Here is a 62762-nt window from a genome sequence, read left to right on the forward strand (position 1 = left end):
GAAAGATTTTATTCCTGACTCAGAGGAGACAGACATATAAGACCGAGGAGAGGTAACCAACCACATGGCACACACAAAATAGAATAAATAGGTTACATAAGTTATGAGTTAGTCCGGAAACAAGCCCAAGCATATGGCCTAGGCATTTATTCATAAACAATTAAATATCCAAGTCATTATTTGTTAACTGCAGCATGAGTGGAAAAGCCTATGGTTACAAATGACGTCCATTGCATTAGGCATGTCATTCAAATTTAGTTAAAAATTCAAGCTTAGTGAGGCCAGGTGTATCCTCTTCCCCTGAGGCCAGACAGTGTAATCCAGCTAGAAGGACATAGCCTACATACAAATAACAACTTTTGGGATAGTCCTGGAGATACTCAGAGCAAGGCCTACGCTCAGAGAAAAAAGGGGAGGAGGGATGGGAAGAAGAATTGTGGGAGATGGTAACTGGGATGGGGCAGTGATCCAGATGTAAAATGAACAAGTAAATTACCACCACCACCATCATCATCATCATTATTGTCATCGTCGTCGTCATCATCATCATCACCACGACCATCATCATCATCATTAAATTTTAAAAATCTAATCTTCAAACAAGATTCAGGTATTAGAAAAGCCCCACGTAAGAAGGGCAAATAAATACCTCCCAGAACAATTTCCCAGCTGGGAGGAGGCTAAATCCCTTTAAGAGAGCAGGAGGAGGCCTGTGAGTTGGTAGTAGATTGAGAACAGGAGCTTCAAAGTATGCCCAGCAGATGAAAAACTTTCCAGAGCTGAGGTGGATGGGCTGAGTCAGCAATGTTGTAGGTATGAGGCTCAGCTCTCACGGAGGGGCAAACAATGTTCCAGCCCCAAAACTGGCAAGGGCAGTCTGATAGACTGAGCTAACAGGGTGGAGCTAGCCACCACGAACAAGATCTGGCCTGCGAAAACTGCAAACACTCAAAAGCACAGAAAACATATCTTCTCAGAGTTGCAGTGGGAATGAAAAGCCCCAAATTTCTGAACTCTTAATGTATAAGTTTGAAAACAACAGAAGAAAAACACGTATTTAGTTTGAAAATAATAAAATAAAATTCTTAACAAGAGAATTAAACAACATTTCTAAAAGAAATCTCCAGAGGGAAGATTTTGGAGAAAATTAAGTACAAAAACATATTAATTATAGAGAACAATAAAAGAAGAATAAATAAATATGCATGGAAAATAAAGTCTGCAAAGAAAAGAGAGAAAAATAAAAATAAAGTCTCCAAAGGAAAGAGAAAGAAAGAAGAGGAAAACAAAAACAATAACAACAACAAAACTGAAATGCAGTTAGAAAGATTAAAGAAGAAAATATTTTCCATGTTAAAAATTTGAGAAACACTGTAGAAGAGGGCATTAGGAGCCCATAAAGTTTTGTTTTGCCTGTCACCATAAAAATAAATATATGTCCAGTAATAATTACAATTTTATATAGCTTTAAGAAAAAAACACAACAAAGCAAACATAGAGAAAAAGAAGACTAAAAAATTAAATGCTAGATTGGAGATTATAGAACAGATATTACAGGATTCTTTAAATCAGAATAAAGAATCGTCAAAAGAATCCAATCTAGAATCTACAATATCAGCAAAAAAGGTAGTTCCAGTTAAGAAAAATCCACCGAGGCTTAAGAAATTAGAGTGGCAACCCATAGAGATTCAATATACTGAGGTAAACCTATGGATTCAGTTTAATAAAGTCACCATAGAGCAATGTCATACAATAGATTATATGTTTCATTTGTGGAGTTTGAAAATTTAAACTATATACACATGCTAATACATCATACTATTGATACATATTCAGAATTCCATTGAGCTTTTGCCTTGAATTCTGAAAACGGTGAGTCTAAGATGTGTATATTTATTAAAGATGATAACTCTTGCAGTAGGTGATTAATGCTACTCTAATCACCCCAGTGGTGGTGGTGGCATGTTCCTTACTACCTGACCCAATGTTCTGGGTTCCTGAATGAAAGACACACACATCCCCGTGCGGCACATTCCCACACACACACACACACACACACACACACACACACAGAGAGAGAGAGAGAGAGAGAGAGAGAGAGAGAGAGAGAGAGAGAGAGAGAGAGAGGGCGCCTTATATTTTAATATGCCTTAAACAGCTCAATGGCTGGGTACTTCCAAACCTCCACATGGCTAAAACTTCCTCTATGATATTCCTGAGTTATCACTTACTAAAATTTATATTCCATCTTTGTTGCCCTAGTCCCAATCGAGGGTCCCTAGGACTGCTCTTCCCCTGCTCTTACATGATTGGTATGTTCTCTTCTGCACCCTTCAGACCTGGTCATTAGTCCTTTCCAGTCATGATTCTGTCCTGTCTTGCCTTGGAAATCTAAAGTCCTGTCTTTATCTCTCTGCCCAGCCATTGACTGCCAGCAACGTTAACAACCAATGTGGTGGGAGAGGGGGTTTGCAGGCGCCGTCAGAATCTTACATGCAGACTTGAGTATTCCTATATAATTTTGGGGACCCAATTAACATAACATAAGCGTTAGACCAAATCCATAAAAGACAGCTATTTTGGAAATGTCTTTGAGGGTTGAAGCTGATGACACTTTAGCAGATGTATCAATAACATGCAACATTTTTAAAAACATTATAGCATCAAAAAATCTTACGGATATCTCTTCTGTTACAATCCTACAGGCAAAGCAAGAGATCTAACAGGACCTTAAAGAAAATGCTCATAGAATAGAATGGGGACAAAGAATATCCCAGAGAGAAATTGAATAATGCTTTATGGATTTAAAATTTTTAAATGTCAATGAGTCAAATAACATGACTGCTAGAGTACACTGCATTTTAGGAAGGACTGATGATTTAGATGAGCCTATGTATATGATAATCTCAGAAAGTATATTATATTGAGAAGGAGAATATGCTCTTCTTTCAACAGAAGAAAAACTATGGATTCTTTCAAAATTAATAAAAATCTGATTTGACCAGGAAAAATACCCTCGTGTTCTTGACTGCAAATATGAAAGAAATCATAAAGACTAACAGGACAGGTGACATGAATTGCTGATCCTTCTTTAAGGGAACAGCACTGAGATCAGCTGAGAATAGAAAATGTCTCCAGCCAGGACTTTAGCTAAGCAGAGTCAATAAATCTTCTTGGCTCTAGAATCCTTGGGGCTTATCATGCCGTCCTTCCAAATTGCATAGATAAAAATTCATATTACAGTCTGGTTATTCAATTTAAACTAACTTATGAAAGAAAGAGCCCAACCTCCTCGAACAGAGAGCAGAGAATCATTTTAGCTGACTGTGCACGCCATACATTCCATAGGTATGCTGATAAGAAATGTTTATTACCTGTGGAAGTTCATATGTTAATAAACACCAGTGAAGTTAAAAAGGCCTTGACAAGATTCAGCCTTGAGGATGCTACAAGAATGCTGAGAAACTAAGACATATTTTTCTGGCATTTTCCTTCATCTAGTCTCAGAGGACCTCATGAGCTGTTTCACCAAAACTTGCTTCCAGGAAAGTTCCGAAGGTGCAGAGCTCCTCTGGTACAGCGTCTCAGACTGTTAAAACTCAGAGTTTCATTTAACCCTGAGCTTTTTCAGCACACAGACACTGGATAATAAATGTTAGAACTGGCTTTCTTAAGACTGGTCAATATCCCAATTTTATTTAGCTTCCCCAAAGGAAATGATGCCTGTCCACTAAAATTCAGGAAGTAATTTCAAGAGAGTGATGCCTCATTCCAAGAAAGTGAGGTGGGTGTTTTTTGAGTTAAATGAAATATTAATGGTCTTGGTCAGAGAGGAAACAAAGTAAGGGAGGCTAGATTTGGAGGTTTTTTTCTCTCCTTTTCTTTCCTTTATTCTTCTTTCTCTCCTATCTAATCCAACATAATACCTGCTTACATTCTAAATGTTTACCTTTATAACTCACAATAAAGTCTTAGCAACATGGCTGCCTATTCATGAGCAGCCAAAGACAATACTGGTATGGACAGAAAATCATGTACAATGTCATTTTAAGCTTACACAGATTTGTCCTTAATTTTTATATTTTATTCTTAGGAAAAACTCCTATTTTGTCATACAGACTAGAGGATCTCACATTTACATCTATAACCACCTCCTGCACATTGTAAATATCATTATCTTAAGCAAGAATTAATTCCAGGACATAACAGCAGGACACATTTAGCAAATTAAGAATGCCTGAAGATGAGTAGAGCCAGAAACTGGGAGCAAGTGAAACACAATGGCATTACCTCTTTAAATAACCAGAGCTGGGGCCCCTTGGAGAAATGGCTACTTCAGCAGATTTAAAAGTAAGTCTTCCTCAACACTGAATGGGATTCCATCTTCAGACACAGCCAACGATACTACGAACCCTTTCCATGCTTGAAGTACTCTTAAGCAACTCAAAACAATGTATGATGAAGGACAGTTGACAGACATTGTAGTGGAAGTGTATCATGGGCAAATGTTTTCCTGTCATAGAAACGTTCTTGCTGCAGTCATACCCTGCTTCAGATCCATGTTCACTAGAGACCTTACAGAAAGTACTCAGAAAGAAGTGCGGATCATCGGTGTTGAAGCTGAATCGATGGATTTAGTATTGAATTATGCCTGTACCTCTAGTTATTCTGATAGAGGCCAAAGTACAAGCCCTGTTCACTACAGCTACCATCTTCCATATTCCTTCCATACAAGACCAGAGTGCTAAGTATATTATTAGCCATTTGGATCCACAGAATTCTATTGGAGTCTTTATGTTTGCTGATCATTATGGCCACCAGGAACTTGGAGATCGATCAAAAGAAAACATCCGTAAAAATTTCCTGTGTGTCACCAAAGAACAAGAGTTTCTCCAGCTGACAAAAGACCAACTCAGAAGCATACTAGGTAATGATGATTTAACTGTAGACTGGGAAGAACATGTTTATGAAAGCATTATAAGGTGTTTTGAACATGAGCAGAATGAAATAGAAATTGTCGCCAAATGTCTATGTTTTCTTCTAATGGAAGATGCATCTATTGAGAAAATTTCTCCTCAGTCTGCACAGGCCATAGTCAAAAGTTGTGGAGAAAAGGGACCATCCAACACCAATGGCTGTACACAGAGGTTTGGAATGATGGCTTCCGAGATGATCATATGTTTTGATGCTGCACACAAGCACTCAGGGAAGAAGCAGCCAGTGCCTTGTCTAGATATAGTCACAGGAAGGGTGTTTAAACTATGCAAACCGCCAAATGACTTAAGAGAATTGGGATTCTTGTATCACCAGATAATGACATATACATTGCAAGAGGGTACAGGTCAAGCAGCAGTGAGGTGTCCATTGATCACAAAGCAGAAAATGATTTTTGGATGTATGACCATTCCATCAATAGATAGCTTTCCAAGCCATCCTTGCTTAGGGGCAGAATAGGCTGCAAACTAGTATATTGCTGTGGTAAAATGTATGCTATTGGAGGACATGTTTACGAAAGTGATGGAAGAAACTCACTGAAGTCTGTGGAGTGCTATGATAGCAGGGAGAATTGCTGGATGATGGTTTGTGCCATTCCGGCTGCAATGGAGTTTCATAATGCTGTGGAGCACAAAGAAAAAAATCTACATTTCACCGGGAGAATTTTTCCTCTTCAATGAGGCCTAAAGAGACTCCTGGGGATTTTTAATACCCTTGACTGTGCCTAGAATCCAGGGCTTAGTAGGTGTGTACAAATACTCAATCTACTACATAGCTGGAACCTGTGGAGATCATGAGTGTGTTTTTCACTATTGAAGCCTACGATATTGAGTTAAATAAATGGACTTGAAAAAGGACTTTCCTTGCGATCAGTCTATAAATCCATACCTTAAGCTGATACTTTTCCAGAATAAACTTCATTTAGTTGTACAAGCTACTCAAGTGACTGTTGAAGAACATATTTTCAGAACCAGCAGGAAATAAAATTCTCTTTCCCAGTATGATGACATTGCTGACCCGTGAATAAAAGTGTATGAGAACTCAGATAGGTTGGCCACCATTTTGAGTGTTCAGTGGCTAAACTCTATCCTCAGTGTCTTCAGAAAGTTCTTTAATATGTAGCAGGCCAAAGCATGTCATTGGACTCTCAGACTAAGGAAGCTTGTTTAGGAAATGCTGTCCACATTGAAGAAAGCTAACACTTTTGTATTCAGAAATGGGTGCTCATAGAGATTGTGGTATTGGGAGAGATTTGCTTTTACCTTCATGATATTTTCATTTTATTCAGGAAAGGTAACAAAGTGCAATTTTCAGCATTTTTCTATCCATGGCCTAAAAGTGTCACCCTAGAATTTTGCGATAAATAGTTGCTGAGAAACCAGGTGAATTCAAGACAACTATGTACTCTTGAAAAACAGAGTATTCCTGGGTAAAGAAATCCAAACTGGTTAACGTGACTTTTCATTTTAAATACCAGGAACAATATGAGGCAATATCATTTATTTAGCTGTGATCTCTCTAACACAGAAAAGCAGTAACTTAGATCCTCAGTCTTATTATTTATATCATTTACATATATATTTTTTGTGTACTGTTTTCAAGTGTACAGGATTTAAATGTGCTCTGTCAGACTGAAGGAAACCTCAGTTTTCAAAATGAATTTTTAGTCACATTGTTTCATATTTCTCATGTGTCTTTTAAGTTAAGCTACAAGGTTAAAGTGGCAGTTTTCTGTCCATAACTTTTTCAAGTGCTAACACAGTCCCATTAAAATTCCAAAGGGCTCAGATTTGCAGGTGACTGCTGCTCGTTTAAGTTAATTCACGTGTCATTAGATAGATTTAAATGGTTTATGAGTCTATGTTTCTCTTTCAGATTAGCATGCTAGTTCCATGGTCGTGGCACTTTACCTGGTGACTCCACGAGGTCTGCTATTTGTGTGATAGGATATGGCTGTTGGCCATTGTTCTAACTGGATTTAGTTTTACAATTCCAAATTTGCACTAACATGGGGTGTTTTGTTGCCCAAACTCTTTTCCCATCCTCTCCCTTTCCAGTCATTGTTAGTATCGTGAAAGTTAACTAATACCATGAAGTTTTAACACCTACTTATAAAATTCTGTTTTCCAGAAACAAGAGTCTTGGAGTGGTCTAATAATTCAGTGGCTTCTAAGTTTCCTATTACAGTTACAACCTCTCTATTTTTGGCCCTCAACAGTAATGAATATTTTTATGTTGAAATACTTGTAGCTGAAGGCGACATAGAAGGAAGGATGAGTGAGTGAACAGAGTCATAGGTTTCTGTACTCTAGGTACTATGGCACTGTTCATATTGAACTGATGAGTATCTCAAAATTAGTTAGGAATATTAACATAAACTCCTTTTTTACCTAAGGCAGGCATTTAGGTTGATAACATACTCATTACTATTCCTACTCTAACTGATCTTTGAATAATTATACTTAATCTCATAGTAGCCAAAAATATACAACTTATAAATTCGTAACTTTATAACTAGCATATTTTATTGGATATTTTTATTTACATTTCAAATGTTATTCCCTTTTCCAGTTTCCCTCCCATAAACCCCATATCACATCCCTCCACCCCCTGCCTCTGTGAGGCTGAAGTTTTCTTAGAGAGAGTCAGTTTGATTCTCTAGAAGAATATTGGCATGGTTTATATTGGGGGAAAAACGTATTATACAAAGTGTAAGGTGATCAATAGTGTGAAACAAATGGAAAACATTGTCTGTTGCATCACGTACCTCCTTTTCCTTAAACTTTGTAGACTGCTGTACTATGGCCTTACACAGGGAGAGTTCTTTGAAGCAGTTCAAGTGGACAACATTCACAGAATGAGTGTGTATGTGTGCTACACAGCTGGATGTGTGTGGCTTTTCCTAATCTCTTTGTAAATTTTGCCAACCAATATTTTTTTAACTTCTACGGTTTGTCTTGTGTTTTCATTTTTTCATGCTTTTTAGGGTTATTTCTCTGAATTTTTCGAATTACATTATAGTTTTGTATTGCTAATGAGAGTGAAGATAATTTTTTACAAGAAATAACCGTGTAATTTATTTTTGAAAACTTTTCTGAGTATCTAAGGTTTCCTTCCACTTCGACAATCTCAGTATTTAGGAAAATTCATTACTTGAAGACATGACATAGAATACTGAATTAGCAATATGTATGTACCGTATGATATGTAAGAGAACAAACACTGTGGCCAATACTACTAGATATATTTGCTACTAGATTCATTGTGTTGATCTGTACAACAGTCGATCCTTTTGTCATAACTGTAGGTTGAGGGAATCATCTAAGAATAGTGTATGAAAGCCAATGTTTAGAATTTGCTATGGGAATAGAATATATACTATTGAATTTTGTATGAACTATTTGTTTACATTACATAGCCGGAATATCTTGCCTTTTAAAGTGATTTCAGAAAAGGTTCTAGGAAACTAAGGATCAGTGATATGTGTGGGTTTAGGTATAGAAATGTAATGTACATTTTCATAGTATGAAATTTTAAGTAAAAGACACAATGGCTACAGCAGAATTAAAGATCTAACAAATGCCAATCCTACTTTAAAAAAAATAAAAAGAATGCCTGAAGATATACACTTAGCTACTGAATATTTTCATTCTGCAAACACCAAGCATTTTCTCTGCTTGGACACTTACACCTCCCCTGCTCCTGTTTACTCTCCCACATTGTGGTTTCACAAAAGTGAGAGTTAAAACAAAGTTTGCAGTTTAGCAAGAATCTGGGCACATTACCAAAATGGACTTGACATGAGGCAATACTGTAAACATTCAAAGGCAGAAAACCAATCAAGTTCAGAGACTAAATCTTCACATCAACTCTGTAATTGCAGTTTTCAATGATAAAGACACTAATTAAAATCTTTTAATGCTCATTAAACTCGTAAAATATATCATTTTCACTTTTGTTTTTAAGACAAGGCACTTTGTTTGGATATCCTCTCTCCTGATATTTATAATATTTCCTCTCTTTAACTCTCTAGATACTGTCACCTGTCTTGCTCTGTTAGGTTTCTATTTGAGGAACTTTGAGTTCCTGTTTTTCCAATGCCTATTAATCTGATGTATGCTTGCCAATGTTATTTTAGTCCTTTGCAATTGATTACTTATAATGACCTGTTGTGACTCTCTCAATAATTCTTTTAATGTTCAGTCTTCTCATCCTTATGGATTTTGGTTTTTTAGTCTTACGGAGATTTTTATCATTACCATATTCTGTAAGAAGTTGATATGCCCTACCTCTGTCTACTGTTTCTTCTTTCTCTTTTCTTCAAGCTTGTCTCCCCAGTACTAGAGTGTGTTCATTAGATGAAGGAAATGTATTCTTATTGTTGTCAGATATTTTATATTTCCCCTTATTCACAGAGAAATCCTGGCTTTTTATAACTATCATGCCTATGGTGACTGGTATTATATATATATATATATATATATATATATATATATATATTCCAACCTACAGTCCTATTTTATGCTATATGAAGTTCTATTTTTATATGTCTTATGAAATTTGACTATCTTATACCATATGAAGTCCTGACTATTGTATGCCATATAAAGGTGTTCTCTAGATCACCCCCTGTGGTTACACATGGAGGTTTCTTGCACTCTACTCAAATCCCCTTGCTCATTCTTAAGCCAGTTCACTCAGTGGAGACTTGAGTCACAGACTGTGCATCCCCACTCTCTTGAAATTTGACTACAAGTCTCAACCACATTCACACAACCTCTGTGATGTCAAAACCATCAAATGAGTACTAAGACTTCAATTTTACCATTTTCAACAAAAGATTGGATCTGGAATGGTTTCAGAGTTTCAGAGATTCATCACCTCATGCAGGGGAAGACGTGGCAGAGGAGATAGCTCTGCTCATGGTGGCCAGAAGCAGGTGGGTCTTACTACTATATCTCATACTAGTATTTGTGAGGTAAGTGGATGAATGTGTCCAGAAGGCACTGACAGTGATGAATGAGGCATGATAGTGTCAGGTGCCAAAATTAAGTTCCTTTTAAAATGTCCAAGGTTCGAGTTATTTTGAACATTTCTATAATTATATAGTAGAATATAAATGGCATGCACTGTGCTGTTTTTCAAGCAAATTTAGTGAGTTTCTATATGCATCACCTCACAGTCTAGAAATGTGCCATCATAACAGCGAATTTGATTAGAGTTCCCTTAATGCTACTAGGCCTGAGGGACTGGAAGAATTTTGTTTATGTTGTCTTGCCATAACAACAATGGTTAATAACCTTCACATCTAGCAACACATTTTGAATAGAACTACATGTTCTTGCCTCGTTGGCATGTGTTTATACTCGTGATTTCTTCTCAAACTTTCTATTTAAAATTGTTAATCCATTCTCATGCTTCCTCTCCACTCACCTTCATCAGACCTGTAGACCCTGAACCATACAGGCTATTTTCCATTCCCGCACCCATCTTCCCTGCTCACTGAGTCTCTGTGGCATGTCAAGCTACCCTTAGCAGATTGCTATCCCTCTGGACCTCCATTCTCTTCTGAACCTTCTGCCCATCTTCATCAGACATGCAGAGCCTGAACCATACTGACCTTCCGATCTTGAACCAAACAACCCAAAGATACCCACCAGAGGCCTGCCACACCAGAAATATTCAGGTTAATCCTCATTCCAATACTTAACTACAGCAGGAACATTGAGGGCCAAAGCCATCAACATGGCTAAAGGCCCTCAAAACAAACAAACTGAAAAAACAGGAACAAAAGCCAGAACACTATAACACCTTCAGAACACAGCTACCCTATGACAATAAGCCTTGGGTAGCCTAACACAAAATAAGCATAAGAAAATGAACTTAAATCCAATCTTAAAAAGATGATAAAGGCCTTTAAAAGGGAAATGAATAAATCCCTTAAAGAAAAGCCAGAAAATACAATCAAAGAGATAGAGATCTTAAAAAAGAAACTAATAAATCCTTTAAAGATATGCAGGAAAATACAATGAAACCGATGATGGAAATAAAACTATCCAAGAACGGAAAGCAGAAATAGAAGCAATAAAGAAAAGACAAACTGGGAGAATATTGGAGATGGAAAACCTAGAGAACAGCAACTACAGAGTTAAGCATCACCAATAGAATATAGGAGACAGAAGAAAGCACCTCAGCCATAGAAGACATAGTAGAAGAAATTGATACATCAGTCAAATAAAATGTCATATCTAAAACTTTTCTGACACAAAACATCTAGGAAATCTGGGATATAATGAGAAGACCTAATCTATGGGTATTAGGAAAAGAAGATGAAGAGTCTAACTCCAAGGCAATATCTTGTAACCACAGATGCCAACCTAGATTAGTATACCCAGCAAAATTCTCCATCACCATAGATAGAGATTTTCAAGGCAAATTCAAATTCAAACAACACCTATCCAAAAAATCAGGTGCCACAGAAAATATTAGAAGAAAAATACCACCCCAAAAAACACAGGAAATAAGCAATTCCAAACCAGCACAAACAAAGGAAGCATCACACACACACACACACACACACACACACACACACACACACACACACCAACATCAAAATAGCAGGAATTATTAAAATAACAGGGATTAACCATCACTGGTCGTTAAATTTCTCAATATGAATGGACTCAGTTAAAACGACAAGACTAACAAAATGGATGTTGCTTTAAAGAAACACATTTAAATGATAAAAACAGATATTTCCTCAGGTAAAGGGCTAGAAAATAGTTTTAAAAACAAACAGGCCCAAGAAGCAAGCTGTAGTAGTTATTCTAATATCTACTAAAATAGACATACAACCAAAATTAATCCAAAGAGACAGAGAAGGACACTTCATATTCATCAAAGGAAAAAAAAATCTACCAAGATGGTATCTCAATTCTGAACATCTATTTCCCAAACACAAGAACACCCACATTTATAAAACACACGTTGCTAAAGCTTAAATCACACATTGAGCCATACACATTAATAGTCGGGACACCCCATTCTCAGTAATAAGCAGGACATGCATATAAAAACCAAATCAAAAAAGAAATAAAACTAGCAGACATTATGAAGCAAATGGACCTAATAGACCTTTATAGAATATTTCACCCAAACTCGAAAGAATATGTGTTCATCTCATCACCTCATCCATCCTGCTCCAAAACTGACCATCTAGTCAGTCACAAAGCAAGCCTCAACAGATACAAGAAAATTGAAACAATAGCTTGTATTTTATCAGGTCACCATAGATTAAAGCTGGGCTTCAACAACAACAGAAACAACAAAAACCTACATGCTCTTGGAAATTGAACAACTCCCTGTTCAATGGTCTTTGAGTCGGGGAAGAAATAAAGAAACAAACCAAGGATTTTGTAGAATTCTATAAAATTGAAGGCACAAAACACATAAATTTGTGGGACATGATGAGAGTAGTGCTAAGAGGAAAGTTCATAATATTAATTGCTTCCGCAAAGAAAGTAGGAAGTTCTCATGCCTCCAATTTAAAAGTACACCAGAAAGCTCTAGAGAAGAAGACAGAAGAATAAGAAAGAAGATAGAAGAAAAACGAGGAGGCAGGGGAGGGGAGGAAGAAATGGAAAAGAGGGAGAGGGAGAGGGAAGAGAAGAAGAAAGAGGAGGAGAGGGAAAGGGTGGAGGAGAAGGAGGAGGGGAATGAGAAAAGAAACCACACCGAAGAGGAGTAGAAGGCAGGAAATAATTCAGAGATGAAATAAATCAGTTAGAAACAAAGAAAACTATAAAAAGAATCAACAAAACCAAGAGTTGGTTCTTTAGTATTTAAGAACATAGACAAACACTTAACCAAACTAAACAAAAGACAGAGACACTTAAGACATTCAGAGAATGTCTTAATTCAAAAGACTAAACTCTGCAAAACAAATTCAAAGAAAAAAAAAACCTCATGATTGCTTATCTCATTAGATGCTGAAAATGCCTTTGACAAAATCCAATACCCACTTCATGTTAAAAGTATCAGAGAGATAAGGGATACAAAGCACATTGCCTAACCTAACACACAGCACAATAGCCATCATCAAATTAAATGGAGGAAAACTTAAATCAATTCAACTAAATTCAACCAAAATCAGATAAAGCTATCATATATCTCCCTACTAGCATGGTTGTTCTCTGAGAGGCTCTACCCAGCATCTGACTCAGATACCCACAGTCAAACACTAGATGGAGCAAGGGGAGGATTGCAAACTGGAAAGGGATAGGATCTCCACAGAAAGACCAACAGAGTCAAATCGCCTGAAATATTGGGGGCCCTCAGAGACTGAACCACAAACGAAAGAGCATACAGAGGCTGAATTTTAGGTCTCCCTGCACACTTGTAGCAGAACTGGAGCTTGGTCTTCATGTGGGTTCCTAACAATTGGAGCTGGGGTTATGCCAAAAGCTGTTGCCTGTCCATTAGCTATGTTCTAGCTGGCTGCCTTGTCTGGCCTCAGTGGGAGAGAATGCACATCTACAGAGACTTGATGTACCAGGGTGGGCAGAATACCCAATGGGATTCCTAACTGCATAGAAGGGAAGGGGAGGATGAAAGAATTGTGAAAAGGCTTGGACCAGAGGTAGGCAGTAAACGGGAAGTAAAGTGAATGAATAAATAATAATTAATTAAAAAATACAAAACTGTTAATCCCCTTTGAAATGTTTCTTACTGAATTCTAATTAGATGTAACTGCAGAACTAATTTTGTTTCCGTTTGCATATTTATTGGGGTTTTTTTTGTTTGTTTGTTTGTTTTGTTTCCAGGTCATATGTTGTTACTCTTGAAGTGAATTTGTATCAAGAGTCAGAGTGGTTGGATGATACCAGAAAAATAAGTCCCACTGAATCAATAAGCAAGGGGAAGAGGAGCTCACAGAGACTGGAGAAGCAACCACAGGTACTATATAGATCCACAACAGGTCCTCTTGCATATATAGCATAGATTATTCACTTAGTTTTATGGGAGTCCTGACTGGGAGAGCAAGTTAGAATATATCTCCTGTGCCAGCTCTTGGGATGCTTTTCCTCTTGTTGGGTTGCTGTGTCCACGTCAATATGATAGTTTTGCTTCAACTTACACTTTCCTTTGTCATGATTGGTTGTTACATCTTAGAAGCTTGCCGTTTTTTCTAATGAGAGACAGAGAGGGAGCAGATCAAGAAGGGAGAGGATGAGAGAGAAATGGGAGAAGTAAAGAGAGGGGAAACTATTGTTAGGATAAATTGTATGAAAATAATCTATTTTTTATATTTTTGGTTGTGAGCCTAGCCTTTAACGGCTGAGCCATCTCTCCAGCCCTATTTTTTAATTTAACAATTGAACACTTCCAGAATACTTGCTACTCAAAATTCATATTGTTGACTGAATAATTATTACTGTGTGTACATTTGATTCTTTTTACTAAGATACATCTCTGGAGATATGCCATTCATTATGTGACCTTCATTTCTAATTTTGTCAAATTGCTCAATAGTATTTTCTAGTAAAGCAAAATTGCCTAACATTTCATAATTTTGAAATCTTTATAAGTAAATACATCAATTTTACTCTTAGTAGTTTGTTGGCAGACAGTTTCTTGCCCTTCAGACACAAATGTTGTCTTGTTATTTCATAGATTTTACATCACTGTGTCATGATTTGTCCATAGAACAGGTCAACTCTATTGATTTTATTTGTAAAAGGGTAGTAATTTTAATTAATCACTTAAATTGATTAAGAAATACCTATGGAATTATAGAGATAATATTTGGGCTCTCTCTATGCTGGAATATCTAAATATAATTTGTCATTTTGCCAGAAGATGAGAAATAACAGGTAAGTCTCTTAACATGAAGAAATTTTAAAAAGTATTCAATGGATGATGTAATGGTAGCAGGGGAGGTCATATTCATTAAATTATCTTACAAGTGATTCTACAGAATGAAACACATAGAGTAGTTTCCCATGTGCTGCACACTGTTGTGAATGTACATCTGGTTAGATAATTGGATTTTAGCATAGAATGATCTAAGATTCAGGAGCCATGGGTAAGTTGGTCAAAAACAATTTACAAGACATCTCCTGATCTATGCGGGAAGATCAGGTGATAGAGGAAAAAATATGTATTGGGTAATTTTACTCTGTTCAAATGCAGTAGTGTGCTAGCTGTGAATCTCACTAAACCAACCACACAGACTCTGAAAGACAACATCTTCTCCCATCCAGGACACAACAAAAAGCTGCTAAAAGTCCCTACATACTCTGATATGCCAGGTTAAGATTCATTTTATTCTTATCTATTATCAGAGTCAAGATAGTAGCTGCCTTGTGATCTGTTTCCTTTTAAAAGACAATTATTTTAGTTTGAGATTACAGCTATGAATAGTATATGTTCTGATCAAATTACCAGCTCTGCCATACCCACCATATTTCCCACTGTACTCCACCACTTTTCATTCCCAATTTCATATGTATTTTTTCAAACAAATTGAGTCAAATTTGTCTTATCAGCATGTGGCTAGGTATAATATTAAGTTTTGGAATGTTCCTTTGTATTGTAATGTTAAATATTGCACACTAAAGTCTGATTGCCACCAAGCACGCAGAGTTCCTCACATATACCATGTGATGCCTACATAATTTTGCCCCCATGTTATCACGCATTCATCAATAACGATGCCTACAGCTGGGCAGAAGAGAGGTGGGCATATAATTGTTTCACAGGCTTAGGTCTGAGGCAGAGACCAAGAGGAGGAGGAGGAGGAGGAGGAGGAGGAGGAGGAGGAGGAGGAGGAGGGGGAGGAGATGCTTTGGGGTTGTTAAACCATAAGGACATGAGCATGATTGCTGCCTAGTTGGAATAAAAGCTGCCCAAATGGAAACTGCCAAGTTGTAACTCAGGGTTATTGAAAGAGATATAGATGAAATAGCATAGAACATTGATATCTGCCAGCTATAGTGCTGTTAAGTTTAACTTTAATTATAAAGGTTTCATATCTTTTATTTTGGAACTGAATGGTAAAGAATAGATAGAAATTCCCCATTAACTATTTACCAAAACAGGATAAAGCCATCTCCTGAAGCATGGTTAGCCATCACATTCTGAAGATCCTGACTTCATCCATAGTTGCCCTCACCTGACAGTAACTCCTCAGGCAGGGATGGGAGTTAATGTGTCCCTTATCTATTCTGGGATTATGGTCTGTAATCTTGGGCAGGTTTTGTGCACAGTAATGGGATTTGTATGTGTAACAGTTTTTCAGTCTTCAGAAAATTCTAGCCGTCACATCGATATTGTGGAATCTCAACATATTCATTCATAACTTGGCTCTTTATGGAAGAGACCAATGGAATATTGTTTTATTTTTCCAGGTTTTGTGACTTGATGAAGGGAGGACTAAGTGAGTCACTATGTCTCATGAAATTCTTGCAAATTTATCATCAGACTGTTTATGATTGACTGCAATTATGCCATAAAACATTGGTCATACACTTACACTGTTGAATTGGATGATATGAATACATTGATCAACATAGATAGAAAAATTTTTAATTCATTTTTGGAAGAAATAATGATGTAAACTAACATGTAACTATGTAAACTAACATGCTTTCAATTCTTTATAGAGGAGAATTCAGAGACCAGTGACATTATGATGTCACTAGTTTTGTGAGATATTCTAAAATCTATGTGCCACATATAATTGAACATGAAGTAATTACATCTTGTCTTATTGAGATCACTCCATCATAAAAGAGATATTAAATGCTCTTATGAAAACAGAATAATTAAAATCATTATTCAGGCAGTCCGGACCTTGCCCTGATCTGAAGGGACCAGGCCAAACAGCTCCCTGCACCCAAATCCTGTGGGAGGATAGAGAGACCTTCAGAGGGGAAGATGCATCTGGGAAGCAAGAGGAGACTACTCCCTGCCCACTTTTCTGACTCTAGAGGAAAATGCCTAGCACCTTCTGGGCCCCCTGTGCACAGGGACCTCGGAGAAGGCGGCACAGGACTTTCTGGTTGCTGCCGGCATGGAGAGCTGAAACGCAGCCCCCAGAGGAGCCACTTCAGCCTGAGACCAGAGGTAAGACCAACTATTCTGCTCCAAGTGACCTGCCTGGTGGACTCAGGACACATGCCCACAAGAACAACTGGAGACCACTAGACAAGAACAACTACACGTTCGAAAGCAGAACACTCTGTCCCCATAACTGGCTGAAAGAAAACAGGAAAACAGGTCTACAGCACTCCTGACATACAGGCCTATAGGATGGTCTAGCCACTGTCAAAAATAGCAGAACAAGGTAACACCAGAGACAACCTGATGGCGAGAGGCAAGCACAGGAATCCAAGCAACAGAAACCAAGACCGCATGGCATCATCGTAGTCCAATTCTCCCACCAAAGCAAAAACCGAATATCTAAACATGCCAGAAAAGCAAGATCTAGATTTAAAATCACATTAGATCATGAAGATGGAGGACTTCAACAAGGACATAGAGAACTCCCTTAGAGAAATGCAGGAAAACACAAATAAACAAGCAGAAGCATATAGAGATGAAATGCAAAAATACTTGAAAGAATTACAGGAAAACACAAACAGGTGAAGGAATACCTTTTTCTCACCAACTCATGGTATTTTCTCCGAAATTGCCCATATAATCGGTCATAAAACAGGCCTCAACAGATACAGAGGGATAGAAATAATCCCATGCATCCTATCAAAACAACACGGGCTAAAGCTGTTTTTCAATAATAATAAGAAAATAACGCCCACATATACATGGAAGTTGAACAATGCTCTACTCAATGATAACCTGGTCAAAGAGGAAATAATGAAAGAAATTAAAGGCTTCTTAAAATTTAATAAAAATGAAGGTACAACATACCAAAACTTATGGGACACAATGAAAGCTGTGCTAAGATGAAAACTCACAGCTCTGAGTGCCTGAAGAAAGAAACAGGAGAGAGAGAATATATCAGCAACTTGACAGCACACCTAAAAGCTCTAGAACAAAAAGAAATAAATACACTCAGGAGGAGTAGAACGCAGGAAATAAACTCAGAGCTGAAATCAATGAAATAGAAAAAAAAAGACTATAAAAAAAATCAACGGAACCCAAAGCTGATTCTTTCAGAAAATCAACAAGATAGATAAACCCTTAGCCTGACAAACCATAAGACACAGAGAAGGTATCCCAATTATCAAAATCAGATTTAAAAAGGGAGATATAACAGCAAAATCAGAGAATATTCAAAAAATCATCAGATCCTACTACAAAAATCTATATTCAACAAAACTTAAAAATCTGGAGGAAATGGAAAATTTCCTAGACAGACAGCAGGTACTGAAGTTAAATCAGGAACAGATAAATCATTTAAACAACCCCATAACTCCTAAAGAAATAGAAGCAATCTTTAAAGGTCTCCCAACCAAAAAGAGCCCGGGTCCAGATGGGTTCAGTGTAGAATTCTATCAGACCTTCATAGAATACCTCATACCTGTACTACATAAACTATTCCACAAAATTGAAAAGACGGAGCTCTACCAAATTCCTTCTATGAAGCCACAATTACTCTTATACCTAAACCCCACAAAGACCCAACAAAGAAAGGGAACTTCAGAACAATTTCCCTTATGAATATCGATGCAAAAATACTCAATAAAATTCTGGCAAACCAAATCCAAGAGCACCTCAAAACAATCATTCATAATGATCAAGTAGGGTTCATCCCAGGCATGCAGGGATGGTTTAATATATGGAAAACCATCAATGTAATCCACTAAATAAACAAACAAAGATAAAAACCACATAATCATTTCATTAGATGCTGAGAAAACATTTGACAAAATACAACACCCCTTCATGGAAAGAACAAGAATTCAGGGCCTATACATAAAAATAGTATAAATCCATGTACAGCAAACCAATAGATAATATTAAACTAAATGGAGAGAAACTTGAAGCAATCCCACTAAATCAGGGACTAGACCTAGCCAGAGCAATCAGACAACTAAAGGAGATCAAAGGGATATACATTGGAAAGGAACAAGTCAAAATATCACTATTTGCAGATGATATGATTGTACATTTAAGTGACCCCAAAAGTTCCACCAGAGAACTACTAAACCTGATAAACACCTTCAGCAAAGTGGCTGGGTATAAAATTAACTCAAATAAATCAGTAGCCTTCCTCTACACAAAAGAGAAACAAGCCAAGAAAGAAATTAGGGAAACGACACCCTTCATAATAGTCCCAAATAATATAAAGTACCTCGGTTTTACTTTAACCTAGCATGTAAAAGATCTGTAAAATAAGAACTTCAAGCCTCTGAAGAAAGAAATCGAAGAACATCTCAGATTAGGGAAAGATCTCCCATGCTCATGGATTATCAGGATTAATATGGTAAAAATGGCCATTTTACCAAAAGCAATCTATAGATTCAATGCAACACCATTAAAATTTCCAATTCAATTCTTCATAGAGTTAGACAGAACAATTTGCAAATTCATCTGGAATAACAAAAAAGCTAGGACAGCTAGAACTATCCTCAACAATAAAAGGACTTCTGGGGGAATAAGTATCCCTGAACTCAAGCAGTATTACAGAGCAATAGTGATAAAAACGGTATGGCATTGGTACAGAGACAGGCAGATAGACCAGTGGAATAGAATTGAAGACGCAGAAATGAACCCACACACCTATGGTCACTTGATTTTTGACAAAGGAGCTAAAACAATCCAATGTGACAAAGACCATTTTTAACAAATGGTACTGGTTCAACTGGATGTCAGCATGTATAAGAATGCAGATCGATCCATTCTTATCATCTTGTACAAAGCTTAAGTCCAAGTGGATCAAGGACCTCCACATCAAACCAGATACACTCAAACTAATGGAAGAAAAGTAGGGAAGAATCTTGAACACATGGGCACTGGAGAAAATTTCCTGAACAAAATAACAGCTTATGCTGTACGATCAAGAATCGACAAATGGGATCTCATAAAACTACAAAGCTTCTGTAAGGCAAAGGACACTGTTGTTAGGCAACCAACAGATTGGGAAAAGATCTTTACCAATGCTACAACTGATAGAGGGCTCATATCCAAAACATAAAAAGAACTCATTAAGTTAGACTGCAGGGAGAAAAATGACCCAATTAAAAATGGGGGACAAATCTAAACAAAAAATTCACAGCTGAGGGATGCCAAATGGCTGAGAAGCACCTAAAGAAATGTTCAACATCTTTAGTCATAAGGGAAATGCAAATCAAAAGCAACCCGGGAATTCCACCTCGCACCAGTGAGAATGGCTAAGATCAAAAACTCCGGCAACAGTAGACGCTGGAGAGAATGTGGAGATAGAGGAACACTCCTCAGTTGTTGGTGGGATTGCAGACTGGTACAACCATTCTGAAAATCAGCCTGGATCATCCTCAGAAAATTGGACATTGAACTACCTGAGGACCCAGCTATACCTCTCTTGGGCATATACCCAAAAGATGCCCCAACATGTAACAAAGACACATGCTCCACTATGTTCATAGCAGCCTTATTTATAATAGCCAGAAGCTGGAAAGAACCCAGATGCCCTTCAAAAGATGAATGGATACAGTAAATATGGTATATCTACACAATGGAATATTACGCATCTATCAAATATAATGACTTTATGAAATTCATAGGCAAATGGATGGAACTGGAAAATATCATCCTGAGTGAAGTAACCCAATTACAGAAAAACTCACATGGTATGCACTCATTGATAAGCGGATATTAGCCCAAATTCGCAAAGTACCTTGCATGTACAGAACACATGAAACTCAAGAAAAATGACAAAATGCAGATGCTTCACTCCTTTAAAAGAGGAACAGGAATACTCTTGGGAGGGGATAGGGAGTCAATGTTTAGAACAGAGACTGAAGTAATGCCCATTCAGAGCCTGCCCCACATGTGGCCCATACATATACAGCCACCAAACTAGATAAGATGGATGAAGAAAGTGCAGGCTGACAGGATCCGGATGTAAATCTCTCCTGAGAGACAGAGCCAAATATGGCAAATACTTAGGCAAATGCCAGCAGCAAACCATGAAAATGAGAATGGGACCCCCGTTGAAGGAATCAGAGAAAGGACTGAAAGAGCTTGAAGGGGCTCGAGACCCCATATGAACAACAATGCCAAGCAACCAGAGCTTCCAGGGACTAAGCCACTACCCAAAGACTATACATGGGCTGACCCTGGGCTCCAACCTCATAGGTAGCAATGAATAGCCTAGTAAGAGCACCAGTGGAAGGGGAAGCCCTTGGTCCTGCCAAGACTGAAATCCAGTGAACGAGATTGTTGCGGGGAGAGCAGTAATGGTGGGAGGATGGGGAGGGGAACACACATATAGAAGAGGAGAGGGAGGAGTTAGGGGGATGTTGGCCTGGAAACCGGGAAAGGGAATAACAATTGTATATAAGAAATACCCAAATTAATAAAGATGGAGAAAAAAGTCATTATTTCTTTTTCCTATCACCATGGTATCTGTTACTTACCAGCTTTGAGCAATGCAAGTTATATTTTAACCTCTTGTATAAAGCTTTTCGGATAAAAGATCAAGCAGTGATAGAAGGGAACACACTGTGACCAGAAGGACTTTGATGTTCAAAATGCCCAGAAAGTGGATTTCTGCTCTGTTCCTGCTACAGATAAGTTACTGTTTCAAATCTGGGCACTGTGGGAAGGTGTTGGTGTGGCCGATGGACTTTAGTCACTGGATGAATATAAAAATAATCCTTGATGAACTTGTACAGAGGGGCCATGAGGTCACTGTTCTGAAACCTTCGGCTTACTTTTTTCTTGATCCGAAAAAATCGTCTGACCTTAAGTTTGAAATTTTTCCTACATCTATCAGTAAAGATGAGCTGCAAAATCATTTCATAAAACTTTTGGATGTGTGGACTTATGAGTTGCCAAGAGATACATGTTTGTCATATTCTCCTATCCTTCAAAATCTAGTTTATGAATTTTCTTATTTTTATCTAAGTATTTGTAAAGACGCTGTTTCAAACAAGCAGCTCATGACAAAACTACAGGAATCCAAGTTTGATGTTCTTTTCGCAGATCCTGTGGCTTCCTGTGGGGATCTGATAGCTGAACTGCTCCACATTCCTTTTCTGTACAGTCTTAGCTTCTCTCCAGGCCACAAACTTGAAAAGTCCATTGGAAAATTTATACTCCCTCCATCTTATGTGCCTGTAATTTTGTCGGGACTGGCTGGCAAAATGACATTCATAGACAGGGTAAAAAATATGATATGTATGCTTTATTTCGACTTTTGGTTCGAGAGACTTAGACACAAGGAATGGGACACGTTTTACAGTGAGATTTTGGGTAAGTTACATTTTTGCTCAGTAGACTGAAAACCTAAGTTTCACATGTGTGTAAGACTTATGTCCATGAAATACAAAGTGAAGTAATCTTTTATAGGTGATCAAATGTATAATGATAGCAGCCATCCATGTCACAACCTCTTGTAAAAGCTCATGTAATTCATCAAATGGAAGAAGGTAACTCTTCTCATACAAGACATTTTGGTTAGCTGTACCGTTGCATAGAGATGAAACTAGATGGTCTCTGGGTGATTCTTTACTCATCCTGTATTTTAGTAAGTTTCTAAGCAGTTAGCAAATCTTGTTTCATGAAGATTCAAGAATGATATATTTCACAGTATCAATATGTATATAAACATTGAAGAAATTATTTTCTTTTGCCTAGGCCAGTGTCTTCATTTAAAATGAAAATGTAGGGTCCGAAAACATGGACAAAGGGTTGAGATTGTTTCTATACAGTTTAGTACCTGAGCTCTCTTCCCAGTATCACTCATTTCCAATGGCAGAAACCTGCCTATAACTTCAGTTTCAAGAGAAATGCTGCCCTTTGATCATCCACAGGCACTGGTTTAAACTTAACCTATGCTCTTGCAGATATGCATACAAATAAATGAAAAGATAGATCATAAAATATTTTCTTTATTTATTTTTTTAAAATTTCCCTAATCTTGGAAGCTATTTTGGTATTTCCCAAGTTTAGAAGTGCCACTGATGTTTCTACCAGTCCCACATTTCTTTTTTGAGTCCCTTCCAAAATTCGATTGCAAATGGCTAAATTCAACAGAAGCATGGACACACGTGCTGAAGTTTTTGAAGTCATGTCCTTATTTCTCTTGAAAATATCTGACAGCTAAACTAGCCCAAAATTCCTATTATTTTTTTTTATTATTAAATTGAGTATTTCTTATATTCATTTTGAGTGTTATTCCCTTTCCCGGTATCCGGGCAAACAACCCCCTCCCCCCTCTTCTTCCTTATGGGTGTTCCCCTCCCGACCCTCCCCCCATTGCCGCCCTCCCCCCACCAGTCTAGTTCATTGGGGGTACAGTCTTAGCAGGACCCAGGGCTTCTCCTTCCACTGGTGCTCTTACTAGGATATTCATTGCTACCTATGAGGTCAGAGTCCAGGGTCAGTCCATGTATAGTCTTTAGGTAGTGGCTTAGTCCCTGGAAGCTCTGGTTGCTTAGCATTGTTGTACATATGAGGTCTCGAGCCCCTTCAAGAGCTTCCAGTACTTTCTCTGATTCCTTCAACGGGGGTCCTATTCTCAGTTCAGTGGTTTGCTGCTGGCATTCGCCTCTGTATTTGCTGTATTCTGGCTGTGTCTCTCAGGAGCGATCTACATCCGGCTCCTGTCGGTCTGCACTTCTTTGCTTCATCCATCTTGTCTAATTGGGTGGCTGTATATGTATGGGCCACATGTGGGGCAGGCTCTGAATGGGTGTTCCTTCAGTCTCTGTTTTAATCTTTGCCTCTCTCTTCCCTGCCAAGGGTATTCTTGTTCCCCTTTTAAAGAAGGAGTGAAGCATTCACATTTTGATCATCCACCTTGAGTTTCATTTGTTCTAGGCATCTAGGGTAATTCAAGCATTTGGGCTAATAGCCACTTATCAATGAGTGCATACCATGTATGTCTTTCTGTGATTGGGTTAGCTCACTCAGGATGATGTTTTCCAGTTCCAACCATTTGCCTACGAATTTCATAAAGTCGTTGTTTTTGATAGCTGAGTAATATTCCATTGTGTAGATGTACCACATTTTCTGTATCCATTCCACTGTTGAAGGGCATCTGGGTTCTTTCCAGCTCTGGCTATTATAAATAAGGCTGCAATGAACATAGTTGAGCACGTGTCTTTTTTATATGTTGGGGCATCTTTTGGGTATATGCCCAAGAGAGGTATAGCTGGATCCTCAGGCAGTTCAATGTCCAATTTTCTGAGGATCCTCCAGACTGATTTCCAGAATGGTTGTACCAGTTTGCAATCCCACCAACAATGGAGGAGTGTTCCTCTTTCTCCACATCCTCGCCAGCATCTGTTGTCCCCTGAGTTTTTGATCATAGCCATTCTCACTGGTGTGAGGTAAAATCTCAGGGTTGTTTTGATTTGCATTTCCCTTATGACTAAAGATGTTGAACATTTCTTTAGGTGTTTCTCAGCCATTTGCCATTCCTCAGCTGTGAATTCTTTGTTTAGCTCTGAACCCCATTTTTTAATAAGGTTATTTGTTTCCCTGCGGTCTAACATCTTGAGTTCTTTGTATATTTTGGATATAAGGCCTCTATCTGTTGTAGGATTGGTAAAGATCTTTTCCCAATCTGTTGGTTGCTGTTTTGTCCTAACCACAGTGTCCTTTGCCTTACAGAAGCTTTGCAGTTCTATGAGATCCCATTTGTCGATTCTTGATCTTAGAGCGTAAGCCATTGGTGTTTTGTTTAGGAAATTTTTTCCAGTGCCCATGTGTTCCAGATGCTTCCCTAGTTTTTCTTCTATTAGTTTGAGTGTGTCTGGTTTGATGTGGAGGTCCTTGATCCACTTGGACTTAAGCTTTGTACAGGGTGATAAGCATGGATCGATCTGCATTCTTCTACATGTTGCCCTCCAGTTGAACCAGCACCATTTGCTGAAAATGCTATCTTTTTTCCATTGGATGGTTTTGGCTCCTTTGTCAAAAATCAAGTGACCATAGGTGTGTGGGTTCATTTCTGGGTCTTCAATTCTATTCCATTGGTCTATCTGTCTGTCTCTGTACCAATACCATGCAGTTTTTATCACTATTGCTCTGTAATACTGCTTGAGTTCAGGGATAGTGATTCCCCCTGAAGTCCTTTTATTGTTGAGGATAGCTTTAGCTATCCTGGGTTTTTGTTATTCCAGATGAACAAAATTCCTATTCTTATAATTCTGAACATATTGATTCTTTTATAATATAAATGCTTTTAAACATATTAAAATTAAACAAGACTAGATGCATTAGTCATAGATTTAGCTATTTATAATCATTATAATTCCATATAAGGAATAAAGACTACTTACAAACTATCAGGACACTGAATACACTGGCTAGGGTGCACATCAAGATGAAAGTTTTGACGTGGAGTGTCTGCTTATATTTACATAGGTTTTTTTTTTGAAGTGTTGGAGAGAAAACACTGATTGCATATTCACATATTGGCCTAGAGGTTTATTTCCTGTATATATTTATGGTTTTATATTATTGAGGAAGCATAAAATAAGACTTACAGATTAATTTAAAAATAAATACAAGTTACCATGTATTTATATGATCTATAAATCAGTTTTTGATATAAGTTATATTATACATTAAAATATTACATTTTACATGCACATGTTCTACATAAAACATAAATTCTTCCAACATTTTAAGGAAATAGATTTCATACTCAGCAGACAGTTCTGTCAAATTTTCTCTGTCTCATTTGCTCATTTTCCCTATCTAGGAAGGCCCACCACCGTAGATGAGACAATGAGCAAAGTAGAAATATGGCTTATTAGATCCTATTGGGATTTGAAATTTCCCCACCCAACATTACCAAATGTTGACTATATTGGAGGACTCCATTGCAAACCTGCTAAACCCTTGCCTAAGGTAAATACATTCTTTTTGTGTTTTTCATTTCATATCATTTCGGATGAAATGTTCTACATCTTTCATTACATTCTTCTCCCACTAATAGAGATATGTGGGAAGTGGAATTAAAAGTCCTGCTAAATGGGAGCTAAATAAACCCAGAAAAGAGGATGACAGACATAAAAAAATATATCAGTGAGTTAAGTCATGTAGGCTATTGGAGTGATTAGCAATTGGGTAAAGTTCTTTACCAAGCAACCATAAGAAAATGAGTTTGAATTCCAGTGCCCATATACAGAGTTGAGTATTCTGGCACAGCATGTATGACTTTAGTAATGAGTTGCAGAATCAGGTTAAAACTGAGGATACTAACTTGTTAAAATAGTGAGATTCATGTTCAATGAGAGACAATCTCAGAAATAATATGTTAAAGTTAATAGAGTAGAACATCTGATTTTATCATGGCCTTCATTAGCTAAAACAAATGTAGGGAATTTGGAGAAATTAAGAAAATATGCTCATTAATAACAATATCAAAAATTATTACATACTATGTGATTGTTTATTACAGTTATGATTATTTTATAAAGAGTCAAAACATTTTATTTATCATAGAAGGAAATGTGCATTAACTGTCACATGTGTACATACCACAGCATAGATATCATTTAATTAAACTCTAGCTAAGAGTATTAAATCAGCCATTATAGGAGAAAACTGAACAGTAATGCGACATTTGTGAATTCTGTTGGATGAAAAATGTAATTCAGTTACAAATTTACCAATAGTTCACACAATATATTTGCATTCGTTAGCTTTCAATTCACCAGAGGAAAACATTGAGAACATTTGTTGAACAAGTATGAGTATACTACATACTGCTGCCTGTGTTTTTCCATGCCAGTTCTGTCTTTTGTATGTTTTGTATGATTCTATACATTCCTAAGAATACTTCAATTTTTATTTTCCTAGAGTTCTTTTGTAAAGCTTTCATAAGTGATTGTTCTACAATTGCTATTGTGTGACCGAGAAAGTGATTTATTCACAGGATATGGAAGAATTTGTCCAGAGCTCTGGAGAGCACGGTGTGGTGGTGTTTTCTCTGGGGTCAATGGTCAGCAACATGACAGAAGAAAAGGCCAACGCAATTGCATGGGCCCTTGCCCAGATTCCACAAAAGGTGAGATAAAGTGCCCATGGGAGGTGACTGTAAACTGAGACTGTAAAAGTACTCAGAAAGTCTGATTCTAACAGTGATTGTGTGAAACCTAAAGGTTTAGCTAATGTCTAATTTACCAAGCCAAATTACAAACAGAAACACACAAGAGATGTCACAATACAGAGGATATTTTTGACTACAAGTGCCTTGAATATCAATCTTGTGATTTCTGTAGGTACATTCTGAAATGGTGGCATTCTGATGACAAGGGTCATGACTGTGAAGGGCATAGGTTGATATAGAAAATTCTTCTTGATTTCTCATAAAATGATAATAGTTGCAGCCATTGTTAGTTCTTGTGAACCAAAACCAACATGTACAGAACTTGTGCAACTGAAAACACAACAAATCTAAGACAACCCTTCACTAGTGGATGACCACACATGGGAAAATATTTGGAAAGGACAAATGGCTCCTTAAAATTTATTGTTTGATTTTAATTTTGATGATAAAAGCATACATAGTTAATACTGCACAGGTCAAATTAATACATTGGGCTTTCACAATGCACTGGCAATTTATTGGAGTATTTAACACAAACCCTTGTGGAGCTGCTTCCCAGAGACTGTGACTTGACACAATTTCATACTGTAACTCAGGTTAGTGGCTTCAATAGCCAGAAATCTCCATTCCTCAGACTCCTGAGGTAGGAAGATAGATGATTTTTAAGAACTTAAATAGTAGGGTGGGTAAGGAAGAGGGTGATTTAGTGAAGATTGGGGTAAGGAGGGATGAATAAGAAAAAAACATTATATGAAACTCTTAGGGAAATGAAAAAAGAGATATCAATGTAAATGTGTGGTCCTAGTAATTATTTGGAGTTCAGGTATGCAGATGATGCCAACATGCTCTGAACCTTTGGTCCACAGCAACTGCTCTTCAAAGGGTTGCATGTCTATGTTGTTGTAAAAATATAAAAATAAAATGGTAATTGTCTTTTACCCTGCTTGGTCCGCACCACGGTGCCCCAAGATATCTTCTAGATATCTTGGTGGAAACACATCCCAGCCACACTTTCCTAAACTCAAACCCCCACATAAAAGAACATACAACACAATAATCTTAGATCCAATTGGTAAGATATAATTGCCCACTTAAACATACAAAGCCCAGTACCATCCATCCCTTGAGAACATTAATAACAACCTGTAAATACACAGAGCAGAATCATAACATCACCTGCCATGGCTTCTCCCCTCTCTCCATCTCCTCTTCTCCTCCTCTCTCCCTTAGTCTCCTCCTCTTCCTTCAAACATCTCTCCCGCCCATCCATCCTTCTCCTCCAATGACAGGCCTCCTTCTATCCTGTACCTGCCTCACCTGTGTCATCATCCTATATTTCACCCTTTTGTCTAATTAAAAAAAACTTTTCTCTCAAATATAAGCTGAGCACAACTACTATCATTTTGTAATTAAGAGCATAAAATATATCTAACACCCAGTCCAACACTATATCAGTTAAACAGAACATTTAGTTATCCATTCCAGCTTGAGAAAAGCTTAAAATCTGTATTATATCTTGGCTAGCTTGTATACTACCTGATAACTATCCAATAAAATATGTATATTTAGCGTTAAACAGCCTGATAGGCTATGAGACTATGTCTTCAACCCTGTCAGAAATCTGGGAATGACCAAATATCTATACACATAGGAAGCCTAACACGGCTTCCAGAACTGAGAGGTTGTAGAGACAAATCTCCACTAGCACAGTCCCCTGTTAGCAACATGTGAGCACAAGCCTTCTGGCCCAAAATCAACTGACAGACTCTAGAAATGCAGATTTTAAAGGGCTGATCACCCTGTCTTGGCAGAGTTTATCAGTCAACTATTTGCATAATTTGTCCATTTCTGGACAGTATTAGTCTGCAGATGAAACAGGCAGTTTTGTGTAGTGGCTGCCTAGCCACAAAGTATTGCATCACCTGGAGGTAGAGATGTTCACATTCTTCATTAAATCCACCAAAGGGGAACTGTTAGGAGCAGACATGTCTCAGCAAAAGATAAATAACTTTAAATCTCAATTTTGTGGATTTCTGACGTTTTTTAAAACCATCTACTTATATAAGACAATATGTACTCTTGTCTTTATATCTTAATAATATCTTGAAAGTTCTCTCACAAAGTCAGTAATATGTTTGCTATTTGGCCCTTAACTCACATGTGTAATCAACTCAGATGTTTGTAATGACATCAATAGAAGGACTGGCTCTAAACCTTGTACTTTTAAACTCTTTTGACAAATAAATTCTATACCAAAGCAAAGATATGATTTCGGCTTAGTTACCAAATGAGATTATGACTGTAGAATTCAATCTAGCTAATTCCTCCCTGTTAAATTACAACCAATTTTAAGTACCTCATAAAAACAATTTTAGAAAAAACACTTTCAGCCTCCCAAAGTCCAGGGAATTGTGGCGACGACTCCTCTATAACGTCTTCAAGCTGTACATGGGTGTTGAGATATCCTTAGGGGTAGGGGGTAGGAAGAATGAAGCAAATGCTGTAGCTGATGTGTCCTGACTGGACTCAGCTGAAATCCTTGTGACCAGGATTCCAAGTAGGCACACTCTGTAATATACAGCTCTGAAGACAAAGGCTTAGAATCGAGATATCTTTTTGTTTGATTCTCCTGAATAAAATTTTCAGGCGGTCTACCTCTATCAAATCTGATCAGTATGACTCTGTGAGGTTTCCAGAGCCTAATCACAGGTTTTAAAAATATAAAGACAAAATCTTTCTCCCAAAATACTGTGTTCCTTAGACTGAAACCAGAAAAGCTTGTATCTTGCACTCTCTCCCAGAGTAATAATATAATTATAAAACTCAAAGTCACACCCATTATGAAAATTAAACAATTTTTTAAAAAGGAAGTAAGCTGAACAATGAGTCTGATAGGCTTTTGTACTCTATGAGATCAGGAATTTAACCCAAAATATATCCATCTGTTAAGCTCTCTACCCGGAGCCACAGATTTTTCTTTAACCTTAATAACTTCTAAAATATATGCTTGCATTCACTCTCCTTGGTTTTACAGACATTTCATCACAACTCTCTACTTGGAGTTAGTGACTAATTTTTCCCTATCTAAATTCTGAACCATGGATGAAAATCCCCACCTGATTCAGGTAATCTCTTTACTCTTTTCTTTCTAAAAACAGACTCAATCCCCTTTTAATAATACCTGCAATTAAGAAATAGCTTGTCTAACTAGGATTTCAACCCAAAATTCCCGTGGAGTCCACGTTAAAAAGAATATGAGTATCCTGAAAGAATTTCTAAACAACTTTCTTTAAAAAGCAGCTTTTAATCTCTGACTCTCTGATCTGCCATTACTTATCACACAGGAGGGGACCAACAGCCTGCCAGCCCAGGTGGCTTTGCCTTTCTTTGTTTGAATTCCTGCTCTTAAGATATTAACATGGCACCAGCCTCCTCTTACTTAGAAAATAAAAACTTTCTCTCAACTCTCAGGATTACTAGTGCATTCTTGCCCATCACATTAGTGTGCCATCTGTTGTTATAAAAATATAAAAATAATAAAGAGTATAGTTGTCTTTTACCCCGCTAGGCCCACGCCACAGTGTCCCAAGATATTTGCTAGATATTTTGGCGGAAACACATCCCAGCCACACTTTCCTACACTCAAACCCCCACATAAAAGAACACACAACACAATAATCTTAGATCCAGTTGGTAAGATATAATTGCCCACTTAAACATACAAAGCCCAGTACCATCCATCCCTTGAGAACATTAATAACAACCTGTAAATACACAGAGCAGAATCTTAACATCACCTGCCATGGCTTCTCCCCTCTCTCCATCTCCTCTTCTCCTCCTCTCTCCCTTAGTCTCCTCCTCTTCCTTCAAACTTCTCTCCCACCCATCCTTCCTTCTCCTCCAATGACAGGCCTCCTTCTATCCTGTACCTGCCTCACCTGTGACATCATCCTATATGTCTACTCGGCTGAAGTTGGTACAGAAGGTTTAATACCTGTGTTTGAATCCTACCCTGTCACCATTTCATAGAAAGGTGGAAGCCAGAGGCATTAGCCAACTTTATTCAGAGAATAACACTCCGAGGGTCACAAAAGGTCATATGAGTCCATAGCACATGATTTCCAGCTTCGTTCAATCATAAAATGATATGTGTATGATAAAACCAAAGTTTTGTCAAAAGAAACATGAAGGACAGCTTAAACACTGCCTGGCATACAGTAGGAAGTTGAAGTGGTTAACCTGAAACAGACCCACTCTTCTCTGCTAGAGCTGAGAAGAGGGCCAAATCACAATCCAAGAGTAACTTCTGGGTTTGAAGAAACTATGGTCAATGACCCTTGTCTAGTTTTCTTAGAATGTTTTCACAAGCACTGAAAAATTTCCTCTATGTTCAGAGTCTTTTCTCACATCTCTTCATTTCTGACTTTTTTAAGCACAGAATATCCAGAGTTATTTTAATATGCATTCAAATTTAGTTATATTTGGATGCATGAATATCCCCAGATTCATGGGAATAAACAGATGGACTCACCAGAAATCCTCAGGTGAGGACAGACAATGGCAACAGTTAACTTCTTGTTTGGTACATACAGTTCTTAATAGGCCAATGTAGATAGACTTTACTTCTGGTGGCAGAGTCAATGAATCTTTTTACCTTTTAGCTGGAGGATTTCTATCTTCATCATGACTGCCACTATCTTCTCACCTGCATTTTTGTCCTTCATGACTCAGGCCTAGAGGAGCCTGAGAGAAATCCAAATTGTTTCATTGGAACATCTGCAATGGCAGATACATATCCTTTGCCAAACCTTGAGACAGTTGGCCTCCCAAGGTGAAAGTAGTTGTAATCACCTAGGCCTGTCTAAAGGAAATCCAGAATACTATGTAGAGAAATAATTTGTGTTCCTGAATATTTATCACCTTCAGGTAAATTTAAAAATGAGCATATATTAGGAAAGTTCAAGGAGATCTCTTGCTGTCCTCCATGATGATTTATTTTTAATAATTGTTATTTTATGGAAGTAGAAGCAATTAAGAAAGCACAAAGGGAGACAACCCTGGATATAGAAAACCAAAGGAAGAGACAAGGAGCCGTAGATACAATCATCACCAACAGAATACAAGAGAAAGAAGAGAGAATCTCAGGAGCAGAAGATTCCATAGAATCATCGACACAACGGTCAAAGATAATGTAAAATGTAAAAAGCTGCTGGTCCAAAATATACAGGAAATCCAGTACTCAATGAAAAGATTCAAACCAAAGGACAATAGGTATAGAAGAGAGGGAAGACTGCCAGCCAAAAAGACCAGTAAATATCTTCAGCAAAATCATAGAAGAAAACTTCCCAAACTTAAAGAAAGAGATGTCTATAATCATACAAGAAGCCTACAGAACTCCAAATAGATTGGACCAGAAAAGAAACTCCTCCCATCACATAATAGTCAAAACACCAAATGCACAAAACAAAGAAAGAATATTAAAAGCAGTAAGGGAAAAAGGTCAAGTAACATATAAAGGCAGACCTATCAGAATCACACCAGACTTCTAACCAGAGACTATGAAAGCCAGAAGATCCTGGACAGATGTCATACAGACCCTAAGAGAACACAAATGCCAGCCCAGGTTACTTTGTATCCTGCAAAACTCTCAATTAACATAGATGGAGATACCAAGATAGTCCATGACAAAACCAAATTTACACAATATCTTTCTACAGGAACCAGATGTAGATCTCTACTGAGAGACACAGCCAGAATACAGCAAATACATAGGCGAATACCATCATTAAACTACAGACCTGAGAAAGGGACCCCCGTTGTAGGAATCTTAAAAGGGACTGAAAGAGCTTGAAGGTGCTCGAGACCCCATATGAACAACAATGCCAACCAACCAGATCTTCTAGGACCTAAGGCCAGATCTTCTAGCCACTACCCAAAGACTATATATGGACTGACCCTGGGCTCCAACCTCATAGGTAGCCATGAATAGCCTAGTAACAGCACTAGTGGAAGGGGAAGCCCTTGGTCCTGCCAAGACTGAAATCCAGTGAACGAGATTGTTGCCGGGGGGGGGGGGGAAGCAGCAATGGTGGGAGGATGGGGAGGGGAACACCCTTAAAGAAAGGGAGGGGGAGAGTTTAAGGGGATGTTGGCCTGGAAACCAGGAAAGGGAATAACAATCTAAATGCAAATAAGAAATACCCATGTGGGTTGGGGATTTAGCTCAGTGGTAGAGCGCTTGCCTAGCAAGCACAAGGCCCTGGGTTCAGTCCCCAGCTCCGAAAAAAAGAAAAGAAAAAAAAAGTAAAAAAAATAGCCAGGTTACTAAAAAGAAAAAGAAAAAAAAGAAAAAAAATGTTATTTTAACATTCCATGTGTTCTCTCAATTATACCCTGGCCATGATGGTCATAAAGAATTCTTAAAATATGATGTATATTCCATCATTTACAGAAGTTTTAATTTTTTCTGCTACAGCCTAGTCCACTGTCAGTTTCTATTAATGTAGGCACTCCTTATCTTCAAAAGTTTAGATAAGAAAATGTACATTGCAAAAGAATTTTCTGAGTACAGTGGTAGAACCAAAAGAAATTTAGAATGTATATCAATGCACATATGCAGGTACACATCCAAGAGAGAAGAGCATAGTGAATTGCATCTATTTTTTCTAATTTCTTATTTTTATCTTTTTTGTCAACTCTTGCTTTATGAATATGATATCAAAATGGATAATAAATAGTATATTCTTGTAAAATTTGTATAACTTTTCTATGTGTGATATGGTATTGACAATAGTTCCTCCCATGATATACCAATTGACCAAGAAGAGAAAGGCAAGTAAAGTATTATGGCCATTATAAAGTAGATGGATCCATTCCAAAGGCTTATTCATTTTGTTGTTTAATACATATAGGAGAAAATTTAGTGGAAAAAAATAAGTGTAAAGGCAGTGAGGATTCCACAATATAAATAATGCCTTTTTACTTTGATTCAAATAGATGTAATAATTTTGACTCTGAAAATGAAATCATCGATTTTCTAATGCCATCAGCCAGAGTTAAATAGAATGGTTAGTCTACAATTAGGTATTCTCAAATATAGTATGTAGGTGATAAATATTCTCTAATAATTTTGAAAGTTGTTCAATGTTTTTAAATTGTTCTTTTCATGGTTACCAACAATCATTCTTGTTACTAGTTGACCTAGATATTACAATGTCTGACCTTTGTACCATGACAGGAGTAATAATTATTCCATATTTATGTAGCACATTCTGAACCTTGCCATATACATATTGTAGGTCTTTTGGTTTGGAGGTGATTATCAGAAAATCATCGATATAATGAATAATATAACCATAAGAGAAGGCATGCCTCATAGGTCTATAACCATTACAGCGTGAAATTGAGGCATCAGAGTGCATTTTGCCATCCTCTGAGGTAATAAAGGACATTGATATTACAGCTGTGGTTCTTAAGGGTTGAGTGAAGAAACAGAAAAGGCTAAACATACCTTATTATTAAGATGAATAGGTATAGTGTAAAAGCAGTTTTTCAAATTCATAACAATTGAAGACCAATCTTTACTAATAGGTGTCAGTGTAGGTAATGGCTGTAAAGCTCAAATAGACCACATGGCAGCATTAAGATTTCACAAGTCAACTAAGCATTCTGTTTATCATATTTGGAAGTTACAAACCATGATAAACTACTGTGACTCCAAAAGTAATACAACTATTCCAGGCAGATTCGTTCCCCAATAACCTGTCTGTCAATTAATAGGGCATTGGAGATGGGAAATGGCAATACTTTAGTACAAGGACTATCCAGTGCAGCACTTGCTTGAGTAGTAGCTTGTAATAAAATAATAGATTGGGTATACTCTGAAGCTGGCAGAAATTTTATATTCTTTAGATTTAAATCCTCACATTGTCTAGTCTTAGGATTCCCTCATAAGGCTGGCATTGTTTTTCTTTTTTTTTGCCAAGCAATGTATTGCCATACTCACCATATTTCTTTCATCATTCCTTATCCTAATGTTTGTCCTTTTTGCATACAGAGTATAAGCCAGGTCTTCTTGATTCTGAGCACTGAACTGTTATAAGGGCAACTTACTTTGATTCTTAAAGTGGTCACTTTAACAATGTCAATTTTTGTAGAACAAACTTTCCTCAAACAGGTGATTTCCCTCTAGGTTTGTAAGTCCGTACAGAGCTTCATAACTTCAGAAAGTCGATAACATTCTCTCTTTGAAACTTAATTAAACTTTGCCAATCATCATTGTAATTATCTGAAGTAACTCTTTAAGAACTCTAGAATTTATTTTACCTTTACTTATTTTTCAATAGCATCTCTGAATCTCCCTCTGAAATTGGCATAAGGTGCAGAGGTATCTTACATATTTCTATATTTCAAGATACTAAGTCTGATTCCATATTAGTTTTCATGCAGGTAGCCATAGTAGCATATCTAATGTGAGGGGACTGAAGGAGGTATATCTTACAACTTGTAATTTGTTGATAAAAATCCTTGTCAGCCTTTATCTATGATATTTCTGGGATTATCCCTCAGTCCTAACTGCTGAATGTTTTAATGGGCTTTACCTTCAAGCCATACCTACCAGTGAGGAAATTGAAATGTGCTAAGAAGTATTTTAGCAATTAAATGAAAACCATAAGGCAGAGTTTTTGCCACATTGCCCCAACCAAAGTTAGTCACAGTGGTATCGAGCAATAGGTCCATAGGAAGCACAGGCCCATTTAAAATCTTTCACAATATCCATATCTAATTCCTGATAAACATTTTGATTTTATTGAAACTTTACTAGGAACCACTAACAAGGTTCGAGAGGAATGGATGGATGAATTTCTTTCCCTTGAATTGTCTGAGCTTGCCTAGGATGCAGTAATAGCTTTGTCCATAGGCTCTCCTAAATCCTCTTTAAACAGGGAAATATTTCAGGATTTGATCACCTGTGCAGTTCCCAGTAGTGCTATTTTCCTTTGTATTTTGTCTGCACTGGGAAATCTGCTCCTGATCTTTTTTTAATATTTTTTATTTAAGTTTATTTAAATTTCAAATGTTATCTCCTTTCCAGTTTCCAGTCAATAAACCACCTATCACATCCCCCCCTTCTATGAGGGTGTTCCCTGACCCAACACACACCTTCCCGCCTCCCTGTCCTGACATTGCACTACACTAGTGAGTCTAGCCTTGCTAGGATCAAGGGCTTCTCCTCCCATTGGTGCCCAACTAGACCATCCTCTGCCACATGAACTTTAAAAAAAATTTTTTTAAAACATTGTTGTCATGTTTATATTCATGGAAGAACTTGGGCATCACTTCTTGGTGATTACTAACCTAATCTTTGTAAAGAAAGTATTTTGATAACAGTCTAAATCAATGTCCCTAAGACCAATATCAAGTATAGATCTCTATGTATTCTGCCCTGATATGCTGATTCAACTCTTACTGTGAGTGTGCCCAATTTCCTGATATGAACCCAACTTTAAATCCCCATTCAGTACCACTTGTCATAGCTCAAGAGTAGAGTGAGACTAGGTACAATGGAGCTGATATGTGAATCAGAGTAACTTCTCATGAAATAGCCAACTTTATTCACAACCTCAAACAATGCATACTCTGAGGCTTAAGAAATGTCATATGAGTAAAGATCATAGGTCTTCAAGCTGTATACAATCACAAGGACCAGTCAGGATACTAATATATAGACTCAACTCCTATCTGGTGCACATAGGAAGATGGCACAGACACATAACAAGAGAAATCTTATTTCAAAGAAACATGGTAGCAAGACTCTTGTCCTGTTTTCTCAGAGTATTCTCAGTGCTCTAAGAATTCTACTCACACAACTCCATTCCTGGACCATTCCAACACTACAATATGGAAGGGTTCTTCCAGATGAGTTAGATGACTCCATAGTCCTATGATCCAACACGTTGGCTATTAATTCCAAGTACTCATGGGCAAAGAGATTTCTGAATGGGAAACAAAAATCAATGACACACAATCAATGACAAAAAAATTGAAATTCAATAAGATTACATAAAATAAGTGAACAAATATAAAACTCCACAGTGTTTAAAATGTAGTTTTATTACAATATTAAGACTGGAATATTAGAGATGTCAAAATCATTTAGATGAAATAAATTATTAAAAATTTGCCAATACTCTTTGCAGATGAATTATGTCACCATGGCAACGTACTAATATTTTCCTGTATCATTAACTGTCTCATTTGTCTAAACATTTCTTCCTCAAAAGTGGAGATTATGGTTACCTGTGCGAGTGTAACACAAAAAATGCTGACACTATTGTGTGAGTCTTCTGAGTTCTCAGTACTTACTGCTTCTGACCCTCTCATCTATCCCATGGGAGGTATTCAGAGCAGTTTTCTCTATCCTTAAAAAAATGCTACATTTTAAAATTGTTTCTCTTTTAGAAATTATAATTATATCATTTCTGCCTTTCCATTCCTCCTTTCAAACACTCCCATAAACGTGCCCCCTTGGTCTTTTTCAAATACACCGAGCTCTGTTTTCCATTACTTGTTACATACACATATTTATGTCTCTACACTTATATTCCTAAATATATCCTGCTCTGTCTTTATAATGTTAAATATGACTGCATCAACAAAATTGTCTAACATTTAACAGGTTCTTTGGAAATTTGATGGCAAAACCCCAGCAACATTAGGACCCAATACCAGAGTCTACAAGTGGCTCCCGCAGAATGACATCCTGGGTAAGTCTCTGGAAATCAAATGCAACATCATGACTGAGTAACTGATTACTGTAGCTATTTCTTTTAACTTCAAACTCTTCGTATCACACATACTTCATGGATTATTTATTTAAGATAACAAGTTCTGACATGGATTTGGTCTTTTTATCCCTCATTTCTTTCTTCCTTTTCTTATTCCTATCTTTCTCTTTTTTTAAGTCAAGGGGATTTTATTCTAATTAATTATTGTTAACTAGAAACAAATATCAAAACTCTGATTTCTGCACAACAACTTTATAATGAAATATGTTGGCATACACATAAGTTTCTAAGAGGTTATAGTCCCATACCTTATTTACTGTTAAAAGACTCAATCCTAACACCACTTCCTTTTTCTTTCTCCTTCTGACTTTACATTTTAATCATTTTGCATAAACATGTGTTTACCAGTGCCTAACTCTCAACATGCAGATTGTTAAGGTTAAATAACTCCCTCGGTTTACAACAGAATGATTCTTAATCCACTCAGAGCAACCAAGGTCAACTTTAAAACATTGTTAAATTGGTTATTTTATTTATTTACATTTAAAGTGTTATTCCCCTTCCCATGTTCCCTTCCACAAAGCCACTATTACCTGATTTTTTTTTCATACCTCTATGTGGGTGCTCCCACATCTCCTCAAATACTACTGGCTCAGCGGCCTAGTTTTCCCCTATCTTGAGTCATCAAGCCTCCACAGACTCAATGGGATTCCCTCCAACTGATGCCAGATAAGGGCATCCTTTCTCAAATATTCAGCTGGAGCCATGGAACACTCTGTTTGTATCTTTGGTTGGTGGTTTAGTCCCTGAGAATTTACGAAGGTCTGGTTGGTAGATATTGTTGTTCTTCCTATGGGGATGTAAACCCCTTCAGCTCCCTCACTCTTTGCCCTAACTTTTCCATAGGGGTCATCAAGCTCACTCTGATAGTTGACTGCAAGTATCCATATCCGTATTGGTCAGGCTCTGGAAAAGCCTTCTAGGGGACAGCTATATCAGGTTCTTGTCATATCAATGGTACCTGGGTTTGTTGTCTGCTGAGGGGATGGATCCCTTGGTGGAGCAGACTCTGGATGCCCTTTCTTTCAGTTTCTGCTCTACTCATTGTCCCTGCTTTTCCTTTTGACAGGAGGAATTCTGGTTTAAGATTTTTGAGGTGGGTGGTTGGGCCCATCCCTCAAACAGAGGCCTTGGCTATCCATTGAATATGGTCTCTGCAGACTTTCTCTCCCCTTTGTTGGTTATTTCAGCTAATGTCCTCCCTGTTTGTTCCTAGAAACCTCTTGAGTCCCTGGAACCTGGTGCTTTCTAATGTCTTTCACTAGTTGCATCTACACACCTCAATTCAAATTCCTGGCCCTCTGTACATCTCCCTTATATCCTCCTATATCTGAAATGCCATAGAATCTTTCCCTTCCTCTCCTTTCCTGCTCCAAGATCCCTCCTACCCTCTACTTATTTTGATTATTTTCTACTCCATTTGAGTATGACTGAAACATCCACATTTGTCTTCTTGAACTTCACATGGTCTGTGAGATGTGTCATTAGAATTTTGAGCTTTCTATGTCTTATAACCACTAATCAGTGAGTACATACAATGTGTGTTCTTTTGTGCCTGGGTTACCTCACTCAGGATGAGATTTTCTAGTTCCTTCCACTTCCCTTCAAATTTCAAGAAGTCATTTTTTTAACAGCTGAGTAATATTCCATTGTGTAAATGTGCCACATTTTCTGTATGCACTCGTCTGTTCAGGGACATCTGGGTTGTTATCATCTTCTGGCTATTTTAAATAAAGCTGCTATGAACATAGTGGAGCACAGTTTTTTGTTATATGTTGAGACATATTTTGGGTATATGCCCAGGAGTGGTATAGCTGTATGCTCAGGTAGCACTATGTCATATTTTCTGAGGAACCACGAAATTGACTTCCAGAATGGTTGTACCAGTTGGCAGTCCCACCAGCATTGGAGGACTGTTCCTCTTTCTCCATATCCTTACCAGAAACTGCTGTCACCCGAGTTTTTGATCTTAATCACTGGGACTGGTGTGAGGTGGAATCTCAGGGTCATTTTGATTTGCATTTTCCTGACGACTGAGGATGTTGAACATTTCTTTAAGGGCTTCTCACCCACTCAATCTTCCTTAGATAATAATTCTGCTTAGTTTTATACCCCATTTTTAAATGGGGTTATTTTGTTCTCTGGAGCCAAGCTTTTTAGTTCTTTGTATATTTTGCATGTTACCCCTCTATTGGATAGGTTTGGTAAAGATCTTTTGACAATCTGTGGGATTCCATTTTTTCACTCACTATTTTTATCTACTAGGGACTTCATATGTTCAACCAAAAAAGGGTTTTTCATACCTCAAGTCTCAAGCCACATTCAAATTTGCAAAAATACTTCTCCAGAAATTTAGTTTCTTCTTGCTCTGAGAAAGAAAAATATTTTAGAGATCTTATGATTTTATGAATCTTTATGTAAAAACATCTCCTTTCAGTTCCTCTTAGTATACATATCTCTTTCCAAGTCCAAAACTGCTAATCAATGTTAATCTGAATTTATCTTCTTGTAGGTCACCCAAAAACCAAAGCCTTTGTAACTCATGGTGGAGCCAATGGCCTCTATGAGGCAATCTATCATGGAATCCCTATGATTGGCATTCCTCTGTTTGGAGATCAACCTGATAATATTGCCCACATGGTGGCCAAAGGAGCAGCTGTTTCATTGAATATCAGGACAATGTCAAAGTTAGATTTTCTCAGTGCACTGGAGGAAGTCATAGACAATCCGTTGTGAGTATAACTTTCTATAATCATTCATTTATTCATTCAATCAATCAGTCAATCACTTGCTTATTCATATATATATACGTTCATTGTTTTCTTACCAAAGACAAACAAACGAGAATTATACTGATATGAACCGACATATATTAGGGCACGATTCAGTACAAACATTATACTCTCCTTTACTCATTGTTTTTAAATTCCTTGTAAGGCCTTATGTTATTTTGCTATTTAAATCATGGTAGTCTTAAGTGTGCAACCCTTCTGCTTTACCTTCCACACTACTTGGCCAAGAAGTATTTTTGACACCCCTGGACAATACCCCAAAAGAAATCTTTCATTTCTTGTGTGGGTTTTTTTTTATTAAGAATTCCATGGTTATTGGAAGGAGAACCATCCGGTTAGATGAGCAAAGTTCATTAAAATTATATATGTACATAGACCTGGAATAGAATGTAAGGTATAAGTAGCTAATAGTTTAATTCTTTTTTTGTCATACATTCCTGTTGTTATTGTCTCTATTTCTCTCCTCTTCTCCTCTTCCCAATTCCCTAATTAGATCCCTCAAAATCTGCTATCTCCCTTAACCCTATTCACACAGTCTTCTCTATTTACACCCCTTCCCAGTCTCTGAGGACTTTCTACTCTTCATATTCTTCTAAGAGATAAGTTGAATCTTAAATTGTAAATGACTGTAATATGAATACTAATGAATGAGGATGTTTTAATGAGAAGAAAGACACAGTTTTGCTCTTGTGCTTTGAAATTAAAACCATTGTAATTCTTACCTGTTTTTCTACATCAAACTGATATTTAGGAGTGGTAACTCAGGCCTCTATGTCACCCTCTACTTGTGTACCCATCAATAATTATTTCAACAGTAGAGTCAAATGCACTTGCATCATGCTTCTTTGTGAAATTCCATCAACTTTTCTAGAGTCAGAATGTTAACAAAAAATGAAGGTCAGCAATAATATCAAAAATTAGGCTCAATGGGTAAGAGCAGGGTTTTTTGTAGTATTCATTCCATCCACTGATGACAATTTTATCACTTATAGCTATAAAAAAAATGTTATGTTGTTGTCAACCATTCACCATGACCAGCCTATGAAGCCCCTGGACAGAGCTGTCTTCTGGATTGAGTTTATCATGCGCCACAAAGGGGCCAAGCACCTGAGACCACTTGGACATAACCTTCCCTGGTACCAGTACCACTCTCTGGATGTGATTGGATTCCTGCTCACCTGTTTTGCAGTCATTGCAGCTCTTACTGTAAAATGTCTCTTGTTAATGTACCGATTCTTTGTAAAGAAGGAAAAGAAAATGAAGAATGAGTAGAGCTCATTGACAATGCACTACAGAAATGAAATTTCAGCGTCATTCTAATTTATGAACCACCTTCTAAAAATTACTAATTTTTTATCAAGGTAGATAACCTTTGTAGGAAGACATATAACTCCGTGAATACTGATATGTACTCAAAAATCCATCATTTTTAAATTTTAAAACCACTTAATGTAAAAGTTACATTGTAGAAAAATGTGCAGAATAAAATTATTCTTGATAGAGTCCAAATAATCAAAGTATTAACCTTAAAATATTTGAATAGTGTCCATTAGCTTCTTTGTCTAATACTGAATCTGTAGCTTTCATACAATAAAATGTAGATAACTTGTACACGATAAATACTGGCATATAATTTTTTTTCTGTAATAGACCTAATTACTTGTTGTCTGGGATAAAGTGTGGTTAGTTTGGATATCAGTTTTAAAGGAATCTGTTGGCTCTTTTGTTCCTCTAACATAATATGCTAACATAGAGCATCTCAAGGGAAAAGCAGAACAGTTTATTTGGAGTTGTGACCACAGTTCCTTAAAATGTAGAGTAGCGGAGAAGGCAGGGCAGCAGTCATCCAGAGGAGGAAGCTCACTTGTCACATCTCAACCATATATGGAAAGCAGAGAGTGAGCAAGAAGTAGGGCTAAGCTATGAACTTTCAAAGCTTAGTCCAGTGACGTACTTCATCCAAAAAGCTTTAACCACTTTAATTAAGATTCCATAACCTCAATCTGCACTACAAATTTTGGAAAATGTGCTCAAGTTCATAAACCTATCTGAAACATTTTACATTCAAACCAATAACAGGAAATCATTCTGTTTCTTAACTTTTTTAGCACACCTTATGCTGTTAACATTCTAGTCCTCCAAGTTCTAACACACCACCATAGAACACCTGTACTTCTTCAGTATACTTTAACTATGATCATGAGGAATAATGTTCATTGGAAATGAAACTTATGAACAGGGAACAAATTGAAGCCCTAAATAAAGTAAACTTAGTATTGAGATTGGATATTTGTGACACTGGTTGTCATTCATATATAACATATACAAAGAACACAAGAATTTAGACTCTGGAGAACCAAATAGCCATATTAAAAAATGGGAAACAAAACAAAACAATGAATTCTTACACAGAATGGCTGGGAACCATCTAAAGAAATGTTCAGCATCCATCTTAGTCATTAGGGAAATGCAATTCAAAATGATCCTGAGATTTCACACCAGTCAGAATGACTAAGATCAACAACTCATGTGACAATAGATGTTGCTGAGGATGTTGAGAAAGAGGAACACTCCTCAACTATTGGTGGGATTGCAGGCTGGTACGAACTCTGTGGAAATCAGTCTGGGTATTCCTCAGATGGGTCTCATTAGACATAGTAGTACCTGAGGACCCAGTCGCACCTCTTTTGGGCATACACCCAAAAAGTGCCCCAACATATAACCAGAGCACAAACTCCACTATGTTTGTAGTCCCATTATTTATAATAGCGTGAAGCTGGAAAGAACTCAGAAGCCCTTCAAGAGAAGAATGGATAGATAAAATGTGGTACATCTGCGCAATGGAGTACTACTTAGCTATTAAAAACAATGACTCCATGAAATTCATAGACAAATTGATTGACCTAGAAAATATCATCCTGAGTGAGGTAACCCAAATACTGAAGAACACATGGTAGCCACTCACTGATAAGGGAATATTAGCCCAAAAGCTCGAATTTCCCAACATACAATCTACACACCACATGAATCTCAAAGAGAAGGGTGACCAAAATGTAGATAACTCACTCATTCTTAAAAGGGAGAACAAAAATGTCCATAGGAGGGGATATGGAGGCAAAGTTTAGAGTAGAGACTGAAGGAATGGACATTCAGAGCCTGAGTCACATGTGACCCATCGATACACCGCCACCAAAACTAGATAAGATTGATGGAGCTAAGAAGTACACGCTGACAGGAGCCAGATATAGCTGTCTCCTGAGAGGCACAGCCAGAGAATGTCAAATACACATTTGAATGTTAGCAGCAAACCATCGGCCTGTGAAAGGGATCCCTGTTGGAGGAATTAGGGTAATAATTGAAAGAGCTGAAAGGGCTTATAACAGGAATGAACTCAGTTCCCCAGTAAAATGACACAGCCTAGCAGAATGGATGTTACATTAAAGAAAAACACTTCAAAAATAAACACAGACATATCATCAGAGTAATGAGCTCAAAAGAATAGTTTTAAAAACTAACAGGCCCAATACGGCCTCTAGGAAATGGTAGATAGGGGCACTGGAGCTGCGGGTCCCCTGCGCCCGAGATACCGCTGGAACCTGAAGGAACCGGATCAACAGTTCTCTGCACCCAAATCCCGTGGGAGGGAGAGCTAAGCCATCAGAGAGGCATACATGCCTGGGAAGCCAGAGGAGACTTTACTCTGCCCACATTTCTGACTCCAGAGGAAAACACCAAATGCCATCTGGGACCCTGGTGCACGGGGGATCTCGGAAAGGTGGCACAGGTACTCCTGGTTGCTGCCCTCGCATAGAGCTAGCTCTTAAGCAACACCCCATGAGCAAATTTGAGCCTCGGGACCACAGGTAAGACCAACTTTTGTGTTCCAAGTGACCTGCCTGGTGAACTCAGGACCCAGGCCCACAGGAACAGCTGAGGACATGTAGACAGGAAAAACAACATGCCCGAAAGCAGAACACTCTGTTCCCATAACTGGCTGAAAGAAAACAGGAAAATAGGTCTACAGCACCCCTGACACACAGGCTTATAGGACAGTGTAGCCACTGTCAGAAATAGAAGAACAAAGTAACACCAGAGATAATCTGATGGTGAGAGGCAAGCTCAGGAACCCAAGCAACAGAAACCAAGACTACATGGCATCATCGGAGCCCAATTCTCCCACCAAACCAAACACGGAATATCCAAACACACCAGAAAAGCAAGATCTAGTTTCAAAATCATATTTGATCATGATGCTGGAGGACTTCAAGAAAGACATGAAGAACTACCTTAGAGAAACGCAGGAAAACATAAATAAACAATTAGAGGCCTACAGAGTGGAATTAGAAAAATCCCTGAAACAATTCCAGGAAAACACAATCAAACAGTTGAAGGAATTAAAAATGGAAATAGAAGAAATCAAGAAAGAACACAGGGGAACAACCCTGGATAAAGAAAACCAAAGGAAGAGACAAGGAGCCATAGATACAAGCATCATCAACAATTCAAGAGATAGAAGAGAGAATCTCAGGAGCAGAAGATTCCATAGAACTCATCGACACAACTGTCAAAGATAATGTAAAACAGAAAAAGCTATTGGTCCAAAACATACAGGAAATCCAGGACTCAATGAGAAGATCAAACCTAACAATAGGTATAGAAGAGAGTGAAGACTCCCAGCTCAAAGGACCAGTAAATATCTTCAACAAAATCATAGAAGAAAACTTCCATAACCTAAAGAAAGAGATGCCCGTAAGCATACAAGAAGCCTACAGAACTCCAAATAGATTGGACAAGAAAAGAAACTCCTCACATCACATAATAGTCAAAACACCAAATGCACAAAATAAAGAAAGAATATTAAAAGCAGTAAGGGAAAAAGGTCAAGTAACATATAAAGGCAGACCTATCAGAATCACACCAGACTTCTCGCCAGAGTCTATGAAAGACAGAAGATCCTGGACAGATGTCATACAGACCACAAGAGAACACAAATGTCAGCCCAGGTTACTGTATCCTGCAAAACTCTCAATTAACATAGATGGAGAAACCAAGATAGTCCATGACAAAACCAAATTTACACATTATCTTTCTACAAATTCAGCGCAACAAAGGATAATAAATGGTAAAGCCCAACATAAGGAGGCAAGCTACACCCTTTAAAAAGCAAGAAACTAATAGTCTTGGCAACAAAACAAAGAGAAGAAAAGCACACAAATATAACCTCATATCCAAATATTAAAATAACAGGAAACAATACTCACTATTCCTTAATATATCTCAAAATCAATGGTCTCAACTCCCCAATAAAAAGACATAGATTAACAAACTGGATACGCAATGAGGACCCTGCATTCTGCTGCCTACAGGAAACACACCTCAGAGACAATGACAGACACTACCTCAGTGTGAAAGGCTGGAAAACAACCTTTAAGCAAATGGTCGGAAGAAGCAAGCTGGAGTAGCCATTCCAATATCGAATAAAATCAATTTTCAATTAAAAGTCATCAAAAAAGATAAGAAAGGACAGTTCATATTCATCAAAGGAAAAATCCACCAAGATGAACTCTCAATCCTTAATATGTATGCCCCAAATACAAGGGCACCTACATACCACTCTGCCCCTCAAACAGGACATCCTAAAACCAGGGCTTTCATCACACATGGTGGAACGAACGGGATCTACGAAGCCATTTACCACGGGGTCCCTATGGTGGGCATTCCCATGTTTGGTGATCAGCCTTACAACGTCACTCACATGGAGGCCAAGGGAGCAGCCGTGAAAGTCACCATCAGCACGATGACCAGCGCAGATTTGCTCAGTGCCTTGAGAGCGGTCATTAATGAGCCTTCGTAAGTATTACAGCGGGAAAAGCTCTGTCGATCACTGATTCGCCTTGCCATCATTCTAGAAATTTTCCAGTGTTTTATATTTTATATTTGTCTTATTTTCAAATAGGATAACATAAAACAAATCAAAAAACAAAAAAAAAGGGAGAAGAACTTTTTATTTCTTATTTCCTATCTACTGGAGTCAGTTCGTGAAACTGGGAAAAATATTGGCTTTGAAGATTATACCAATCTACGTTTATAAAATATAGTATGATTATACAAATTCACTTGTAGTTTCAATTTAAAAATAAATATATAAGCACTTAGATACACTGCTTAAGTACAAAAATGGAACTTATAATATGTTCAATATTATTTTTAAAAATAATATATAGTGTTACATTTAACAATTGCTTATTGCTCTGCTCCCAGACCCGGTGAGAGAGAGACCCAACCGCCTGGTCAGGTGGGCACTCCTGAGGCTGCAGAGCAGAAGAGACCACCAACACTGCTCACCCCTACCCACATCCCTGGCCCAAGAGGAAACTGTATAAGGCCTCTGGGCTCCCGTGGGGGAGCGGCCGGACCCTGAAGGAAACAGACCGGATAAACAGTTCTCTGCACCCAAATCCCGTGGGAGGGAGAGCTAAACCTTCAGAGAGGCAGACAAGCCTGGGAAACCAGAAGAGACTGCTCCCTGCACACACATCTCGGACGCCAGAGGAAAAAGCCAAAGACCATCTGGAACCCTGGTGCACTGAAGCTCCCGGAAGGGGCGGCACAGGTCTTCCTGGGTGCTGCCGCTGCAGAGAGCCCCTGGGCAGCACCCCACGAGCAAACCTGAGCCTAGGGACCAAAGGTAAGACCAAATTTTCTGCTGCAAGAAAGCTGCCTGGTGAACTCAAGACACAGGCCCACAGGAACAGCTGAAGACCTGTAGAGAGGAAAAACTACACGCCCGAAAGCAGAACACTCTGTCCCCATAACTGACTGAAAGAAAACAGGAAAACAGGTCTACAGCACTCCTGACACACAGGCTTATAGGACAGTCTAGCCACTGTCAGAAATAGCAGAACAAAGTAACACTAGAGATAATCTGATGGCGAGAGGCAAGCGCAGGAACCCAAGCAACAGAAACCAAGACTACATGCCATCATCGGAGCCCAATTCTCCCACCAAAACAAACATGGAATATCCAAATACACCAGAAAAGCAAGATCTAGTTTCAAAATCATATTTGATCATGATGCTGGAGGACTTCAAGAAAGACATGAACACACTTAGGGAAGCACAGGAAAACATTAATAAACAAGTAGAAGCCTACAGAGAGGAATCGCAAAAATCCCTGAAAGAATTCCAGGAAAACACAATCAAACAGTTGAAGGAATTAAAAATGGAAATAGAAGCAATCAAGAAAGAACACATGGAAACAACCCTGGATATAGAAAACCAAAAGAAGAGACAAGGAGCTGTAGATACAAGCTTCACAAAGAGAATACAAGAGATGGAAGAGAGAATCTCAGGAGCAGAAGATTCCATAGAAATCATTGACTCAACTGTCAAAGATAATGTAAAGCAGAAAAAGCTACTGGTCCAAAACATACAGGAAATCCAGGACTCAATGAGAAGATCAAACCTAAGGATAATAGGTATAGAAGAGAGTGAAGACTCCCAGCTCAAAGGACCAGTAAATATCTTCAACAAAATCATAGAAGAAAACTTCCCTAACCTAAAAAAAGAGATACCCATAGACATACAAGAAGCCTACAGAACTCCAAATAGATTGGACCAGAAAAGAAACACCTCCCGTCACATAATTGTCAAAACACCAAACGCACAAAATAAAGAAAGAATATTAAAAGCAGTAAGGGAAAAAGGTCAAGTAACATATAAAGGCAGACCTATCAGAATCACACCAGACTTCTCGCCAGAAACTGTAAAGGCCAGAAGATCCTGGACTGATGTTATACAGACCCTAAGAGAACACAAATGCCAGCCCAGGTTACTGTATCCAGCAAAACTCTCAATTAACATTGATGGAGAAACCAAGATATTCCATGACAAAACCAAATTTACACAATATCTTTCTACAAATCCAGCACTACAAAGGATAATAAATGGTAAAGCCCAACATAAGGAGGCAAGCTATACCCTAGAAGAAGCAAGAAACTAATCGTCTTGGCAACATAACAAAGAGAATGAAAGCACACAAACATAACCTCACATCCAAATATGAATATAACGGGAAGCAATAATCACTATTCCTTAATATCTCTCAATATCAATGGCCTCAACTCCCCAATAAAAAGACATAGATTAACAAACTGGATACGCAAGGAGGACCCTGCATTCTGCTGCCTACAGGAAACACACCTCAGAGACAAAGACAGACACTACCTCAGAGTGAAAGGCTGGAAAACAACTTTCCAAGCAAATGGTCAGAAGAAGCAAGCTGGAGTAGCCATTCTAATATCAAATAAAATCAATTTCCAACTAAAAGTCATCAAAAAAGATAAGGAAGGACACTTCATATTCATCAAAGGAAAAATCCACCAAGATGAACTCTCAATCCTAAATATCTATGCCCCAAATACAAGGGCACCTACATACGTAAAAGAAACCTTACTAAAGCTCAAAACACACATTGCACCTCACACAATAATAGTGGGAGATTTCAACACCCCACTCTCATCAATGGACAGATCATGGAAACAGAAATTAAACAGTGATGTCGACAGACTAAGAGAAGTCATGAGCCAAATGGACTTAACGGATATTTATAGAACATTCTATCCTAAAGCAAAAGGATATACCTTCTTCTCAGCTCCTCATGGTACTTTCTCCAAAATTGACCATATAATTGGTCAAAAAACGGGCCTCAACAGGTACAGAAAGATAGAAATAATCCCATGCGTGCTATCGGACCACCACGGCCTAAAACTGGTCTTCAATAACAATAAGGGAAGAATGCCCACATATACGTGGAAATTGAACAATGCTCTACTCAATGATAACCTGGTCAAGGAAGAAATAAAGAAAGAAATTAAAAACTTTTTAGAATTTAATGAAAATGAAGATACAACATACTCAAACTTATGGGACACAATGAAAGCTGTGCTAAGAGGAAAACTCATAGCGCTGAGTGCCTGCAGAAAGAAACAGGAAAGAGCATATGTCAGCAGCTTGACAGCACACCTAAAAGCTCTAGAACAAAAAGAAGCAAATACACCCAGGAGGAGTAGAAGGCAGGAAATAATCAAACTCAGAGCTGAAATCAACCAAGTAGAAACAAAAAGGACCATAGAAAGAATCAACAGAACCAAAAGTTGGTTCTTTGAGAAAATCAACAAGATAGATAAACCCTTAGCCAGACTAACGAGAGGACACAGAGAGTGTGTCCAAATTAACAAAATCAGAAATGAAAAGGGAGACATAACTACAGATTCGGAGGAAATTCAAAAAATCATCACATCTTACTATAAAAACCTATATTCAACAAAATTTGAAAATCTTCAGGAAATGGACAATTTCCTAGACAGATACCAGGTATCGAAGTTAAATCAGGAACAGATAAACCAGTTAAACAACCCCATAACTCCTAAGGAAATAGAAGCAGTCATTAAAGGTCTCCCAACCAAAAAGAGCCCAGGTCCAGACGGGTTTAGTGCAGAATTCTATCAAACCTTCATAGAAGACCTCATACCAATATTATCCAAACTATTCCACAAAATTGAAACAGATGGAGCCCTACCGAATTCCTTCTACGAAGCCACAATTACTCTTATACCTAAACCACACAAAGACACAACAAAGAAAGAGAACTTCAGACCAATTTCCCTTATGAATATCGACGCAAAAATACTCAATAAAATTCTGGCAAACCGAATTCAAGAGCACATCAAAACAATCATCCACCATGATCAAGTAGGCTTCACCCCAGGCATGCAGGGATGGTTTAATATACGGAAAACCATCAACGTGATCCATTATATAAACAAACTGAAAGAACAGAACCACATGATCATTTCATTAGATGCTGAGAAAGCATTTGACAAAATTCAACACCCCTTCATGATAAAAGTCCTGGAAAGAATAGGAATTCAAGGCCCATACCTAAACATAGTAAAAGCCATATACAGCAAACCAGTTGCTAACATTAAACTAAATGGAGAGAAACTTGAAGCAATCCCACTAAAATCAGGGACTAGACAAGGCTGCCCACTCTCTCCCTACTTATTCAATATAGTTCTTGAAGTTCTAGCCAGAGCAATCAGACAACAAAAGGAGATCAAAGGGATACAGATCGGAAAAGAAGAGGTCAAAATATCACTATTTGCAGATGACATGATAGTATATTTAAGTGATCCCAAAAGTTCCACCAGAGAACTACTAAAGCTGATAAACAACTTCAGCAAAGTGGCTGGGTATAAAATTAACTCAAATAAATCAGTTGCCTTCCTCTATACAAAAGAGAAACAAGCCGAGAAAGAAATTAGGGAAACGACACCCTTCATAATAGACCCAAATAATATAAAGTACCTCGGTGTGACTTTAACCAAGCAAGTAAAAGATCTGTACAATAAGAACTTCAAGACACTGAGGAAAGAAATTGAAGAAGACCTCAGAAGATGGAAAGATCTCCCATGCTCATGGATTGGCAGGATTAATATAGTAAAAATGGCCATTTTACCAAAAGCAATCTACAAATTCAATGCAATCCCCATCAAAATACCAATCCAATTCTTCAAAGAGTTAGACAGAACAATTTGCAAACTCATCTGGAATAACAAAAAACCCAGGATAGCTAAAGCTATCCTCAACAATAAAAGGACTTCAGGGGGAATAACTATCCCTGAACTCAAGCAGTATTACAGAGCAATAGTGATAAAAACTGCATGGTATTGGTACAGAGACAGACAGATAGACCAATGGAATAGAATTGAAGACCCAGAAATGAACCCACACACCTATGGTCACTTGATTTTTGACAAAGGAGCCAAAACCATCCAATGGAAAAAAAGATAGCATTTTCAGCAAATGGTGCTGGTTCAACTGGAGGGCAACATGTAGAAGAATGCAGATCGATCCATGCTTATCACCCTGTACAAAGCTTAAGTCCAAGTGGATCAAGGACCTCCACATCAAACCAGACACACTCAAACTAATAGAAGAAAAACTAGGGAAGCATCTGGAACACATGGGCACTGGAAAAAATTTCCTGAACTAAACACCAATGGCTTATGCTCTAAGATCAAGAATCGACAAATGGGATCTCATAAAACTGCAAAGCTTCTGTAAGGCAAAGGACACTGTGGTTAGGACAAAACGGCAACCAACAGATTGGGAAAAGATCTTTACCAATCCTACAACAGATAGAGGCCTTATATCCAAAATATACAAAGAACTCAAGAAGTTAGACCGCAGGGAAACAAATAACCCTATTAAAAAATGGGGTTCAGAGCTAAACAAAGAATTCACAGCTGAGGAATGCCGAATGGCTGAGAAACACCTAAAGAAATGTTCAACATCTTTAGTCATAAGGGAAATGCAAATCAAAACAAGCCTGAGATTTCACCTCACACCAGTGCGATTGGCTAAGATCAAAAACTCAGGGGACAGCAGATGCTGGCGAGGATGTGGAGAAAGAGGAACACTCCTCCATTGTTGGTGGGATTGCAGACTGGTAAAACCATTCTGGAAATCAGTCTGGAGGTTCCTCAGAAAATTGGACATTGAACTGCCTGAGGATCCAGCTATACCTCTCTTGGGCATATACCCAAAACATGCCTCAACATATAAAAGAGACACGTGCTCCACTATGTTCATCGCAGCCTTATTTATAATAGCCAGAAAATGGAAAGAACCCAGATGCCCTTCAACAGAGGAATGGATACAGAAAATGTGGTACATCTACACAATGGAATATTACTCAGCTATCAAAAACAACGAGTTTATGAAATTCGTAGGCAAATGGTTGGAACTGGAAAATATCATCCTGAGTGAGCTAACCCAATCACAGAAAGACATACATGGTATGCACTCATTGATAAGTGGCTATTAGCCCAAATGCTTGAATTACCCTAGATCCCTAGAACAAACTAAACTCAAGACGGATGATCAAAATGTGAATGCTTCACTCCTTCTTTAAATGAGGAAAAAGAATACCCTTGGCAGGGAAGGGAGAGGCAAAGATTAAAACAGAGACTGAAGGAACACCCATTCAGAGCCTGCCCCACATGTGGCCCATACATATACAGCCACCCAATTAGACAAGATGGATGAAGCAAAGAAGTGCAGACCGACAAGAGCCGGATGTAGATCGCTCCTGAGAGACACAGCCAGAATACAGCAAATATAGAGGCGAATGCCAGCAGCAAACCACTGAACTGAGAATAGGTCCCCTATTGAAGGAATCAGAGAAAGAACTGGAAGAGCTTGAAGGGGCTCGAGACCCCAAAAGTACAACAATGCCAAGCAACCAGAGCTTCCAGGGACTAAGCCACTACCTAAAGACTATACATGGACTGACCCTGGACTCTGACCCCATAGGTAGCAATGAATATCCTAGTAAGAGCACCAGTGGAAGGGGAAGCCCTGGGTCCTGCTAAGACTGAACCCCCAGTGAACTAGTCTAGTGGGGAGGGCGGCAATGGGGGGAGGGTTGGGAGGGGAACACCCATAAGGAAGGGGAGGGTGGAGGGGGATGTTTCCCCGGAAACCGGGAAAGGGAATAACACTCGAAATGTATATAAGAAATACTCAAGTTAATAGAAAAAAAAAACAATTGCTTATTATGTAACAGTTATTTCTGAGTAAGTGTGTTATAATATTTTGGCTATAAGAAAGGTATATTTCAGAAGATCACATTAGGGTTAGGACTATCGATATTTCTTAGGATAAGCTACTTTTTTGCATAAATGTTAATATATATTTTACATTAGACTATTACCAAGTTTTTAGTTGATGGTAATTTGATTCAACTTTATTAACTATCTGAGTGGCTAGATTTTATGATTATAATAAACATTAATGCATACAATAGTCATTTAGTCCATCATTTTAAATCTATTGATGTATAAAAAATATGATGTAAATAATTTTAGAAAGTTCCTGTGTGTGTGTGTGTGTGTGTGTGTGTGTGTGTGTGTGTGTGTTTGAATATGTATGGACTAAAATAGTACTTAACTTAAAATAACCTGATGTTAACACTAAGCCAAATAGTATGTCTAAGACGACTTGAGAACATAGGGCATAGTGTTTTTGTTCCATTATCTGATTCTATAAAACTACAATTTTCAATAGGGAATTGGGAAGGGAGGCACAGTGTAAGCTCTTGCTGTGCATGTATGTAGACCTGAGTTCAGATCCTCAGTCTTCTAGCTTTTGCCTGTAATCGCTGGGCTTCTACAGCAGAATGAGATGTAGAGACAGAAGAATGGGTAAAAGCAGACCAGCTAGGCTGCTGTGCACAGCAGTAAACAACAGATCCATCTTAAATAAGAGAGAATTTAAGGACTAAAACCTAGTGAGTGTCTTCTGACCTCTCCATGTGTATATACTACCCACACTTCACATACACTATACATGTAAAGACAAGGAAAAGAGGCAAAAGAGGGTACATTAAAACTGTAAATGTGTTAATTGTGTTAATTGTTCAGGATATTTTCACAGTTTTATGACTAAACATTTAGTAACTAAAATGTGAAATAAATTGTGCATGGTCTTACCTAGCTTATAAGACTAGGAACTTTAGTTTAGAATCACAACCTTTTCTACCAAATACATGTAAATTTGAAATTTAATCACTGAGTGTAAGCAAAAATATCTTGTTGGAAAAACAACTTCGGAATATTAGTATTTTATCACCAATACCGTTTGCCTGAAATTCAGCTGGATGACCCTATAAAACTATATTTTGACTCTGTCTGTAGTTTAGTGAAATAAAAAAAAAACCCACAAGGCTTTTTTCAGGTTTTTTTTTCTAGTTTTGTTTTTACACTGGGCCAAGAACAAGGCATACCCATAGCATGGGGCTACAATGAGAGTCAGATCTATAGGTAAAAGACCTAGAATTCAGTATGGTCTATGGCCAATAGCATAGAAGGCAGCAGGCTACATGTATATGTGACTTCTACCCTAAGGAGCAGTAGTGGTCTAAGGAGGGAAGAATCTGAAATAACCATTCTGAGGCACTAAGGTGAGATCTGCCACCACAGATACCAAAATGGTCGCCAGGTTGTTAGCAACCCCCACTCTCAGCTTTCTGGATGGAATTCAGGTATTTGATTTTATCTCCTCTCTGGAGGAGACTCCCCTGTGTAACTAACATTCCTAGTTCTTTTAGTGCTTTGTGTGAGTACAAGAACCTCCGAGCCCTCAACACATTAAAGGAATGAAAGATCTCTGAACTCTAAATTGACTGACTTATGCTGACTACACGTTCTCTGGGTCAGTAACATGAATTACCTACATGCTAGTGGTCATATATTCATGCATCTTTCCCTATTTTTATCTTAAACAATCTTGAGCACTATAGTTGCTTGGTATCAAAATTATTTCAAAAAGATGAGAGTATTGATTTAATACTGGATATTACATTTTTTTATGTCTGCATTAGACCACATTGTCTTGGGAACAGATTGCTTCCACGATATTTCCTTTAAATTCCTGAAGATCTCTGAAACCAACAAAGTCTAAGAAAGTATTAACCAATTCCTGAACTTATATATGACCTGCGGTTTGTATAAAGTATCAGATGTTCCATAAAGAAGCAACAAAATAGTTTTGTGTGTTCATCTTTTAGCTATAAGGAGAATGCCATGCAGTTATCAAGACTCCACAATGATCAGCCAGTGAAGCCCCTGGACAGAGCCGTCTTCTGGATTGAGTTTGTCATGCGTCACAAAGGAGCCAAGCACCTTCCTGTGGCTGCACATGACCTCAGCTGGTTTCAGTACCACTCTCTGGATGTGATCGGGTTCCTACTGGTCTGTGTTGTAACTCTGACGTTCGTCATCACTAAATGTTGTTTATGTGTAGAAAATTTTGTTTGAGAGAAAGGAAGAAAAAGGGTAATAGAAAGAAAAAGAACTAGGTCTTTTTTAGATTTGGGAAAGTCCGGAGTGACATTATATTAATTCTAACCACAAGAAGCCTGCAACCATCTGCTTTAGTCCTATTTTCAAATAAGTTGTTCTGTTTCAGACAGGAAACAAATGTAGACATGTAATATAATGATTAACTTCTAGTGTATTCCATTCTTCTATCTTGTAGGCATTCTCCTCTCTCTTTCCTCAGATAGGGAAACCATGACTTCTAAATATAGTCTATAGAAATGAAGTGATGAATAACAATATGTTAGACCTCTGGGAAGACACATAATATGAGTATTATTGATGTATGTTAGGATCTCCTAGAGTCAATGTCACAAGCCTATCATATTGTTTAAGAACAACCACACGAACTTAGTGTATTGTGAGATGAAACTTATCTAATAAAAATGAACTTTTCTGTTTCTCTAGTGTTACAGATATTACAGCATGAATTCTTTTTGATTTTCAAAAAATATTTTTACTGAATAGAATTTTTAATTTATTTTTGTTATTGGATATTTTTATTTACATTTCAAATGTTATTCCCTTTCCAGGTTTCCTGTCCATGAGCCCCCTATTCCATCCCACTCCACATTCTATAAGGTTGGTCCCCTTCCCCAACCACTCCACTTTCCACATCCCTGTCCTGACATTCCCCTAAACTGGGGCATCTAGCCTTGGCAGGACCAAGGGCTTCTCCTCCCATTGGTGCTCAATGAGGCCAACCTCTGCTACATATACAGCTGGAGCCATGGGTCTGTCTATGTGTACTCTTTGGGTGGTGGTTTAGTCCCTAGGAGCTCTGGTGGGTTGGTATTGTTGTTCTTATGGGGTTGCAAACCCCATTTAGTTCCTTCAATCCTTTCTCTAACTCCTCCAGTGGGGGTTTGTTCTCAGTTCAATGGTTCGCTGCTAACATTCACCTCTACATTTGTCATGCATCATATTTTGGTCATTTGCCTCTTCCTTAATTCTCGCTAGATCCTAACAATCCCACTGCCCACTTAAATTCATTTTCCTTCTCTCTCAAAAATTAAAAAAAAAAGGAAAAACAACAAAAATACTGTCAGGGGTCTGTCTAACTCCTAGACCCTCATTCTGATCCTAGGCTACTCAAAAACTAAAAATCTTGTAACTCATGGTGGAGCCATCCACCATGGCATCCCTATGGATGGCATTCTTTGCTTGGGGACCAATGTGATAATGTTGCTTACATTGTGGCTGAAGGAGTAGCTGTAGGATTCGATAGCAGAGTACTGTGAATTATAGATTTTCTCAGTGCATTAAAGTTTTGAATAACAAACCTTTGTAAGTATAATCATTTTAATGTTTGCATACCTACTTATTCTTTTGTCCGATGTTTGAACCCAGATTTTTGTTTTTTCCTTTATTTGTTTATTTATTTGTTTGTTTATTTATTTATTTATTTAGGCATTATAGGCATGTACTCTATCACTGAGCTCTGTTCTTAGGTCATTTTATTTATTCATATATTCCCTTATTTATTTGTTATATAATTGTTATTGGTTAGTTCTTACCTGAATGAAAAGAGAATAAAAATAAGGGTTGAGGCCAAAATACGGGCAGAGTTAAATCATACTATGAGGGACTGTAACAAAACAATCTTTGGCTTTATTATTATTGTTTTGCTTTTGTTTCTTACAAAGTGTCTGGCTATGTGAAAACACTAGATTAGTATTGACACTTCAAGAATTTTTTTTTTGCTTCTTACAAAAGGTCTCATCATTTGATTTTGTTGGTAAGTATTAAGTCATAATCCCATACACTTATTGTAAACAATATAGGCCATTCACATTTATAGTTAATAATAATTAATCTATAGTGAGAGGTTAGTACAACCTCAATTCCACTTCCTTCTTATCCTTGCTTGCCTAAGAACACAGTGGAAACTTGAAAGGGAGTTGCCTCCTGTCTCTGAATTGTGACCTTTACACTAGTATATTAATGATTTCTTATCCACTACCTCAAGCTTTATATCCACAAATGATCAATAGTTCATTCTTATTTTGTTTGTTTAGCTTTGAAGACTTATAGCTCTAGTCTGTATCTTAGAAATGGTTTTCTGTATATTTTTGTGTTTATATCCTGGGTGCTCTAGTTGAAGCCTATATGCTAAGACCTCTATAATTAAGGTTGGATAGAATACTTTCTTTACACTTTTTATGTAATCCTCTTTATTAATTATAAAAAAACCCTTGCATTACCTAATTCATGTTACATGATATGTATTTTATTTTCCTTTAAAAAATAGAGAATACAATATCATTGTCAGCCGTTCACTTTATCCAGTCTATAAAGCATCTAGACATAGCCATCTTCTAAACTGAGTTTATCACGCACTACGCATGGGCCAAGAACGTGTGGCCATTTGTATATATAATCTTATCTGGTACTGGTCCTATTCTCTTGTCAACATATAGTTGGGGGGCCTGGGTATGGTCACATATCACCAGGACACAGGGGATGCAGAGCAAAGGCAAAAGCAACTGCACGCAGTTGCAAGCTTTATTAATCCTTATATAGATATGAATATGCATTACCTCAATTTCCATTTTGGCCAGATACCATAAGATAATTTTTCCCATGATACCAGGAACAACTGAGGCAAGACTAAAGAAAGAAATAAGACTAAACAAAGGTTTCTTATCAAAATATTCATATAACAAATCACCCCTCTTCTTATTATCAAATATACTCACCATAACCAAGAGAGCATAAGAATCACTTCCAAAGAAACAGGACACAGCAAAACATAGTTTAAGGTCAAGTGAGAAAAACATTTTCTTCTCAAGGGCATCATTCCAGCCGCTACTTGCACCTGTCACCAGTCCTTACTTAATCCTGCCTGGGAGCTGCATCTCTATGTCTCAACATTCCCTAGATGTGGTTGGATTTCTACCAGTCTGTATGTCAGGCTACGCTTTCTTGTTGGAAAATAAAACTCTGCTTCTCTTTTATCCCAACCCTTTAGAAAGAAAGACAGTGAGTAGAGCAATGCAATATTCTAAAAATATCTCTCACATTAAGAGACTGGAACTTTTCCTAGACATCACAGTCAGGCAGAGTTAATGATACACCTTGAGGTTACTTAATCCTTAAGACTACTAAACTTCCATGTACTAAACCTGTTTGTTCAACCTGACTTTAGAAAAAAATTAACATCATTTGCTTTGGATTTCCCATATAATCAACTTTTACAACCTAAGTTAACACATGGCTCTAATCTTAAATTATATACCCTTCTATGCTCCTGACACAGTCAACACAGGTGTATGTATCATTTGTTGAAAGTAGTAAACACAGAGGTTGAAAGCAATTTCCTAAACTCACCATAAAGATTGAAAGTAATCACAAACAGATATTAATTGATAACTAATGATATTTTTGGTACTCTTTGTTGTCCTAATCAGCTGAGATAAGTTGGAGCCAGTGATTCAATCTCTTGTAAAACTCTAGAACACTTCTTAAAAGTATCCCATTCCTTTCAAGGTTATGTTTGCTATGCTGTTCAGTAAAGACACAGAGATACAAGGACAGAGTCCTCAGGTAGGCAGATTCAGATTCATGCAACAGACGACAGAAAATACAGGGAGCATGAAGAAAAGTATTCAAACCTAATTCATTCTTGGTTAAAAGACTCCAAAGGGAAGTGCTTTTCTTTCTTTCCGTAATGTGATACCAATGGATGTATTACTGATGACTCAGAGTGAATCAATGAACAATTCCTTTGAGAGCTATTGGGTGATCTAAGGTTGTGTGTCGTAAGAGAGAGAATTTTGTCTATTCCAGCATTGTGTATCCCAGCATTAGTTGTTGCAAGGTAATTCTATTTTATAAAACTTTAGAATATTTAGTATGCATACACATTTTCCTTTTGCATAAATGCTAGTAACTAGGCAATTCTAAGATAGTTTCTTTAAACAATTTAGTGCTGAGTTAGGAATAAAGGAGGGCTGATCAGCTATTAGTAAATGGAAAATTACCAGTAAAAGTAGAAGCAAGTTGAGATTTCCTGAACATACTCTGGGCAAAAGAGCCTGGTATGTCTCTTCCCTGAGAGGTTCTGCCAGCACCTGACCAATACAGACTTACTCATTGCCAACCACCAGACTGAGCCTAGAGACCCCAATAGTAAAGCTAGGGGAAGGACTGAAGGAGCTGACGGGGGTTGCAACCCCTTGGAAGAACAATATCAACCAACCATCCACCCAGAGCTCCCAGGGACTAATCCTCCAACCAATGTGTACATGGAGGAACCCATGGCTCCAGATGCATATGTAGCAGAGGAGGGCCTTATTTAGCATCAATACAAGGGGACACCCTTAGTCCTGTGAAGGCTTCATGCCCCAGCATAGTAGGATGCTTGAACAGTAAGGTGGGAGTGGGTGAGTGGGTGAAGCACCCTCTTAGAGGCAAAGGGGAGGATAGAGCAGGGGAGGGGGAGACTGGGGATTTTTGGAGGGATAACCCAGAAGGGGCTATCATTTGAAATGTAAACAAATAAAATGATTAATTGTAAGAAAAGAGTTTATAAAAGAAAAACCCATTGAACTTCTCGAGGGGAAAAAATACACTTAGGAGAAATTTTAGTAATAATAATGATAACTCCATTCAGTAAATAGAATATGTTGTTTTTATACATTTCACTAAAATTTAAAAAATATATTTTCAGTAAAAATTTAGAAAATTCATATGTATAGGTTTTTCAGAAATAAGAATATACTAGTACCCTTTCATTTTATAAATATATTTTAAAAGACAGAATATTACACATGTCTCATTCTAAGGCAACAGTTACATTTTACGTACTTTGAGACAAATTTTACCATCTTCAGCTTTTTAAACCACCTTCTGGAAACTCACTGATGTCACACTCGATGTTGACCTTCTCCCCTTTTTGTAACATCATACACAATTCAGGACTTAGTCCAAGCATCTGTGATCAAGAATTCACTCCTTTGTTTTGATCAAAACATTTTAAAAGCTGAATGAAAATAAAAATAATATGGCAAATGGTACTTAAAAATTCCCATTTATTAAGATGCTAAAGGTTGTTAGTACTCTTGCCTTCATGGCATCTAATCGAACACAAGCAAGAAGCACTGAGTTTCTAAACTTGAAATACTTAAAAAACAGATAACATCAGAAATTCTGAGAATAATGAACTCACAGTTAGACATTGAGTCTTCAGCCACATGGGTAACCCTTCCCTGGCTGTCCAGATAGATAATTAGACATAATGTCAACAAGGCTTGAATTTTGTTTATGAAGTATTAGATAAATGTTCACTGGAGAATCTGTGTCGATGGGCCGTTTTTCTCTTAAAACCTCATCATTCTGTATACATACGTATCCTATGGGAACTGAAGAAGAAATTTTGTTTCTCAGTTATCAACTAAAGATAGAAAAAAATTAATGAACTGAGGTGACAAGTATCTAATATTATAGTTAATATTTATTTTATGCACTTATGTGTACAGATAAATATAGATTAAGTACACAGGCAGATAGACAGATTGCTATATTTACATATCTACCAATTGTTCTCTTGAAGTTTTCCTATTCACCACATTTCCTCACGGGCACAGAAATGGTCTTTGTAATGTTTAGTTAAAATTGTGAGACACGGTAATAATAGCATACCATCACCAGAAAAGAAATCAGATCAATTGATGGCAGATAAAAAAATAATAATTGAAAAATTTTTAGTATGGTTACATTTGAAACATAAGGAAAAATAAGATTTAAATTAGAAAACCAGATACAATTTTTTTCTTTTTTTTCTTTTCCCCCCTCCCCATCCACCCTCCATTACCACCCTCCCCCAACAATTCTGTTCACTGGGGGTCCAGCCTTGGCAGGACCAAGGGCTTCCCCTTCCACTGGTGCTCTTACTAGGCTATTCATTGCTACCTATGAGGTCAGAGTCCAGGGTCAGTCCATGTATAGTCTTTGGGTAGTGGCTTAGTCCCTGGAAGCTCTGGTTGCTTGGCATTGTTGTTCATATGGGGTCTCAAGCCCCTTCAAGCTCTTTTAGCCTTTTCTCTGATTCCTTCAACGGGGGTCCCGTTTTTCAGTTCAGTGGTTCATTGCTGGCATTTGCCTATGTATTTGCCATATTCTGGCTGTGTCTCTAAACCAGATACAATTTAAGCAATAAGACTGAATTGGCTCACAAATACTTCAAAAACCAAAAAAAAAAAAAGGTTATATTCAAATAAACCATTAGAGATATTTAGATATAATTCAAGGATGGAGAATATCCTCAATTAAAGTATTAAACATAATGTTATTCAGTGAATTCTCAATTTCTAGGAAATTTTAAATCTTGCTATCCATTTTATTACTTACCCATTCAGTCCCATTTTTACACATCTAATTATATTATATATAGGCAATGGAAAGTCACTGAAGGAATTATCTGTTACTGTATGGTTGGGGATATTATTTTTTCCTTGAGTACTTTAAATATATTTCTCCTGTAACACATAATCTTAAATATTTGCTATGAATTCTTTTCCTAGTCTAGTAGGATTCCATATAGTGGATTGATAACTCGTTCATGCTAATATTGGGACTATCTTTGTTTTAGAGTTTGACAATAGTGATTTTGGTGAAATATGTATATATATATATATATATATATATATATATATATATATATATATAATTTCTTAAAATATCCACATCTTTTTATAAAAGAATATTCCAAGAAGTTATTTTGTAGACTTTTTATGATTTTTCTATATTTTCTTGTACTATCATAGTGGCAATATCTTCGACGTGTATTCATTTCATTTCAAGTTTCTTATTCCATTTCAAGTTTCAAATTATTTGTATTCAAAGGCAGACACTAGTTTTCTTCTACATTTTCTGTTGTAGCTGGCCACTTGCTTAGTCTTTTGGAGGACCACTACTGCCATGGCATTTTTGCCCCTTTTTAATAATTCTC

General features: G+C 37.6%; 2 protein-coding genes and 1 pseudogene across 2 annotated transcripts; all 3 read left to right on the forward strand.

The window, feature by feature from the left end:
- The first annotated feature begins 4326 nt into the window (after window positions 1-4326).
- On the forward strand, window positions 4327-6110 carry LOC134481732 (kelch repeat and BTB domain-containing protein 8-like; annotated as a pseudogene).
- A 15548-nt stretch (window positions 6111-21658) lies between these two features.
- Ugt2b (UDP glycosyltransferase 2 family, polypeptide B) lies at window positions 21659-42488 on the forward strand. The gene is given in 6 exon segments (NM_031533.6): window positions 21659-22416; window positions 25877-26025; window positions 27056-27187; window positions 37908-37995; window positions 40589-40808; window positions 41861-42488. Coding segments are annotated over 6 exon segments (1593 nt in total). The 5' UTR covers window positions 21659-21692; the 3' UTR covers window positions 42141-42488.
- Window positions 42489-46446: 3958 nt separating this feature from the next.
- Window positions 46447-56211, forward strand: LOC148001271 (UDP-glucuronosyltransferase 2A3-like). Its single transcript, XM_087584506.1, has 2 exons — window positions 46447-46718; window positions 55501-56211. The coding sequence occupies exons 1-2, from the start codon at window positions 46447-46449 to the stop codon at window positions 55748-55750; spliced, it is 522 nt and encodes a 173-aa protein (XP_087440632.1). The 3' UTR covers window positions 55751-56211.
- The last annotated feature ends 6551 nt before the right edge of the window (window positions 56212-62762 follow it).

Source organism: Rattus norvegicus, chromosome 14 (assembly GCF_021556685.1).
Source record: "Rattus norvegicus strain SHRSP/BbbUtx chromosome 14, alternate assembly SHRSP_T2T, whole genome shotgun sequence".
NCBI classification, from domain to species: domain Eukaryota; kingdom Metazoa; phylum Chordata; class Mammalia; order Rodentia; family Muridae; genus Rattus; species Rattus norvegicus.

What these genes read in the sequence shown, in the direction of transcription:
- LOC148001271 (XM_087584506.1), top strand. Translation starts at nt 46,447, where the DNA reads ATGTATGCCCCAAATACAAGGGCACCTACATACCACTCTGCCCCTCAA. An exon ending in GCGGTCATTAATGAGCCTTC is followed by an intron (nt 46,719 to 55,500) that starts GTAAGTATTACA and finishes TTCATCTTTTAG; the next exon opens with CTATAAGGAGAATGCCATGC.